The 72,089-nt window shown below is 35.3% G+C and overlaps 1 long non-coding RNA gene across 1 annotated transcript; it reads left to right on the plus strand.

Annotated features, from left to right (window-relative positions):
* The first annotated feature begins 31,391 nt into the window (after window positions 1–31,391).
* Window positions 31,392–59,111, plus strand: LOC122732944. The gene is made up of 3 exons (XR_006353660.1): window positions 31,392–31,509; window positions 36,170–36,228; window positions 59,024–59,111. It is a non-coding gene; the product is annotated as an uncharacterized LOC122732944 (long non-coding RNA).
* The last annotated feature ends 12,978 nt before the right edge of the window (window positions 59,112–72,089 follow it).

Here is a 72,089-nt window from a genome sequence, read left to right on the forward strand (position 1 = left end):
TGTTAAGCTGGACCTATGTGTATACACAAAATAGATATTATATCTGACTCTTTTCCTTTGTGCTTTTAGTGAGGAAGAAAGGAAAGAAACATTTAATAATTCTATGTTATTTGCCAGGCACTGTGCCAAGCAATTAACAAATATTATTTCATTTGATTTTCACAATAGTCCTAGAAGATAAGTACTGTTATTATTCACCTTTATCAATTGAAGAAGTTTTAGGAAGACAGAGATTAAGTGACCTATCCAGAGTCATACAGCTTGTAAATGTTTGAGGCTCAATTTAAACTCATTTCTTCCTGATTCCAGGTTCAATGCTCTATTTACTGTACCACCTAGACAGCTTCGAACTGACAGCTGAGGGAGGGGAAACTGGGAAAAATAGCACATTATTTCTTTAATCCTCTTTTTTAATCTTAAGTCAATGAGTGTTGTGAAACAGTAATTGGATTTTTCTCCCTGGTCTTGGAGATCCAGAAGTCCCAGCTTCTAGAACACTTGCAGTTGGATGGCATCTTTAATAGTGACCAATGAGTTGGCAGTGACTAGAAGAGATGGACATCAGCCTAGACCAGGGGACTCAAACCAAGTGAGCAGCAAGGGCCCCATCCATCACCAATTCCACCTCCTGATGAAACTTCTTGAGTATTCCACAAAATGAGAAAAATGACTTACAGGGCTAGGAATCAGGGGTTATCTCTTTGCCACATGTATTCTTATTATGTATCTCACTCTACATTTTTAAAGTTTGAGTTGCCACTCCTCATGGTGTTTTTGCAAGTAGAGACTGAGTCTTTGGTTTTATGGGAAAAATATATGTATATATGCATGTATGTATGCATGTATGTGTGTATATATGTATGTCTGTGTGTGTATGTATGTATATATGTTGTGTGTATTGACTCTGGAGGCAGAAGGGACTATCATTTTCTCCGAGTTTCTATATTTGTTTTAATTTTAAAAACTGACTTCTTTTAATCTCTTATCATTGAAGTTATTTTTTATTACACTTTGTAGTTCACTCGTATTTTATTGTCTTTTCATTCCTGAGTTTGAATTACAGTATCAGCCTAGGTTAGGCCTAGTCCAGAATATACTGGAAGTTATGGGTACTGAAACACATTTTTCCTCATCATACATGTCACACAATCACAATCATAGATGTAAAATTAGAAGGGACTTTGCAGATCAAGGGCCTTAGTAGGCCTCTAATTACATAAATTCAGAGAAGTCAGATGATTGTTACAAGTCATATCGTTTATAAATGCCAGAGATGAAACCCTAATTAAGGTCTTTGTATTCAAAATCAGGTGCCCTTTTTTATAATGCTTCCATTTTTGTTTTTTGTTTGTTTTTTTGTTTTGTTTTTTGTAGGGCAATGGGAGTTAAGTGACTTGCCCAGGGTCACACAGCTAGTAAGTGTTAAGTGTCTGAGGCCGGATTTGAACTTAGGTACTCCTGAATCCAGGGCTGGTGCTTTATCCACTGCCCCACCTAGCTGCCCCCCAGTTTTGATGATGCCTTTTATACTAATTCTAATCTGTATATTGCCAATGGTAACAATGCTATAGCCTTCTTATGTCCATTACTGAAGTTCCATTTTCACAGTCTCATGATATATGATTCAGAGATATTCATACTCACAAAACAATTTGTAAGAATTAAAAAGTTGAACTAGGTCTGTATCCCAAAGATATCTTAGAAAAAGGAAAAGGACCAACATATACAAAAATATTTATAGCAGCTCTTTGTGGTGGCAAAGAATTGGAAATCAAGGAAATGTCCATCAGCTGGGGAATGGCTGAACAAGTTGTAGTATATGAATGTAATGGAATACTATTGTTCTGTAAGAAATGATGAGCAAGTAGATTTCAGAAAAATCTGGAAAGATCTAAGTGGACTGATGCTGAGTAAGGTGACAGAACCAAGAGAACATTGTACACAGTAACAGCAACATTGTGTGATGATCAGTTGTGATAGACTTGGCTCTTCTCAGCAGTGCAATGACCCAAGACAAGTCCAAAGAACTCATGATGGAAAATGTTCTCCACATCCAGAAAAAAAGAACTGTGGATTCTGAATACAGCTTGAACCATACTGTTTCTACTATTGTTTTTGTTTTCTCTTTTTTGAGTTTCTTCCCTTTTGTTCTGGTTCTTCTTTCACAACATGATTAATGAAGGAATGTGTTTAATGTGATTGTACATGTATAGCCTATATCAGATTGTTTTATTTCTTGGGGAGGGGGGAGGCAAGGGAGGAAAGGAGAAAATTTTGGAACTAAAAATTTTATGAAAACAAATGTTGAAAACTATTTTTACATGTAAATGGAAAATAATGAAATGGTTTTATTATTAAAAAAAGAATTAAAGAGTTGGGATATTTTAAGAGTGAGCAGTTTAGGATCATTAAAAGTTTTCAACATGGAATCTAGCTTGATGTCTTTCTCATACTTTAAGTATGGATGACTATCACATTGCTCTGGATTTCATGTGTAAGAATGGCTATTGAAGAACACTATGAATGTTTTTTTTTCAATGTCACCTATGAGTAGAAGTATTTGTGGATACCTGTCTTGGAGAATCACTTACTTTTTTATCTTTAGACTTTCACAGAACATTTTCTATGACTATCTTAGTTAAGAATGTGTCTCAGTTTTATACCTTGATGGATAGTAATATTAATTAGAAAACTGAACTAAGTCATTTCCAAGACCACATCTGTCATAGTTTCTTGTATAATTTTAATGTCTGCTCAACAGACACTTTTCTTTAAAAAAGCCTCCAAGGCTCCATTTCATTCTCCTAAGTCAGATATTTTCTTAAAAATAATAAATCATAGACATAATATTATTTATTATTCTTTATAATTCTTAGTAATGTGTGTGACCAAAAGAATAAACTATACTACAGAAAATTGTATGCACAGGTAATTATTGTATTTTCTTCAAGGATATTCACAATGTATGCACAGATCATTCTTAAAAGAAATTTTATGAATTGAGAAAGTTGTTATATAGACTGGTAGTTACTAATGTCTTCTGAGTCTTTATTTTTTCTTTTGGGTTATAAAAGCACCTTCTGTGATTTCTTGCTCTAACTTTTAGAATCTTGTTTTTCCTTTAAGGCATCTTGAAAATTAATCCCTCAGTGCATTTAAAACTGCATTACCTCTAACATCATTCTTATTTGGTCAAGGCTACCTACATTTAAATACAACTGTATTAAATATCACTCCTATTTCCTTGCATAATAGAGCAGGTGTTGAGGTGGGAGAGTTCAAATATGACAATCCCACTATCATCATGGAAAATATATTACTATAAAAATGTCTGTAATCTGCCATCGTGCAATTAACTTTTGTCCTCCCTGTCCCATCAGTAAATATGCTCTGCATATTACCATCTGTCATGCATCCTTCTTTCAAATACAATGGTCAAATTTCCTAACCAGCACCCTTAAAGAACATTCCCTCCCCCCAACATGACCCACACAATTTTGGATTCAAATCTAGGTCTGAGCTGCTCCAATTGGTGACTGAGTAGAAATTCATCTCATCTAGTTTTCCCTAGATTAGACTTTTTGTTCTATCCAGAAATATTCTATCAGACACCAAAGCCTACCTGAGCTAATTATCATTCCATCTGCCCTCATGTTAACCGACCCTAGTGCCCTAAAGATCTTTTTACCTCTAATTCTTGCTCTAGGAACAACAATAAAATTTTACCACTGAGATTGGAATGGGCATGGTAATCTTCACGACGCTCCTGATCACAACCCCAGTTAGAGTTTAGACCAATATTCCCTTCTAGTCTATCTAGTAGATAAGGTATAACTCTAAAGAGACAATAGCATTTTTTGCCTCTTATAGAATATAAGTCCCGAATTGTTAGCTAACCTTTTGGAGATGTTAAAAATTGTTTAGCTTTTTAAAGTTTGTTGTCCTTGCCCTATTTGTATTTTCAAAGAACTGAATCAATGGTTTTGTTGTTGCTGTTGTTACATTTTTTGTGGGGCAATGAGGGTTAAGTGACTTGCCCAAGGTCACACAGCTAGTAAGTGTCAAGTTTCTGAGTCCAGAAAACTCAGGTCCTCCTGAATCCAAGGCTGGTGCTTTATCCTCTGTACCACCTAGCTGCCCCCATGTTGTTTTTACTTTTAAATCAGTTCACAGAAGTCATCAATTCAAATAAAAGCCCATTTTCTCCTTATAGGATTTTGCTAGCTTTTGATAATAATATACTCCTGGGTAAAAACCACTTTATTTCCCTTTTTGTATATAATATTATTTTTTTTCTTTTCATTTATGTTTGATGGTTAGTAGTCTTGCAAAATTTTAATTAACATGCTTTGATAAGTGATGTGCTTCTTCATAGACACTGGACAATATTTCCTCCTTGACATGGGAGATATAGAGAGTAGAAATTGTATTTCTGGGTGAGTTCCAATATGATGGTATGCACTTTAATCTCTGGTTTCATTACTTCTGGGCAATTCCCTTTTATGATTTTAAGGAATATTAAATTAAAACATGTTGTTTCATCATATATTCCTGGGAGGCTAATGTTTCTTAGATCATCTCTATGAGTTCTCATTTCCAGATCAATTGTTTATTTTTCAGTTGTAAATAACTCATGTTCTTTCAGTTTTGTTTATTAATTTCATTCTAAATTCTTCTTGAATCATGTTTTTTTACATTTTTTCTCCCTTTTCTCAAGGTGTCTAGTGGTTTATTAAGGTTTTCCATCTTACACTCGAATACACAGATTCTCTTTCAAAGATTTCTCTTTAATAAAAGCAAGAACCCTAATTTCACTTCCTTCTTTGATTAACTTGTTAGGCCTTCTGACTACTCACTGAATTCTTGTTACCATTTCATTTATTTTCTGGAGTTCTGTTTGTATTTATTGCAGGATTGTTTTCTTCTGAAATTTTCTCCTTGAATTCTATTACCCTCTCAAGCTAGCCCAGTCCTCTTTGGTATAATTCCTGTTAGTAAATAGGTAGGTGGTGGTATTTTTCCTTACAACAACTTAAAATCTGGTTCTTTGAAACTTAAGAGTCATTTTTCTTAAAGCTATCATCTAGAGTAAATTAGCCTTAGTAACCCTCACAACATCATGAAAACTCTTCAAATATTGCAACTTATCTAAAATTTCATCCCTCCTTTTCAGGCAAAACATCCCAAATTCCTTCAACTGTTCCTTATGACATGACATGAAATTCTTCCACCATCCTCACTGCCCTTTTTTAGACACTCTATCAATGATGCTTCCTAAGATGTCATCTTCGGGACTTGATATAATACCTTAGAAGTAATATGACAGTAGCAGAGTATAGTGGTAATATCACCACCCTAGTCCTAGACTTGTCTTCACCTCCATTTTCATTATTTTTTGGCTGCCTTATGACATAATTCTTCAGTCAATAGCTGACTTTCTTACTGTTAGAAGGATAGAAATTACTTGGGGAGTATGTTATAAACAACATCCTCAATAAGGAATGAATTGATATGAATAGCTTCTGATGTCTCTCAATAAAATCTTCTTATTCTATGACATACCTTGAATCTATAAAAATACCCAGTTCTTTTACACACAAATTCAGATCCAGCTAGTCCTTTTGTCTATTTCAAAAAATGATTTTTGAACCCAAATACAAGACATCCCTATTAAATTTCATCTTATAATTTATTTCCAAAGTTAAAGCCTGTGAGAATGTTTTTGAACCTGATATCCTCATCCTGTATGTTTGTTGCCACCACCATCTTATTTTTTGTACAACTAAGAAGTATGTTACCTATTCCTTTATTGAAATTACAGGAAAAAAAGAAATTACAGGGGAAAATGTTTTTTTAAAAAAGCACACGACCAGGAACCAGTTGATGTTGCACCTCACCTCTCCTGATAGCCCAGCTGTTATTGCCCAAAATACATCCCAAAATTAAATGTATTAATGATCTCAGCAATTTCAATAGTCCCTTTAATGATACACATTGTATTGTATCCATACTTGCTTGCATACTACTTTTTCAGTTCCTACCATAAATCCATCATTGGAGTCTACTCAAGGAGCTTTCCTTGCTTTCTGCTGACATAGTCCTGTATAGCTTAGGTGAGTGTCCGGAATACTAGCTGCTTAATAAATGGTTACTGACTGAGTTAGGATACCAGTGGATCATTCTAGTTATCTACTTGACATCTGTTGCTTCAAAATAAGACCAATTTATGTTCCCTTCTAATCATCCATTTTTCTCATAGGATCTTTTATTCCTATTTCTTTTGGAAAGAATATTCAATGTTCCTCATTGTTCATATGTTGAAGCCTACTTACAATTATTATTTGCTTCTCAGTTGATTTCTGTGTGATATTCATTTTCAATAAAATTTCAATTGAGGTTAGTTTAGTCATTCATACAAGAAAGACCAAATGTATAAAAATTATATTAACCATATTATGATATGCATTAGAACTGACAATCCATAGAGACAGTCTAATAGTATGTATAGCAAATACAAAATGATGATAAGTCAGGCCTGGATCTGAGAAGACAGACAAGCTGTTTTGCCTTTTGGAAGCTGCAAAACTCTTCTAAAGATCCAAAACATCTCTCATTAACAAAGAACCATTATTAAAGAATCAGCATTCTGCTCATACTGATGTATGGCACTGAGACATTAAATGAATCACCTTTCTCCAAATTATCTTTATTTATTTGAAATATACTTTGTTTATATCTTTCTATTTACATATTGTTTTCCCTGGTAGAATGTAAGTTTGTTGAGGTTAGGCACTGTCTCATTTTTATCTTACTGGCCCCCATGCAAAGCACGATACCTGGTGCATAGCAGGTACTTAATAAATGTTTGTAGAATGACTCACTCTAATGAGTCTTTAATTCACATCAGGGACCTAAGCTCATTCAACATTTTCAAATGAAAAGTCCTCTGAAAATACTATCAAAATGCCTATGTAAATATCATTAAGCTTGGCAGACAAAAAACAATATTTATGTAATAGAATTAAAGTGTAAATAAAATTAAATGATTGTTTAGGAATTTACCAATTGTACTCAAGTAATACATTAAAAATCAATCTTATATTACATATAGTCTCATCTGAAGAAAATATTCTTTATCTTTAATGTATCAGTGGGCCAGATTTCTGGATAGCCCTTTTAACTGCCAACTGTAAACTCATCTTGCCACCTGTAAAATGTCTTGTTCAACAGCCCCAGTCAAAATAGATCCTTCCATTTCATTACCAACCATGAAGCTTACTACAGTTTGTTCATCATATTAAATCATTATTAAATCTTATTGCACAGCACAGTGCCAAACAACGAGTTTCTCAACATTCCCAAAATTTAAATCACACCTTTCTAAAAAAATTCTTATCCTTCCTCTTAGCTTCTCTATTTCTGTTACAAGTACCACCATCACTGTTTGGCCCAGGCTCCCAACATGAGCATTGTTTTTGGTTCATTCCTCTTTACCACCTTTCCCATCTATTCAGCTGTCAAGCGTCATTAATGCCTCCTCAACAATCTCTTAATCTTCAGTATTACATCATCTTATTTCAGACTATTGTACTTCTCTTAAGCTATTATGATGACACATTAACTAGTTTTGTGTGTTTTAGACTCTCATCTCCATCAATGTATCATTCATGCTTCTATCAAAATAATCTTTCTAATGCTAAGACTTGACCAGATGACTTCCCTGCTCACAATCCTTCACTGATTCACTATAGTCAACATGTCAGTCAGCAAACCTATAAGATAGGGTTCTTAAGTCAGCAATCATTGCCCTCCCTAAACCACCTCTAATTTACTTTGTATTGTTTTTTGGTGAGGCATTTGGGGTTAAGTGACTTGCCCAAGGTCACGAAGCTAGTTAAGTGTCAAGTATCTGAGGCTGGATTTGAACTCAAGTCCTCTTGAATCCAGGGCCAGTGCTTTATCCACTATGCCACCTAGCTGCCCCTTACTTTGTATTCTTAATTCACATTATTCCCCTTCCTTCACTTAATCTCATGATCAAACTGGACAGTATTCTTCTGGATCTTGACTTGATGTTTCTGCTGTCTTCCAACAGGCCAGACCCTATGCCTGAAATGCACTCATGCATCATTTCTACTTACATTAATCCTGTGGATTAGGAATGCAGATTGAACTATACTGTTTTTACTTTGGGGCTTTTCCCCCCTTCTTTATTGAAGTTTTTCCCTTGTTAAGGGTTAAAATTCTAGCTAAACTGCCTAAAATATCTAATGAGTGGTCGCCAATCAATTACAAGCTTTAGCAAGAGTTAGACTTTTAAGCATTTATTAAGGAGAATAAGAATTTGGTAAAGAGAGAGAGAAAGGCCTAGATTCCTATCTATTAAAGGGAGAGCACATTTCTAGCTCCCTTCTCCGCCAGCGTCCTCAGGAAAAAGCCCCAGAGTCAGCGCCAGTCTCTTCCTTCCTCCTCCCACTAGTCAGCGTCATTTCCTCCCGCCAAAGAAAAGACTCCTGGTCTTGCCCTCAAAGACCTTCGCTTCATGGGCAGAACTCTTCTACAGTAAGTATCCAGCAGGTGGCGTTATTCCAATCGTTACACCCTTGTGCTCTGATTCTTCTTTCACAAGAAGACTAATGAAGAAATATGTTTAATGTGATTGTACATATATAACCTATATAAGATTGCTTTCTGTCTTGGGAAGGAGGGAGGGAGAGGAGGGTGGGAGAAAAATTTGGAACTCAAAATCCTATGAAAGGAAATGTTGAAAACTATCCTTATATGTAACTGGAACTAATAAAATACTTTTATTTATTTCAAAAAGAAAAAGAGAAAAGGAAAAAAGTATGCAAAAATATTTATAGCAACTCTTTGTTGTGGCTAAGAATTGGAAATCAAAGAAAACCCCATCAATTGGAGAATGACTGAACAATCTGTAGTATAGGGCTTCAATGGAAAATTATCATGCTATAAGAAATGACAAGCAGGATGATTTCAAAAATACCCAGAAAGACTCATATGAATTGATATATAGTGAAGTGAGCAGAACCAAGAGATCACTGTGCATAATAACAGCATTATTTTCCTATGAGCAATTGTGAATGACAACTACTCTCAGAAATGCAACGATCCAAGACAATCCCAAAGGACTAATGATGAAACATAATATTCACCTCCTGAGAAAGAACTGATATTGATTGAACACAGACTTACACATGCTATTTTGCACTTTTTTTTTTTTTACTTGAGTCTTTTTATATAAAATGACTGATATGGTAATGGTTTACATAATTGCACATGTATAACCTATATCTGATTACTTACCACCTCAAAGAGGTGGGAGGGTAGGGAAGGAGGTAATAAGAGATGGATAGAATCTGGAATTCAAAGCTATAAATAAATAGATTGATAGATGCATGAATAAATAAATGAATGGATAGATAAATAAATGAACAAATATTTTTAAATGTTTAAATAAATTAAATTAAAAAAATAAATAGATGTCTAACCATTTAGGAAGAAATCCAACATGCAAATTCATATAGCATCTACTAGTCATGGCAGAAGTTACAGAATAAATTTCTTGTGCTCTTTTCAATCACATCTGGCTCTTCATTACCCCATTTGAGGTTTTATTTGCAAAGTTACTGAATGGGTTTGCCATTATTTTTTTTTCTGCTCATTTTGCAGATGCAGAAACTGAGGAAAATGGGGTTAAGTGACTTGCCCAGAGTCACATGGTAGTAAAAGTCCTAAGTCAGATTGAAAATTTTCCAGCCCAGTATAACTTGGAAGTTCTTCAGGAAAGGTGTGTCTGACTTAAGTAAAAGGGGAATACAGTTCAGCACAGGCAGTGTCCAGGGCAAGCCAGCATGAGGCTTTTACCCACAGCAAAAATCAGCAACTGAATCTCCTGACTCAGCAGGCCAGTGACACAGCAGGCCAGCTGTGAGGTCTCTAGCCCAGCACAGCAGGAAATCTGCCAGCCCCGGAACCCAGGCACAACAGGCATGACTAGTTTGGGCCACCCTACTGAACTGGGCAAGCCACCAGCTCCAGAGGCCCCAGCACAGAAAGTTGGTGACTGACCACTAGGGCAAGAAGCTTGGGAGACTGCCCTCTGTACCCCAGGAATAGAGCTCAATGTTAAAAGCCATGAAATAGACTTTAAAATGAGTAAAAATTGAAGAGCCTTGACTATAGAAAGCTACTATGACAACAGGGGAGATCAAGACACAAACTTGTCAAAATGCCTACATGCAAAGCTCCAAAGGAGAATAGCAATTCACATAAAGTTCAAAAAGTACTCTTGGAAGAGCACAAAAAGAATCTTAAAAGTCAAGTAAGAGAGGTAGAAGAAAAATGGAAAAAGAAATGAGATTTATGGAAGATAATTGTGAAAAAAGAGTCAAGAACGTGGAAAAGGAAGCACAAAAATTTCCTAAAGAAAACAACTCCTTACAAAATTAAATTGGCTAAATTGGGGGTAAAATCACTGAAGAAAACAATTTCTTTAAAAGTGGAATTGGCCAAATGGAAAAGGAGGTACAAAAGCTAACTGAATAAAATAACTACTTTCAAATTAGAATTGGGTAACTGGAAGTTAATGACTCTATGAGACATCAAGAATCAATCAAACAAAATTAAAAGAGTGAAAAATAGAAGAAAATGTAGAATTAATCCTTATGACAGAAAAAAAATTGTTCTGTGACACTGATAAATATTTCATTTGTGCAGCAACATTCCAGCTTCCCCTGACCATAAAGCATTTATCCATAAATAAAGCATTCATCCACCTTCTGGCTTTTGGTTGCATTAAAATGCTCTTGGCCAACAAATAGCAACAGACAACAGAATGACCAGTGTGTCACAGCAGACACCAATTCTGTACAAGGAGAAAAGTCTTTCCTGAGAAAGCTTGGAATGTCTAACACAAAAAGAAAGTGCAAAAAGTAAGTTCTAATGCAAATCTCTTTATGGGAAGACTTCATATTGTAATGATTGGAATGATGCCACCTACTGGAGACTTGCTGTGGGAAAGCTCCACCATGAGGAAAATGCCTCAGAGGCAGTGTGGCTTTTCCTTGGCGTCAGGAAATGATGTTTGCTCATGGGTGCTGTCTATCAAGGCTACCAGCCAATCAATTTGAGGAGCCTCCTATTTTCTGGAAAGAGACAGGAAGGAGGAGAGGGAGCCTGCGCAGAGAGCTCTGGGGCTTTTTGGGTTCCTGACTGGATGGTGGTAGCGGCAGAGGACTTCACAGGAAATTTGAGGAAAGATAGGAATGCCAGGCTGTTGGAATTCTGTTCTCAATCTTTTTTTTTCTATTTTCCAATAAACCCTTAAAAACCTAAACTCCTTTTATCAGTGATTTTAGTCAGTTTCCCCCAAAACTGGGGGAACAGATTAGAATCCACATTTAGAATCTTAAATTATACAATATTCTGATACCTACATCGATAGGACCATAACTAATCAGTGTGTACATTCTCTAGCTCATGAATCATTTACTCTTTTTCATGCTGAGTAAATCTCCATTGCTTCCCATAAATACTTCATAGTGGACTCAAATATACCTTAGCTTTCTTTTGGATCTTTGACTATCATGAGTGTAGCAATATCCCATTCAGACTTTTCACAGTATAGAAAAAACTGATCAATACACACACACACACACACACACACACACACACACACACACACACACACACACCATGGAGTCAGAGTTTTGGTCTCCATTTAGGTGCTACTTCACTTCTTCATTATGGCATAGGGATGATAACTTTGGGTTCTTAAAATATATCTGAGCAGAGGAAAGGCTCTGATATGTCTTCTCACTATGTAAAGTCTTTTTTTATCCTCCCAGTGACCAAAATCATGTCTTCAGAAAATCAGAATAACTACCATCAATTCAAAAAAGCTCATCCCCAAGTTGGTCCTAAGTAGGTGAATTTTTCATCCATAGAAACTCCATCTCCTTCTCTCCTCTTCTCGCCTCTCCTTTCCTCACCTCTCCTCCCCCAACATCTTTCTCCCCTGTCTCTCTGTGTTTCTCTGTCTTTGTTTCTTTTGGTGTCTGTGTCTGTGTCTGTCTCCATCTCTCTGTCTCTTTATCTCTCTGTCTTTCTCATCCAGAGTAGAAGTGTAATGCTACTAATAAGCCAAAATCTATGGTTGATTACCATAAATGCTTTGACCTGCCCCATTTTTACATTAAGCTAGTTTGCCCTTCCTCCGGCAACCTGATGGCCCCACTCACCAAGAAGCTTACCATACTAGTGTTGGCCTTAATGAATATGGATACACAATAGGTTTTAGCTCCATGGAAGCCCAGAAAGATCAAACTCAAGTGATCTACAAACGTTTGGATCCTTAGTAGCGGTGTTATCCATGTATGTTTCACCATACTATGAATCAGCTCTCTCATGCCATCTATGCACTTTTGTCTAGGACAGATATTCTCTCTCTGTATTATTATCTGTACAACAAGCATATAATTATAGATTAATTCTTCTTCTAAATGTCAGCTAAGCCCCTCTCAGAAGCTCCTTTGCCTTCAGTATTGAACATAGAAAGTACTTGGGATTTGGTTTGGTTTGGTATTGTCTGTCCAGGCTTACTATCCTATTAGGCTAGTCACATTGAGCATTTAAGAGGAGGGTTTATAAAAATCAACTGAAAATACAAGCAAGTTTATTAAAGCTTGTGTAATGGTACATGTCTTTAGATATGCAAGGGGGAGCTGGCTGACTTTGGAATAGGTGGATCTTGATTCAGATGCCAGCTCTGCTCTTGACTACCTGGGGGATTTGGGACGAGTAATTTAATTTCTCTAGGCTTCAGATTCTTCTGTAAAAGATAGCACTGTATTAAATAGCCTTACAGGTCTCTTCCAGCCCTAAATCTGTGACCCTCTTATACTAACAGCTGTTTTATTTGCCTCACCCTAAACCTTGCCAATACAGCATCATGTGGGAGTGATGACTTCCCAAAAATGTAATTCCGGGGAACCTTTTGTTTATTTGAGAAGTTGTCTGTTTCTCCTACCTTGCTACCCAAATGGCTCTCTGTAAACATCCACTATTTGTTTAAAATATCAAAATAATCATTTAATTCCATCACTTATCTCTTATACCAAATCACCCCTTTACTGAATATTTTTTTTAAATATTGGATAACACTTACTAGCTGTGTGACTCTGGGCAAGTCACTTAACCTGCATCACCGTGCAAACACACACACACACACACACACACACATATGATGTATTTGAAAACTACTGCTTTTTCTGTTTTGGAAAACATTCTAGAAAAATTTTAAAGACATGAAGTCCAATTAAGAAAAATTATTTTCATAAAGGAGAATATACTATGTCCTTATTTTATAAATACCCTATGATTTAATGGCTTTTTTTCTTTCATTTTAAGTGAAATTTCTCAAGTAAAGCATGACTTTTGCTTTCTTAAAGAGGAAGGGATCATTTTGTATGGTGAAAATAGGACATTTTTAAAAGATAAGAATACTTTTCATTTTCAAGGATTTTTGGTATGTTAAAATCAAATAAATTAGTAGCTTATTTTTGGTTAATTTATCTCATTATTAAAACAATCTTTGGTTTCAGGTCAATCATTCAGTAAGTAGTCTTATTGGGAACCCATCCCATTTTCTCTCTATCCCCCTCCCAATTTTCTAGCGCTCCTTCTTATTACAGTTAATTTGTTTTATTTCCTGACAATAATGTTTGAAAGTTAGCAGGAAATATAAATCAGCCAATTATTCCAATTGTGGTAACAGCATGGATGTGTTGTCAAGCTCCAAATGAATTCTTGGGAAGCTTTGCAGCCCTTTGCAATTGGAGGTGCTTTGATGGCTGGATTCAAGCTTGAATTTGTTTGCTTCTCACTTTGTTCTTGAAGAGATTATTTATTCCTGGGCTCTTAGGGATGCACAGAATGATGGGTAGAAAGTACACTAGGAAAAAATGAAGATTAAATAGTGACTTGCACCCTCTGAGAAGGGCCTCTGTTGTTAAAACAGTTGAGTTCTATCAATATGGAGTAATTATCAATATATTTTAAATCAATGGTAACTGAGTGGCCCTCTGAGTCAGACCTTCCCTTAATCAGATTTATTAGAGATGTTAGACTACACACGGTAATGATCATCTCACTAATTGAAACAGCCTGAAACCCACAACCACCCTCTCCACCTTCTGACACAGACATCACGGGAAAGTGCTCATTAAAACAAGGAAAAGAAGATGGAAATTGGTATCATTCTCTGAAAGGTTAAAAACTCAATGTGGTATAAGACTTTTAATAAAGCATTGTAGCAAATGACACAGCTGTTATTTTGAAATGAAACATTATTTCCTGTGTTGTCTTAATGTTAGTCTTTGATAACGAATAAGGAAAACATCCAATTTAAAACTCAGGGATGTCCTTAGAGAACAGAGGAAGTTGAGTGGCACACTGAGAGCAAATTAAAGAAAACTAAATGTCACTGTATCACTCCAGATGGTTTAGAGAGCCAACTCAATAGGTCTATAGTTTTCCCCTGGGGATAGGGACTGTATTGGCCCAGGACTACACTCAAGAATTTGGGCACTGAGTCATTTAAATTCTTAAAATTAGACTATAATTCACAGCTTTAGTCACAACCACTGAAAACAAAGACATGCTATTCCTGCTGGCTAATTTCTGTCTTAAGGAATGAGCTACCATTTTTTCTATAGGTTTTGTTTACCTTTGGGTTATTTTGTTTGTATTTTTTTATTTGTATCTTTTGGCCATCTCAAGGTCTGATTTTTTTCAGTTAATTGATAAATCAGGCAGCCAATCTAAACAAGCATCTTCTAGTCCAAATCAAACACCTTTTCTTACTCATAATCTTCCTTGATCTCTCAACAGCATTTGACTCTGTTGACCATGACTTTTCTTTAGAGTCATTCCTAGCCTGACTCCTGTGATTCTCTTATTATGCACCCCTACCTATCTTATTCTCCTTAAGTCTCATTTATTGTTTTCTCTTTTTCCTTCTACTCCTAATCCTCATTGTCCTCCAAGGTTTAAGGTTTTGGTCCTTGCCCTCCAACTCTTCTCTCAACATACTTTTTCCTTTAAAGAAATCATCTTATTTTATGGATCCAACTTTTCCTATTTTTGCTCTTCAGATTTGTATAACAAAAAATCTACATCTCCTACCCTAACACCAACTTCATACATTCTTTTACCTTACACTGTCACTTGTACATGATGGTTGTTGTCCATTATGTTCTTGAAGAGAACCAAAATGACATCACTTTGTGGGATCAAAGTATAGTCTGTCAGACTATGGCTGATCAAGCCAATATGAGCCCAAAAGGCTCTACCACAGGTCAGGCATAAATAGTCCATATTAACCTTTGGAGTGTAGATGTCTCTAAATTTGTATATCTCATGGCTGTTTTTGAGCTACTGCAATTCGGCTTTACCGAATGTCTAGTCACATGATGCTGGTCGGTCCTTTCTCAACATCTCCCATATTTCATAATTAATTCCAAAGCTGAACTTACCATCACATAAATTTCAGCTTGTGATAAGTGAATTCATTTCCATTTTGAAAAATCCATTACCCATCTAAACTTTTCCCTTTAGAAAAAAACAAAAACAAAACTATGCTTTTCTTTATTTTGAAAACCTTGGAGCCATCTTTGACTCCTCAATTTTCTTTGTCCCTCAAATCATAGCATTTATCATTTCTTCTTGACAGATCCCTCCTGACCAGTATTAATTAAATATAACTGCTTCCCCTATTTTCCAATTTCTATTATCCTGGCCTATACCATAAAACTTTTTTCCTAGGTTATAATGCAAAATCCTTACATTTATATGTTTTATGACTAAAAAGTTATTTCACAAAGATTATCTGATTTGAACTCCATAACAAATAAGTATTAATATTTTTTTTTATATCTTAGGTAGCTTATATTTTGAGATTAAGTGACTAGCCCAAGAAAATACAACCAATACACTGATGAGCTAGGAATAGCAGCTAGTCATTTGACACTCCAAGTTTAGTCTTTCTTCCACTCTACAACAATGTTGCCTAATTATAGTTTTGTTAAGATTGTCTTACCACTCTGATTTTGATCATGAATACCCGAATACACATTTTCCTAAAATATTGTTTGTCATTTCACTTCAATGATCAACAACTCACCATGGCTAACTATTGCCTGCCACATTAAGACTAAACTCTGCTGTCTGGCTTTTAAGGTTGTTCATAAGCTGACCAACCCTATTTAAGGTCATCCCCTACTACTTTCCCATAGTTATGCCCAGGTCTCTGTCCTGATCTTTATTGTTGTTATTGCTCAGTCATTTCAGTCATGTCCAACTCTTTCTGATCCCATTTCGGGTTTTCTTGGCAAAGATACTAAAGTGCTTTGACATTTCCTTTTCCAATTCATTTTACAGATGAGGAAACCGAGTGACTTACACCTAGTAAGTGTCTGAGGCCAGATTTGAACTCATGAAAATGAGTCTTCCTGACTCCCAGCTCAGCATTCCATCTACTGTAGCATTTAGCGGCTCTCTGGTCTTACACATGTTATAATCACTCACTAAACCCTATATTTCCTCCCTATTTACTTAGGCTCCATTGATACATGCACTCATCATTTAAAGATTATATCAAGTTCTAATTTATATGGGAAAACATGAAACTACCACTCGAATTGATCTCTTCCTTAATCTCTTTCACATCCATTGAAATGTTTAGTATGTTAATATATAGCTCTGCATTTCTTAATTGTCTATTTGTATGTGGCAATTAAAGTTCTTATTCCACCATTACAAAAAGTCATTATAAAAATGTTTCTTTTTTACCTTTTGTCCAAGAGATAGTGATTGAAAATGTGTAGTCTCCCCTACTTTGTTGCAAGCTCTTGGTGAATGAGGACTATGTTATGTATATCTTCTGAACTTTCTACAATGTTTAGCAAGGCCCTGGGCCCAGATGTGTGTAAAGGAATTTTAAGGATCCCAGAAAACTGTTATGGGATACATAAAAATAACTAAAAATAAGAAGAGTCATTGGGTTTGAGATAGGTGGCACAATGGATAAATAAAATTCTGGACCTGGAGTCATGATAGGCCTGAGTTCAAATCTAGCCTCAGATACTTACTACCCGGATGACCCTTGGAAAGGCATTTAATCTCCATTTCTTCGATTGTCAAATACTTATAATAATAGCACCTACATCACAGGGTTTTTTGTGAGGATTAAAGAAGATAATATTTCTAAAATGTTTAGCACAGTGCCTGACAAAGTTTGGGAGCTATTTAAATACTCATTGTCTTCCCTCCCTCCCTTCTAGATATGTTCCAGGTTTCCTAAAAGGAAAGTAATAATCCACTGTTTTTATTCACATATTAAGTGCCTATATGCCTTTCTTGCCTATATAATACACAGGAAAATAAAAAGGCATTCAAATATGTTTTGATTGATAAAATGCACTGAATTAAGCCTTTCTTCCCAAAATTATTATTTTGAGTTATTTAGGTAAAGCCATCCAGCATGTTGATTAGAGTATGACTCTGAAATCATGGCCTAAACATGTAGATAAGGCTGATTCACATGACTTTCCTATACATATTGATAGGTTTAGATGTCTTAAAAGGCAATAGTTTGTGTGGGTTTTGTTTGTTTGTTTTGGTTTTAAGGTGGTGAGTGACAAACAGGCAAGCTCTGAGAAGCAAGGACCTTCTCAGGACTGAAAGAAAAAAAACACCCTGGCTCCACCAAAATAAATTTACTCGACATGGTTAATGTTTTTGAAGTGCCTTTTGACTCTTTTGCTTCTTATTATATAGGGGTGCAACTGTGAGAGTAAAACACTGAAAAATTAGCTTTTCTATGTGGATTTTATAGATGTAGATTACTAGGCAGCAGGGGTTTATAGGCTAAGTTATTTTGCTAATTTTAACTAAGGCATTTTTTTGTTGCCTAAGGCTGAACATTTGTAATTCTGATCAATAAACACTATGCTTTACTACTTTCTTATTCTTCATTTGAATTCATACTTTGGTCCTTCAAGGATCAATGCTTTTGTAGATATGGGTATTCCCTCCTCTGATGCTAATTGCAGTCCATCATTGCCTTAGTAGAAACATGGGGAAAAAAAAAACAAAAAACGACCTAAGACAAAATCAAAAAACACGAGTTAATTTTCTGATGATAAGCCTTTCTAGATTTACTTAATCTTGTGATTGTAATAAGAAGCATGCCAGATATATAATCCAACATGAACCAAACACTAAAGGCCATACTTGAACTCTTCTCAACTTGGTAAGCACTTAACAGGGATCTGTTGTCTTTACTTTCAAGAACTCAAGATAAAAATGTATAATGAAAATGGTAGGTTTTTAAAATAAACTATTTCTTGCTTTTTGTGTATTTGAGTGTTTAATGTTTCATAAACATTAATACTTCATTCTTAAACATTGGAGAAAAAACAGTTTGGCTAACAGAATCTAATACTAGAATAGATTAGATTAATTACATATAATTAGAATGAAAATAACTAATGCTTACCTAGCGTTTGAAGATTTGCAAAGTGCTTTATGAGGTATATAATTTGATTTAATACACTATAGTGATATAACATAGCAATACAATGGAATATAATGAAATACAACATATGTATAATGTAATGGGAAGAGAGAATAAGAATTTACATAGAGCCTACTATATGCCAGGCATAATACTAAACACTTTTTATATATATTATCTCATTTGATACTCACAATAGCCCTACAAGGTGGATACTATTATCATCCCCATTTTAAAATGAAGAAACTGAGGTAAAAAGAGATAAGTGAGTTGAGCAGGAACACATACTTAGTAAGTGTCTGAAGCCAGATCTGAACTCAAGATTTTCTGACTCCTAGGCTAGCACTCCAACCATTTCCCTACCAGCTGCTTCTAATACAATATAATATAGCATAATAAAATGTAATATGATATGCTATACTATAATAGGAAATGATAAAAATGACATAATACAATATGCACAAGAATTATACTCTTTATACAAGATTACATATTCTTAAGAGATAGGGAAAGACATTGTGGCTTTAGCTAGGGACTGCTTTACAGTTGAATAAATTAGAGTTAACTATAACAAACCTTTTATTAAGCATTTACTATGTCCCAGACACTATTATAGGTGATGAAGTTTAAACAGAAAAATTAAACAATCCTTGCCTACAAATAATGTATCCTTCAGGAGATATACTCTACACTCACAGATGACAATACAAAATATAAACAGAAGAAGGGAGGATCAGGAAAGACCTTGGGTATAAAGATGAAGTTGATCTGAGCTTTGAAGGAAGGTAGGGATTCTGAGAGGGAGAAGTGAGGAGGGAAAACATTATAGGAACGTATTGACTTAAACCACTAATTAACCAAGTAAGGATTCAAGAAACCTGAAGAAAGAGACTGAGAAATGTATTTGTAAAAATATGGATGGCAATTCCTTGACAAAAGGATGGAGATGGGGTTGGTCCTGATGTCACAAATTGCTTGAAGAAAAGATCAGAGACAGGAAACCTGTATAAATCTCTCTCTTTCTTACTTTTTTATTTTTGGTTTGTTGTTGTTGTTTTTTTATTTTTGTTGTGTTTTTTTTAACCTATGGCTTGAAACCTATTTGATTAGGTGTACAAGGAAAATCCTGTTGGAATTTGGTGTGAAAAAAAGTTTTGGAATTGTTATAAGCATTTATTTGCAACTGGAAACTTTATGAAATTGGGCAGCTAATAAGGAAAGATTATCCTTTTCTCAAGTGATGTTATATGGATGTTATATGTATTTCTGCTCGCAATTTATAAGATGTAAAACTGGAAGGGACATAAGTAAAAACTCCCCCACACTCTGCCTTAGCTTTATATTTTAAGGCAATATTATATAATAATAAAAATTCAAATTGTGACAATGGTAATAATAATCACCTATAATTATATAGTGGTGAAAAGGTGACAATGTGCTTCACAAGCATTATAATCTCATTTCAGCCTCACAACAACCCTATGAGGTAGGTATGCTAGAGTGTGCTGGCCTTGTAGTGCAGAAAACACACATTGAAAATGTTGTTTCTGATATTAACTATTTGTTTGATTGTGGGAAAATCACTTAAACTCACCCAGTCACATTTTCTACATCTGCCAAATAGGGATAATAATACCTCTTGTTCTCTGCCTGTCAGGGTTATTGTGGATATTGCATAAGATAATATAATATGTGTAACAAAGTTCTCTGAAAACCTCAAAATGTTATCATGTTAGGTTTAGCTCCATAATAATGCAATCTCATCTTCACTTCAAAGTCTGAAGGTTTACAAAGTGCTATCGAAATCTGTCATACTTGCTAGGTTCAGTTTGTAAAGTGAACTTTCCCAAAGATACCAACAGAACAGAGTAAGTAAAAATAATCAGTATTGAATCCAAAGTTTTTTCCACCAAATACAATACTCACTATCTCAAGTTACCTCAGTCTTTTTAAAGAGGAAAATGGAAGATTACTTCTTTCTGACTGAAGAAAATGTATGCCAGGTAGATTTGTAGCTTTGGTGCAGTCCCAATGTGGCTCTTCCTAGTTCTTGTTTTTGTTTTTCTGCTACTCACAAGGAAGGGAATAGGAGATGAGGGAAACTTGATGCCTGTGGGAATGGCTTCAGCTGCCTGAAAGATTCCTTAAACTGAATTTCAAATACCTGTTAGCTGAGAGAGAGAAGGTGGACCAGCTTTTTCACAAGTTGGCCTGAAGTCCTAGAGCTGTGTGCCAGCCTCAGGAGGAATCTGGGCCTAAGAGAGGACTCATGCAGAGTTAAAAAGATGAATTTTTATTTAATACAAGTCTGGGATAGAATAAAGATTAGGCAAAGACTGGTAATTGGAAGGACAAGTTCCAAAATATTTCTAGATGTTTACTTCTTTTAAAAAATCTGACTCTGTTAGACCTCATGCATCCTTTAAAGGTGTTTGATCTCTGTTATTTTTTTAATAAAGAGGTGTTTTTCAGGGGCAGCTAGGTGGTGCAGTGGATAGAGCACTGGCCCTGGATTCAGGAGGACCTGAGTTCAAATCCAGCCTCAGACACTTAACACTTACTAGCTGTGCAGCCCTGGGCAAGTCACTTAACCCCAGTAGCCTCACTTAAAAAAAAAAAAAAAAAAAGATGTGTTTTTCTATTTCTACCTGGAAAATTCAGGGTTAAAAGCTAGATTTGGGACAAAAGTGCCTTTGAATTGTTACCTGAAGTCCAAGGTAACATTGTTTATTGGTGTTTCTGTACATAAAGTATGGGATTCACTAACTGATGTTAGTTGGTGGTTGTATTCTTATCTCCATGTACAAACTCCAAGGCACTCACTTTGCCTGAGATCTAGATTTTAACCAAGGATCTTCCAGAACTTTTTTTTTTAATGACAACAGCTATTTGTTAATAATTCAGCAGAGCAGCTAGTAGGTTTTGGAAATTCAACTTGAACCAATATCTTAGTATTCTAATTCTAATGGTCTTCCTATTACATCTCATTGGCTTGTAATGTATTATCCCAAAAGTGTTCGTTTTAAATTTTAATATCATCAAACTGTATCATCGATTAAACTTTTGATCATGCTTCTCAAATCACATACATACATGACACACATATAGAGTATGTATACAGTATGTATATAGTAGGAGGAAGTAGTAAAACTTTTTATAAAGCTGTTGTTCTGATTAGTTACTATAATAGAACATTATAGAATAGCAAACAGATAATATCAAAACGATCACGGTCTTCTATTAAGAACAAGTTATCAAGATTTATTCTCACTTCATTGTTGGGAAGAGCTCTGACATAAGCCTAATTCAATTCTCTTTTTTTTCTTCTCTTCTAAACATTCATGTAGATCTGTATCATTTTATGCCGGAAAGGTTTAGTTTCTCTCATATAAGTTTTCTCCTTTATTATCTGCCCTATTTTGTAAACTCTTTCAAGGCAAAACTTTCATTGAGATCAATGGCATGAATTAAGTGTTTAGATACCATTTGAATGAGAATAAGGGTAGTTGTTGTGGAATGAACTAATCAAATAAAAATAACCCAATGAAAAGAGCAAAACCAAAATCTATAAATAATTGGGTCTATTAATGAATGAATTAATAAATCCAGTGTGTAAAATACAAATATTAAAGTAAGATATCCTAAAGATACTACACCCTCTCTTAATTACAAGCAGCCATTGGTCTTAATTTGCTGCTTCAGTTGAATATAAAGATAAAAACCTGGGAAACTGAGGAGATAACAAGAGAGAAGAAAAAGGAATTGGATACCTGATGACCATAATAATTTAAACTGAAAAATAAAAGTTAAGAAAAATGAGGATTCAAATTAAGTACAATGATTAATCTTGTCTTCGGTGTTGAAACATACTTTTCAGCAGAACTAGGTAGAATTTCGCATTTGATGTCAATGCAATTGTCTTACTTAATTGTTTCTTTGTTCATTTACTATGAGGGAGGGTTCTTTGTGTGAGAGACAGTCACAAAGAGATACAGAAAGAGTTGAAGGAAGAGAAGCTGGAAGAAAGACAGAAATAAAGACAGATACAGGAAGGTATTACAGGAAGATACCCCACTAAAATAATCATTTTTAAAGTAAATTGGGATTTAGTTTATTTCCCTACCTCTTTTTTCTAAGAAAGCACTCAAATTTATGATAAAATTTCAATATAATGCCTATACTTCAAGATAGCTCATTTTGCTTTTATTACTAAACCTTTCACATAAAGCTTATAGCCACTGTATGAACCTTAGATGGAGAGCTCATATTTTTCCCCTTAGTTAAAAAAACAAAAACAAAAATAAATGTTCTTTGGTAATTATTACTTTTTTGGCCATCTGAATCATCAAGGGTTCAACGATTAAAAAAAAACATTTGTTGGCATGGAAATATCAACTTAATTAAAAATGGATTAAACTAATTAACCTAAAACATATTGTACTACTGAATGTTTGATTTAGAGTGAACTGAAAGAAAAAGAACATTTTTCATGATCATTTTGTATCTTTCATCTAATGGAGATGTTTTCTTCAACTAATGGAGCCACAGGTATTCTAAAAACTCAAATGATTTTATCGCATTAATATGCAGAGATTTTCCATTAACCAAGATGCTACTTTCCCTGCAGATCTAATTTTTCTGTATGTTGCTTATATTTTAAAATATGTTCAAGCCCAACTATCCAGGATATACTAGATAGCCATTTTAGCAGCAAATTTCTCTAAAAAATTAGGATTGACCTAATGGTGATCCAGGCTACCTTCTTGTACTAAATGAAAACACATTGGTTCTTCCTTAGTCCAAAGTTCCTAGTTATTAATACACAGCTTTTGGGCTGTCTACAAAGATAACTGAGTCTGAATTAATTTAAACCAAAAGTAACTCAAACATCTGGCCCTTCTTTGCTCTACATAATGTCATATAGCTAAGAAATTTAAATGGCTTATATGTTTTCTTCATTCTTCTATAAGTTATTTTGGCACCATGTAGATGGAGCCAAAAATGTTACAGTTGTTTACATGCAAAGGGTCATATAATCCTTCTTCATAGTTATGCTCATACCAGAAAGAAACTAATTACAGATTAAGCTGAAGGACTCAGTTAACACTGTTTTTCAAATGCAGAGATGCAAAAGACTAGAGTGACCTTTCTTCTTTCTTTTTTCTTAATTAAAAAAAAATAAATAAAAGTATTAGAGTCCCCTCCAGGGAACTTAAAGATGTCTTTTCAGAAAAAAAAAAAAAGTTCAGCATAGCATGATGGGATAGAAAGAACTTTTATTCCACAATTCAATGTCAACCTTGACACTCAGTCCTTAATGGAGCTCCCAATAAATGCCACTGTGCCTAGCAGGTGGCCTTCGGTTTCTCTGTCAGCAATTTTGTCATGCACTGCAGGAACACTAAAACCATTCATACAATTTCTAAAACTCATAACATATCCACAGAGCTTTGTAACTTTATTTGGAATACAAATATCAATGACCTTTTTGGATGTGAGGGAAAAGGGATGATGTAAGTGTTTTTACATAATCTTCGGAATGAAAAATGAACAACATTATCTAAGAAGGCCTTGATGAATGGTTCAATATGCTTGACGTAAGCATTTTAAAAAATGCACAGAGGATTCCTTTCTCCATATGTCCAAATTACATGGGAATGGTCAGTTCTAAGATATGAGGTTACATGATGCAATAGATAAAATAACAGCCCCAGAGTTAGGAAGATTTTATTTCCAGTTATACACACTGGCTTTGTGATCCTGGGCAAATCATTTCACCTCTGAGGGTTCAATAGAACTCTCTAAGTATACAAGTTACAGAGAAATCGATAGTCCATTATTTTAGTTGAAATTCTCTCACTGGTGAGTTCTTTTACATTAAAAAAATGAAACGTCCACTCCCTATCCCTGTGCAATGATAAACAGTGAGAATCAGAACTTTGAGCTAAAAAGAATTGTGGCGATAATTGTTTTATAAAATTTTCTTTACAGCTTCCAATTTAATAAAATAAAAATAAGTGTGGAAAACACTGTAATTATCCATACATCCAGAGAAAGATGACCTCATGGTTAAGGGATTTGATATCACAACACATAAGCAACTACTAAAATCTATATAGGAGAAGAGATGATTTAGATGGAACATAATAGTTCTATTCAAGTATTTGAAGGGCTGTCATATAGAAGTGCAATTAGACTTTGTTGGTTTGGTCCCAGAGGGAAGAATTAGAGAAGTGGGTGAAAGTTCTGGGTAAGAGGCTAGACATTTAGGTTTGATAAAAGGGGGGAAAAATCCCTCCCTTATAGAGCTATTAAAAAGAGGAGTGAGGGGGGCAGAAGCAAGATGGCAGAGAGGAATCAGCAAGCTGCCTGAGCTCTCCTTCTGTTCCCTCAAAAAGAACATTAAATCAAGCCTCTGGACAGATTCTGAAACTAAAGAACCTACAAAGAGACAGAGAGACACAGTCTTCCAACCAGAGATAATTTAGAAAACTTCAGGAAAGGTCGGTCTGACTCAGGCAAAAGGGCGGCGAAGCACAGGGCAGCAGTCCAGCACCGAGGGGGTTGGGGCAAGTCAGCAGGAAGCTGCAGGCTACAGCCGAGCAACTGAGGCCCCTGGACCCTGGCTCAAAAATCTGGTGGCCCAGCAGGACAGTGGAAAAACCTACCTGCACCAGCTGAGAGGGCAAGTTGTCAGCGGGAGGGCCACAAACAGGATAGGCGCGACTAGGCCCACTGACCCCAGCGCGCTCAGGCAGGAAGTGCAGGGCAGGGGAAGTCCATACACCATAAAGGCCTCAGTATAAAAAGCTAGTGACACAGCACAAGAAGCTCAAAACAGGGACCCTGGTGCCCTCAGAGCAGACCTCAACTTAAACAATAAATAAATAAGCTGCAATAATGAGTAAGAAGCAAAAAAGAGCCCTCTCCATTTAGAGCTTCTGTATCAACAGGGAAGAGGCAAACACAAACTCAGATGAGGACAATACCCTGAAATTGCCTACATGTGAAGCCTCAAGAGGGAAGGCGAATTGATTTGAAGAACAAATAACCTTCCTGGAAGAGGTCAAAAAGGATTTTAAAAATCAATTGAGAGAGGTAGAAGAAAAAATGGGGAGAGAAATGAAAGCAAAACAAGAGAACTATGAAAAAAGAATCAGCAGCTTGGAAAAGGAAGCAGAAAGATTGACTGAAGAAAACAATTCCTTAAACAAATTCATCTGGTCAAATGGAAAAAAAGGTGCATAATCTCACTGAAGAAAACAATGCCTTAAAAATTAAAATTGGACAGTTGAAAGATAAGGAATCCATGAGACACCAGGAATCGGTCAAACAGAATCAAAAGAATGAAAAGATAGAAGAAAATGTGAAATACTTCATTGGAAAGACGACTGATCTGGAAAACAGATCCAGGAGAGACAATTTGAGAATCATTGGACTGCCTGAAAGCCATGATCAAAAAAAGAATCTAGACACCATATTCCAGGAAATTATTAAGGAGAACTGCCCTGATGTCATAGAATCAGAGGATAAAATCATCATTGAAAGAATCCATCAATCACCTCCTGAAAGAGACCCCAAAAGCAAAACTCCAAGGAATATTGTAGCCAAATTCCAGAATTATCAGGTGAAGTAGAAAATACTCCAAGCAGCCAGAAAGAAGCAATTTAAATATCATGGAGCCACAGTCAGGATTGCTCAGGACCTGGCAGATTCAACATTAAAGGACCCCAAGGCATGGAATACGATATTCCAGAAGGCAAAGGAGTTTAGACTGCAGCCAAGAATCTACTACCCAGCAAACCTGGGCATTCTCTTTCAGGGGAAAAGATGGACATTCAAGGACATTGGGGACATTCAATGTTTCCTGATGAAAAGACCTGAACGCAATAGAAAATTTGATCTTAACATACAAGACTCAAGAGAAGTTTAAAAAGGTAAACAGAGGGAAAAAAGTTACTCAATTAGGTTAAACTGTTTATATCCCTACACAGGAAGATAATACTCATAACTCTTAAGAACTATAAATGTATTTGGGCAGAGAGAAGGACTATACACAGAGGGTATAAATATAAATTTTCTTTGATGTGATGATACAAAGAAAATTAAGGGGTTAAAAAGGAAGTCTATGGGGAGGAGAGGAAAGGGGAGGTGGAATGGGATGAATTACATCATATGAAGAGGTGAAAAAAAAACCTATTACAATAGAGGGAAAGAAAGGAGGGGTGAACATTGTTTCAACCCTACCCTCATCAGATTTGATTCAAGGAGGGAATAACATATACATTTATTGGGATAAAGAAACTTAGCTCATTCTTTAGGGAAGTAAAGGGGGACGGGAAAGGGGGGGGGACTGAGAGAAGAGAGGACAAAAGCAAGGGATAAAAGGGTAAATAAAAGGGAGGGGGTGATAAAAAGGGAGGGGAGATTGGGGGAGGCAATGGTAAGAAGCAAAACATCAGTGAGGGGGAATAGGGTGAAAGAAGGGGTGAAAAGTACAAAGGGGGTAAATAGAATGGAGGGTAATAGACAGTTAATAATAATAATGTGAATGTGAATGGGATGAACTCTGCTATAAAATGGAAATGAATTGCAGAGTGGATTAAAAATCAGAATCTTACAATATTCTGTTTACAGGAAACACATTTGAAGCAGAGAGATACACAAAGAGTAAAGGTAAAAGTCTGGAGCAGAATATATTATGCTTCAGCTAAAGTAAAAAAAGCAGGGGTAGCAATCCTTATCTCAGACAAAGCACAGGCAAAAATAGAGCTCATTAAAAGAGATAAGGAAGGAAACTACATCTTGCTTAAAGGTACTATAGATAATGAAGTAATATCAATATTAAATATGTATGCACCAAGGGGTATAGCATCCAAGTTCTTAAAGGAGAAGTTAAATGAGTTACAAGAGGAATTAGACAGTAATACTATACTAGTGGGGGATCTGAATCTCCCCCTCTCAGAATTAGATAAATCTAGCCAAAAAATAAATAAGAAAGAAGTGAAAGAGGGGAATAGATTACTAGAAAAGTTAGACATGATAGATGTCTGGAGAAAATTGAATGGGGATAGAAATGAATATACCTTTTTCTCAGCAGTACATGGCACATTTTCAAAAACTGACCATGTATTAAGGCACAAAAACATCAGAGTCAAATGTAGAAAGGCACAAATAGTAAATGAATCCTTCTCAGATCATGATACAATAAAAATTACATGTAAGAAAGTGCCATGGAAAAGTAGAATGAAAATCATTTGGAAACTAAATAATTTCATTCTAAAGAATGAATGGGTCAAACAATGAATCATAGGAACAATCAATAACTATATCCAAGAGAATGACAATAATGAGACAACATACCAAAATCTATGGGATGCAGCCAAATGAGTGTTTAGGGGAAATTTTAGAGCTCTAAATGCTTACATGAATAAAAAAAAGAGAAAGAGGAGATTAATGAATTGGGCATGCAACTTAAAAAGCTAGAAATCCCCAATTAGATACTAAACTAGAGATCCTGAAAATTAAAGGAGAAATTAATAAGACTGAAAGCAAGAAAACTATAGAATTAATAAAACTAAGAGCTGGTTTTATGAAAAAGCCAATAAATTGATAAAATATTGGTTAATTTGATTAAAAAAAAGAAAGAATAAAACCAAATTACCAGTATCAAAAATGAAAAGGGTGTTGTTACCACCAATGAAGTGGAAATTAAATCAATAATTAGGAATTATTTTGCCCAACTGTATGCCAATAAATTTGACAATCTAAATGAAATGGTTGAATATTTACAAAAATACAAACTGCCCAGGTTAACTGAAGAGGAAATAAAATCCTTAAATAAGCCCATATTAGAAAAAAGAAATTGAACAAGCCATTAATGAACTCCCTAAGAAAAAATCCCCAGGGCCAGATGGGTTTAGAGGTGAATTTTACCAAACATTTAAAGAACAATTAATTCCAATATTATACAAATTAATTGGAAAAATAGGTGAAGAAGGAGTTCTACCATCAAAACTATCTGGTCCTGGCTGATAAATAGAGTGGAGGATCAATAGAATAGGCTAGGCACAGGAAACACAGTAGTAAATGACACTAGTAATGTAGTGTTTGATAAACCCAAAGACTCTAGCTTCTGGGATAGGAACTCAGCATTTGACAAAAAACTGCTAGTAAAACTGGATAATAGTATGGCAGAAAGTAGGCATAGACCAACATCTTACACCTTATACTAAAATAAGGCCAAAATGGGTACATGATTTAGGCATAAGAGGTGATACCATAGGTAAATTAAGAGAGAAAGGAATAGTCTACCTTTCAGATCTTTGAAAAGGAAAACAGTTTATGACCAAACAAGAGATAGAGAATATTATAAAATGAAAAATGGATGATTTTGATTAGATTAAATTAAAAAGGTTTTGTACAAACAGAAGCAATGCATCCAAAATTAGAAGGGAGGCAGAAAGCTGGGAAACAATTGTTATAGCCAGTACTTCTGAAAAAGGCCTTATTTCTAAAATATATAGGGAACTAAATCAAATTTATAAGAATCCAAGTCATTCCCCAATTGAGAAATGGTCAAAGAATATGAACAGGCAGTTTTCTGATGAAGAAATCAAAGCTATCTATTCCCATATGAAAAAATGCTCTAAATCACTAATAATTAGAGAGATGCAAATTAAAACAACTCTGACGTACGACCTGACACCTACCAGATTGACTAAAATGACAAAAAAGGAAAATAATAAATGTTGGAGAAGCTGTGGAAAAATTGGAACACTAATGCATTGTTGGTGGAGCTGTGAACTGAGCCAACCATTCTGGAGAGCAGTTTGGAATCATGCCCAAAGTGCTATAAAGCTATGCATACCCTTTGACCCAGCAATACCACTTTTAGGCCTTTTTCCCCAAGAGATCATAAAAACGGGAAAAGGACCCACATGTACAAAAATATTTATAGCTGCTCTTTATGTGGTGGCAAGGAATTGGAAGTTGAGGGGATGCCCATCAACTGGGGAATGGTTGGACAAGTTGTGGTATATGAATGTAATGGAATACTATTGTGCTGTAAGAAATGATGAGCAGGAGGAGTTCAGAGAAACCTGGAGGGTCTTGCGTGGGCTGATGATGAGTGAGATGAGCAGAACAGAAGAAACTTGTACATAGTATCATCAACATTCTTTGTTGATCTACTGTGATGGACTATATTCATCTCACCAATGCAATGGTACAGAAGAGTTCCAGGGAACTCATGATGGAAGGGGATCTCCAAATCCAGGGGAAAAAAAAAAAGAATTGTGGATTATAAATGCTGATTGAACCATACTATTTCTTTTAGTTTTGGTGCTGTTATTTTTCTATTTTGAAGTTTTTCCTCATTGCTCTGATTTTTCTCTTATAACATGACTAATGCAGAAATATGTTTAATGTTATTTTTATATATTTATATACTTATAAGTATATATGTATATGTATACATATATATATAACTTATATCAGATCACCCGCTCTCTAGTGCAGGGGGGAGGGAGGGGAGGGAGGGAGAAAAATCTGAAATTGGAAAGCTTGTATAAACAAAAGTTAACAACCATCTTTACATGTAACTGGAAAAAATAAAATACTCTATTAAAAATAAAAGAAAAAGAAAAAAAAGAGGAGTGAGGTACTGTAAAAATTATGTGTTCCTTCTCACTGAAGGTATTCAAGTGAGTGATAGAAGGTCAATTTGGGGAGTGTCACAAGAGAGACTTTTGCCCGAAAGGCCTAGATAATCTCTGATCCCTTTCCCAACTCTAATGTCCTAAGATTTTATGGCTCCAATTGCAGCTCTGTTACTGATTTGCCACGTGATTTTATGCTCAATAACATTTAGCAAAGTGTCATATATATATATATCAATCCCTCAATATACATTAAATTTTTCCATGTCTCCATTTGCTAATCTATAAAATTAAGGGGTTCAACTTGATGATCTCTAGCATGTTACCCTGCCCTGACATTTTATGAATATATCTATATCTATATCTATATACAGATATGTGTGTATACAAACACATATGTAAATGCACACACATATATACATATAAGTGCATATGTGTATATATGGGTGTATGTATGTGTGTGTATAAACTCAAGTTCAAAGTACAAAACCAAGACTGAGTCATAGAAGTATAGTACTTCAAAGTTCAAAAGATTCTCTGGGGTCATTTAGGACAACTGCTACTCAAACACTTCAAATTAACAAGAATTGATGGATTCCCCCTAAGCAAAAGAAAGCTACTTGTCAGGAATGCTGTAAAGGCCATTCCTATTTGGGTAAAAATGAAACTTGAGAGCCTCCAAGGTCCCTTCCCTCTCCGATGTTATATGGTTCTATAAACTCATTAGCTCACATTTCATTTTTTGGATAGCTTTAAGAGTTTGGAAGTTGTTTGCTTTTTGTTTGTAGGTAAGATCAAGTTTGTTTTTTGTTTTTTGTTTTTCATTTGAAAACTCTCCAAATTCTCTCTTTTGACAGTCTAAATCTAGTCCCTGTTCCACATGATAATGTATTGTTGCCCACCCCAATCTCCTCACAACAAAATTTCTCTATTCCTGACTGTAATAAAATAATGGAATTTGGCCAACACCCAGGTGTCCCAACTGAATGATCTATTTACTCTTTGGGAAACTGGCTAGGTACCTACTTGGAATGATTGTATATGGGCCACACTTGGCCTGCCCTGAGTGACATATGCTGCTGATGTCAGCAGGGGAACCACTCTCCGACATCCAGCTTGAAGGACCTCCCTTTTTGGGGGAGGGCAAGGAAAAGTAGAAGAGGGAATGCTTGCTGAATGGAGCTCCTCTTCTGGGAGCAGACCGATGAGAGGCTGCACAGCTGTTTCCTATTGAAACTACACACCCCCCAGGTGGTGAGTTAATAAAAACAAGTTTGACTCTTTGAATTAGCTGGGCTGGAAGCAAGTTTGGGGATTGTGTCAGTCTTTGCTAGAGCCAGGGAGCTTATACATTTTTCTCTTTCCTCATTCCCTTGTCAATGGCTTAATTAATTTCACCTTTGCTGTGTATTTTATTCCCATTAATAAAACCTGATTTGTTTGTGTAAAAGAGGCTGTTAAACTCCTTTCTTATTGACCTGGGAGAAATAACTAAAAGGGCAGTTTGGAAGGGAGGAAACTTTGGACCTAGAGGTCCCTCATTATTTTCTGAACCCCAATATTATGGCAAGCCACACAATTAACTCTCCCCATATTAAATTTGGCCCCTCCATGACAGACTATCCCTGTGTGAAAATAATTCAAGTTGCCTCGCTAACTTGCCTGTGCTCCTAAAATACATACTACCCTTTCTCAATATTTCTCCTGAAATGTAGCATTCACAAATGAATACAATATTAAAATTTTATTATGAACAGAGCAAAGTTCAGTAGGACTATTATCATTTTTAGTACTTTTTTTTTTTGAGTGGGTCAATGAGGGTTAAGTGACTTGCCCAGGGTCACACAGCTAGTAAGTGTCAAGTATCTGAGGCCAGATTTCAACTCAGGATCTCCTGAATCCCAGGCAGGTGCTTTATCCACTGCGCCATCTAGCTGCCCCCTGACCATTGTAATGATTGGAATGATGCCACCTACTGGAGACTTGCTGTGGGAAAGCTCCACCATGAGGAAAATGCCTCAGAGGCATTGTGGCTTTTCCTTGGCGTCAGGAAATGACGTTTGCTCATGGGTGCTGTCTATCAAGGCTACCAGCCAATCAACTTGAGGAGCCTCCTATTTTCTGGGAGGAGACAGGAAGGAGGAGAGAGAACCTGCTTGGAGAGCTCTTGCGCTTTTGGGGTTCCTGACTTGGTGGTGGTGGCAGCAGAGGACTTCACAGGAAATTTGAGGAGAGATAGGAATGCCAGTCTATTGGAATTCTGTTCTCAATCTTTTTCTTTCTATTTTCCAATAAACCCTTAAAAACCTAAACTCATTTTATCAGTGATTTTAGTCAGTTTCCCCCAAAACTGGGGGAACAGATTAGAATCCACATTTAGAATCTTAAATTACACACCATTATCACTTTTGTTCTTGAACTCTACTACATGTAACTGAAGAATTTTGGGAGGAAGAAGAGGAACTATATCACACCAGTGGAACACAATGAATTTATAATTAGTAAACATCTTCTAATTCTTTCCAGTACATACTGCTCACTAGGTGTCTCTTCTCAGCCTTGTGTTTATGTGATTGCTTTTCTTAATTGAGTAGGGGGATACACAACTAACACCATTAAATCTAATCTTATTCAGATTGGCCCAAGATTACAGGGTACTGAGATTTTTTTAAGATTCTCACTCAGACCTCCATGATATTAGTGATCCCACTAAGCTTCATTTCTTCTGCAAACTTAATAAGTACACTAGTTATATCTTTCTACTAATTTATTGACACAAATATCAAACCTATTACAGCTTAGCCATTGGTTCACGATGGTTTAAAAAAATTCACTGTCTATGTCTGCTTCAAGCACTAAAAATAGTTGGATCATTCTGATCCCAACCTCTCCCCCACTGCTAGAGTAACAGTAGTTTTTCATGGGGTCTCTGAGATCAAAACAATTTACAAATAATACTAAGATGATTTAATTAATAATGTGTTAAGCATCAGTAGCTAACCTCAATATAAACAAAATTATTTGGGGAAAATGAGTTATTAATAACTTTTAAGAGGACATAAGGGTCCTGAAACCAAAATCTTTGAGAATCACTGGGCTAAGTAATGTGACAATCAAGGAATATGTGATTTCATGGCAGTTAAACAGGAAGCTATATTTTAAAACTATTCCCTACAGATATATGAAACAAATGTTTGTGTTTTGTTTTAAACAAAGTTTGAACACATAGATGGGGGAGGCGGGGAGAAGGGTAGAAAGCAGCTGAGGCTAACCCACAGCCATACCTTGTCTTTCTTGCCAAAACCTTTTTCTTGGCCACTGTGCAGATTGAGAGTTGGCATAAAATGTGATGAGATGCAAGGCTGTCTTTTGACTGCAAAGGTCAGTCAGCAGCTGTCCCAGTTTTTCAGGATCCTTGCTGACAGCTTGTGTTTTCCATTCCCATTCTATAATTAATTATTTATATAATACTCATTACCCACTGCACCTAAGGGCTGTACCTACCAGCTCATTCTAATGGGAGAAAAGCAAAGCAGCAATTCATAAGCATCACTACTGAAGAAAAGAGAATAAGGATTTGAAGAGATTTTTAAAATGTGTAGCAATAAGGAAAAGAAACTAAAGGAAGAGGACACTAAGTGTGAGGGAAGAAACAAGTTGAAAATGAGGGAGAAGGTAGAACATTTTATTAGTAGATATTAGAGAGAATAAAAGTACCCAGTGGATCTGCATCAGCACTCCTAGACACACTGACCCTATAAGGTTCCTGTTACAAGAGGCCTTGTAATTTTCATAAAGTTATAAAATATGAAAGTTGTAAAGGACCTTAATGACCCCCTAATTCAACATTCTTATATGATAGATAAATGAACTTCAGCCCAAAGATGGATGTGACTTACCCAAGGTCACACAACTAGCTATTTGTCACTTCCATGACTATAAACATTTAACTTGTTTCGTAGAAAAGTGTCTAACACTGAGAAGGTCCACTATCAGCACATCCCCATGCAATCACTTCCCTGTCAGATTTATTTATTCAGCAAATATTTATTTATTTCTTACACTGTGCAAGGAACAGTAATAATCAGTACCATGACAATCTTAAGTTAGGGGACTTTTCCCAAAAAATGACTTACAATTTCATAGGGAAGAAAAGATATATACTTAATAAGCATTAAAAAAAATATAGGGGGCAGCTAGATGGCACAGTGGATAGAGCACTGGCCCTGGAGTCAGGAGTACCTGAATTTAAATCCGGGCCTCAGACACTTGCCGCTTACTAGCTGTGTTACCCTGGGCAAGTCACTTAACCCCAATTGAGAGAGAAAGAGAGAGAGAGAGAGAGAGAGAGTGTGTGTGTGTGTGTGTGTGTGTGTGTGTGTGTCAAGTGCCACGAGAACAGTGCTCTAGAAGTTTGGATGAAGAAAGATTGTTTCTTGATGAGGCCATGAAAAAGCTAAAGTAGGAATCATTTGAGCTATCTATGGAAGACTGAGTAGGAATGGAATAAGTAAATATGGAGGAATAAGATCATTCCAGGTATAGAGAATTGCATGGGGAAAGGTACAGAGAAGAGAAAGGTCAAAGTATATCCAATGAATAGTAGGCAGTCATTTTTTGTTATCATACAGGCTAGATATAGTCCCATTCTAATTGAAACATCCATGACTCCTAAAATACTTCTAAGAAGGTAGGAAAGTATCACTTTGACTCAGGGTTTGGTCTTGTATTTCTAATAATAGCTAACATGTTGGAAAGGACTTTAAGGATTTCAACACTTCACAATAACCCTATAAGACAGGTGGTGATATTATCCTCAGTTTACAGATGAGGGAATGAACTGGAAGGGTTTACATGATTTACCCAAGGTTAAATGTTTGAAGCAGGATTCAAATTCAGGTTTCTCAGCCATAAGTCTAGCTCTCTATTCACTCTGCCAATGAACTGCTTCTGTATACATTTGCATCAAAGTTTGGGTATGGATATAGGCAGCTCAAATTACATCTACCTTTTTCTTTGCTTTGGTTTCCAACTTAATTTTTAAACATTTATGTCCTTTGTTTATTCTTTAAAATAAAATTAAGTCAGTCTCAAAAAACTGAACAGAAATATGTATCTTAATAGAACTAAGGTAAATCTCAGGAAGTCAAAAGATTCTGCTCCATAGGAAACCTAAAATTTTAGATCAACTCTGAGTCAAGTCTAGAAGTCACCCATGACCTGAATACAAAAAAGTCCCTAATATTTCATTCAACTGGTTTCCCTTTGTTTTCTTCCCCTTCTCAAGCCTCACTGCAAAATAAGAACTTGACAATTTTAAAACAGTATTTTATTACACTCATCCAGAAGTGGCTTTAGATCTGACTGGGTTTCTAACTTAGTCACAAACATTCACTTCCAACTTGGACAGCTAGCCCAACAGACCTCAAGCTAATACTTACTGAAATAAGTGGTATGGATTATATGTAGATGTTGTATTGATTGAATAAATCAGATTAACTCAGAGTGATTGGTAGGTAGAGTAGCCAGCATCCTCTTCTACTATGGACAATGGAAACCTAGTGGAAAGGGGTCCTTAACCTATAGCCCATGACTAAAAATACATATAGTTTGATTGCTATTTAAACATAATTGTTTAGTATCCTTTGTAATCCTTGGTAGCGTATTTATGTATTTAACCAAAAATAAATGCTACTCTGAGAAAGGATTCACTCAGCTGCCAAAGAGTTCTATAACCTAGAAAATGTTAAGAATACTTGATGTAAATGGTGTGGTGTCAGTGGCCTTCACTCCTTTGCTATGGAAATCAAGCTATCTTCAAATACATTGCTTTATTTTTTTCAAGTAGAAGATCATAAGATGATCTGGAAGAAACTTTAGAGATCATCTCTGGACTAATACCCTCATTTTACAGGTGCGGAAATCAAGGCACAAAATGTTGAAGAGACTTGCTTAAGGTCACCCAAGTAGCAAGTAAGTCAAGTGCTAAGTGTGTTGTTTAAATAATTACTATAGACACCAGTTTGGGGGAAGCATGTTATTAATTTATCAATATTATATCAGTAAAGGATTAACCATGTATCTCCCTAATTTTTCATGGTCTCAGGCCATTTGGTAGATAAAGGAGGGAGAGATTTTAAGTACGCCAGTTAGTATAAGCAGGAAAAAAGTTCCAAAAGACTCATGAGGTCTCCCAGAATGAGACAGAGACCATGTAGTCTCTGAACCAAGAGAGACCCAGAAGAAACCCAAGAAGCCCTAGAAGACTGTGTGGCATTTTTCAAAGGTTTTCTATTCTTTTTTGATAGAGGTTGGTCATTATACATTCATCAAAGTTAATTGGATCATTATACATCAAACAAATCTAATTGGCTAGCATCATTCAACTCTATTGGTTGAAATGACCTGAAGGTGGTCTAAATTAAAATGAACTTTAGGGATGATATCAGGGAAAGGAATGTAAAACAACTCTCACTCAAATTGCTCAAGGCCAAGTCCATTACCTAGGTGTGGTTTAATCCTATCAGTCCTTCAGTCATCCAGACAAAAAGCATATATCTCCACTCCTTTTGTTCACTGGGGTTTGTACCAGATGAGATTTAATGAAGTCTCTCAAGGAGATTGAACTTTCTGGAGTCAGGGGTGGGGGTAGAAAGGACTGATCCCTAGGTCCCCCAAGAAATCAATTATCAATAATTATTTTCTCACACAAGGAAAGGTAAGATTTGACATAACATCACCCTACTCCAAGTCTAGGGACTTTTTCCATATGATCCTTTGTAGTACAGCAAACAAAAGAGCTGGGTGCTAATATGCTGGTCAATTTATATCATATTTGAAAAATGACATAAAATGTCATAGCACAACATACAGAAAATTCGCTAAAGCTTAAACTAGTAGGTAAATTGCCTCTAAAAAGCCATTTTTATAAGAAATTCAGTTAAAAGTAGGGCTTCTCAATCTTGCCTACATTATATGTTATTGTTCAATGCTGTCCAACTCGTCACAATTCCACTTGGGGTTTTCTTGGCAAAGATATTGTAGTGGTTTCCCATTTCATTCTCCAGTTCATTTTCCAGATGAGGAACTGAGGCAAACAGAGTAAAGTGACTTGCTCAGAATCAGGCAGCTAGTAAGTGTCTGAGACTGGATTTGAACATAGGAGGATGTCTTCCTTATTTCAAGCCTATGCATTCTATCCACTCTGCCATCTAGTTATCTTTTCTTTTATATACCCTCTTCCTTTCAATTCATGCTTTTTCAGATACACAAGGGGAAGAACAAAACTCTTGGTATTTCCTGCAGTTCTATGAACCCCGACTAATTAGATATTTGGCTTTTTAGTCTGTATCTACTCTTCTCTCTCCTTCCCTCCCTCCCTCTCTCTTTCTCTGTCTCTGTCTCTCTATCTCCTATCTGTTTTGTCTGTTTGTCTCTCTAACACACACACACACACACACACACACACACACACACACGAGCACACAAACACACCCCCATACCACTCAAATGAAAACACACACAAATCAAACACACACCAAACACTTGCATACACATAGACAATGAGTGTTCCCTTTAAAAGTTTCCTGCATGCTGAGATGTCATGGGAAGAGTTTATCTGGGAAAAAAAAAAACCTTCATGCTTCAGAAAAATACATTTAACAACTCTCCTTTTATGAATTAGGTCATCCTTGTCAAGTGAAACCATCATTTAAAACCTTTTCAAACTTGCTTTCACCAATTTAATTCCAAGAGTAGAATGCAAATTGTTCCCACTAAAATCAGCCTCTTTGCAGGTGAATAAACTCTCCCAATCTGTATCCTTCTCAGTGTTTGCCCTCAGTAGAAGTTCCTCAAGGTTAAGTCATTATAAAGTAGAGATAATCTGTATCTATTAGTTCTGGGGAGGGGAAGGTGGGGGTGCCATATAATCTATTGAAATTTGAAAGAGAGATTTGCATATACTAACACAAACTTTATGTGTGTGTGTGTATACACAGGTTTGTGTTAGTGTGTGTATATATATATATATATACACAAATATATATGTATATATATAAATATATATATACACAAATATATACACACATATATATACACACACACACACACACACACACACACACACACATATATATATATATAAAACCTGGAAATTAAAAAAACAATCAATATAGGGGAAATACGGTCTTTAATCAGGGCAGAAAAACTACAGCTCTTGGTTTTGCAAAGCTCGAAAGATAGGAATACCCAAAGATGGGAACTGAGGACAGTGTTTTTATGGGGTAATAGAACAAAATGGAACCAAAAGTCTGCTCCAGAGTCAGGTACTTACTTAATGTAAATGAACCTTTAACAAAAGACACTATAGTACTGCTCCTATTAAGTATAGATGTTACTTAACTCCAAATAGAAACTATTTAATGTAGATGGTCCCTTTTACATAATAACAAAGTCCAGGTGGGGAATCATTGGGATGGGATAGTTTTCTTGGGGGTGATCCACAAGTCAATCTAGAGTCTGGAACTGACAAAGATTGGTTAGCCCCAGGCAATTCATTTGCCTGGGAAGGGGGAGTGGGTGGGGAATCAGTTCTCAGTAAATTTTGTAGTTTATCTATCTATCTATTTATCTATCTATCCATCCATCCATCTATCATATATCTACACATATATGTGTGTATGTATATATATATAAGTATATGTGTGTATACACATAAATATATGTATATGCATATATGTGTGTTTTCAACCTCCAATTTGTGCATGCCTGATGATGTCCCATATATAGAGAGAGATATAGTAAATTATATATACATGTTGTGAGGGAAAAATTCATCCTCTTCTCAATAATTCTCAAGAACTCAGCAGTGAGGTGACAAAGGCTTTAGTTTCTTCTCATGAGAAGGAGGCACCCTAGTGTGCAGCTAATGGGTGCCCCGAAAGGGGGCTCAAAGGCCCTGTTTTATACCCTAGTCCCTAACGCGAATGGACCTTCCCCTTTTTCATCACTGGTCGGGGTTACAATCTAAGTGCAAAAAATAGCTAATCGGAACGCAGTATTCCCACCCCTCTTCCTTATATGGACAGAACTCTGGAGAGGACCTAATTGAGACCAGGGCTCCTTGAACCATGTGACCTTGCTAACCTGAGGGGGAGAAGGGGATCTGAGACCTTTGTCCTACAAACAGGTCAGGGAAGTATGACTGACTGTTATATCCACATTGAGAGGAGACAACTACCCATTTCTCACACATGTATATGTGTATATGCACCTGTATATACATTTATATATGTGTGTATACATATACATATATGCATATATATTTCATTTCAATTTATATATTTATATATACATATGTGTGTATGAGGCATCATCAGCACAAACTGGAGATTGAAATGTTATCTATGAATCCTGCCAACTTTTTTCATTAAATATATAAAGTAATTTAAAGTTCCAGAAATAGTTATTTGTGTGTTACCTTTATTGAGTGATGGAACTTCAGGAAACTGTGAAGTGTTTCAGAGAGTTTAGCTTTAGATTTGATTTAATAGTATTTCTCAGAATAAGGTCTCTTCAAAGCAGCAGAATACAATCTCTTCACCTTACAGCATACATGCTCCCCATTTCTCAACCTGGTCCTCCCCCAGAAGAATGCATATGTTTCAGATAAGTCTGCCAGAAGCTATAGGTATAAGTGGTCACACCCATTTTTAAAAATTCTATCTTCTTCTTTGGCAAGTAGTGTCAAAGATGCCTAGTTTAACAACAGAATTTCCTAATAAAAAACAATAAGATTATCCAGAAAACGTTACATTGAGTATGTGTATGAATGCATGTGAGGGTGCAGGATGAGTAACAACATACTTATATCACTGAAGAAGTTAAGTACTATGACCTAGACCTAATATTTTGTGAAACATGAAAAACACTGGAATTCAAGGCATGCAGAATCTTTCTGCTGCTACAATCAAACAAAGGAGTGTTTTGATCCTAAAGCACAAGGCTCTAATTAGTTTTAATGTATAAACAGGCTTGAACTCCAACTACATGTATGTTTTATTGTTTCCAGCTTTCAGCTACTTATATGAAAACTTTCTAAAAAATGTTCTTTATCTTCACAAAAATGTATTATTCTGATTGTATATTTATTTGAACAAAGGTCTGCATAATAATATAACAGGAGGAAATTGGAAATCCAATGTAGCTAGCATTATAGGCTGAAGTTTAGAAGGTGGTAGCTGGCCAGCCAGAGGGAGGAAGGTCTTTAACCCTAGGGAATGTTACCTTTTATACATTTATATAAAGTTTTTTCTCCTAAATCATGAATCAGAAAATCATACTTATTTTGAATTAAAGTGTACTAATTTTCCATAGTAGCATATAATAAAGTTATTGGGAAAGATTTTAATACTTGAATTTCTACATTAAAATATAATCATATATAACAGAGTTCAGCAAATTACAACTCTTCACAGTTTTTCATAAAGCCTGCAAGCTTAGAATGGTTTTTACAAATTTAAATAAAGTCCTATTGTAATTACACTTAAAAAAAAAAGTTTTAGCTTACAGGTATTTGTATTTTAAAATGCAAAACAAGTTCCTTGGGTCATTGTTTACAGATCCCAGCTACATATAAATACATACACATATAGGCATATATACAAATCCACACACATACATACATATGTACATAAATGTATACATATACACACAGTACTATTCTATGCCTGGGCTTTGTTTCTTTAACTTCTGTGAGAAAATAATTATTAATAATGGGTTTGGGGGGGCACCCAGGGACCCTACTTCAGAAAGCAGTTTTTTGAAACTTTAGCTAATCCCTTTTGGGACCAGCCCAGAGTCCCTGGTTGGATCAATAGAAATGGACATTAAAACCACCTATTTGAGTGCACCTTTGCCTTCAGAGGGTTTCTCCCACTAGAGCTCATTTTAATATGGACTACCTTCAGGGCATATCAACTAATGGAACTGAATGATAGTAGCCAATTAGCTTTGATCAGTGTGTGAAAGCCACCTCTATTAGAAGAGGCTGGAAGTCAATTGCCATTCTGGGTGCCATACTAGACTGGGAAGCCTGTCTCTTTGGTGAGCGTTCTCATCTTCAGGTAATGTAGGGCTTCTGAACTCTGCTTGAGGCCATATGGTGCTGGGGGTCTTGTGGCTTGTGTCAAATGTGGTCAATGCTCTCCTAGTATTTAATATACTTTAATAAATGCTTTCTACCTAAATGGGTGCAATACCCATTAATTTATAAGTAGCAATATTTTAGAAAAACCCCAGTTTAGCTCCCCAATAATTTAGCCAGAAATTATCAATCCAACAATAATTTATAAAATACACTCCCATGTAATGCCTTCTTTCTCATGGAATCAGTGCTTTGGACAGTTGCTTATGTAGTGACCGAGATGAAGTCATGGCCAAATTAATGATGATCAAAACATTTCAAAATTAACAGAACTTCTTTTATGCTGTTCCTCTTCAAACTTAGATTGTCCTTTATACTGGCTCCAGTGATAGCAAGAAAACCAACTACTGGGTCACCAAGCACATATTTCCCAGACCTGCATCATTAATGTCATGCTAGTCATTTCACAATCCACACTCTCTGATTCCTTGGCAACTTCTAGAAGAACAGTTAAGTGCCCACACTCTTTAGGACAAGACAGTTTTTTTGGTAGAGTTTGAATGCTGCTAAAAAATGTCTCAAGAAGAAACATCCAGGAAAAAAGACTATATATCTTTGAATACATAAATTATAATTAATAAATTAAAATTTTAACTTTCAATAATTAAAACTATTATTAATGCTAATGCATGATATACCATAATTTGGAAAAGAATTCAAAACATTTTGTAATTTAAGATTCTAAATGTGGGTTCTAATCTGTTCCCCCAGTTTTGGAGAAAACTGACTAAAATCACTGATAAAACAAGTTTCAGTTTTTAAGGGTTTATTGAAAGAGAGAAAGAGAAAGATTGAGAACAGAATTCCAACAGCCTGGCATTCCTATCTTTCCTCAAATCTCCTGTGAAATCCTCTGCCACCACCACCACCATCAAGTCAGGAACCAAAAAGAGACAGTCCTCTCCACACAGGCCCTCCTTCCTCCTTTCTGTCACCTCCCAGAAAATGGGAGGCTCCTCAAGTTGATTGGCTGGTAGCCTTGGTGGACAGTACCCATGCGCAAACATTACTTCCTGACGCCAAGGAAAAGCCACATGACCTTGCCCTCTGAGGCATTCTCCTCATGGTGGAGCTTTCCTATACTAAATCTCCAGTAGGTGGTGTCATTCCAATCATTACAACATGAATTACTCATAATGTGATGTTTTAGCCTGTCTCACCTATGTTTCTAGACAAATCATCAATTACCTCAGAATAATGTTTGGTTTTTAAAAAATAATTAATAAAATATTAGATGAAATCATGGCATGGAGTTGTGACCCTGTGTTCTGAAAAGCCATTGCACTAGAGAGTAAGAGCAGGTGGGTTTTTCTATTTTGGAAGGGTTTTGACTAAGAGACACAAGTAGGGCTGAATGCCTGTTGTCTAAGGGCCAGTCTACTGTGTTTGGAAAGGTCCTTCTCCAGTTAAGCAGCAGGTTGATTCATTTTTCAGTCCTTGAAACTCTGAGAGAGAGAGAACCTGGGATCTACATTAGTGGAAAGGGCACCCACTCATGAAATCACAAATATTTACATTACTGAAGTTTAGAATTTAAATGGTGGAAGCAATCACAAAGGTCATACAGACTAAACATTCATTTTACAAATAATAGAACTACTGTCTAGAGAGACAGAAATAGGTCTAAAACTACTTGGTCTAGAGGAGAAAACATTGCAATTGAATTACAAAAGGTAGTTTGAAGGTCTGACTCTGTACCATACTGACTGGATTACTGTGAGTAAACCAGTTCCTCACTCTCAGCTTCAATTTCTCCATATTTAAAGGATAAAAGTATTTGGGTTACTAGCTTCCTGTTGCTTGTCCTTTGTTTTTTTTGTTGTTTTTTTTTGTTTTTTTTTTTTGGTATTTGGGAATTTTTTTATTTTTTTTGTACACATGACAAGAATTTACACCAAATAGTTAAATAGTACAAATTTACATTCATGAGGAATGTTAAAAAAAAATTCAACTAAAAAAAAATCCCAAAAACAAAACCAAACAAAAACCTGCTTCTTCTTGTGACCCACAATCCTGACGTTTTTACACTGAAGGGGGTAAAAAACAAAAACAAAAAAAAAATATTCCAAGCCTCCCCAAACAGAACCCACTGTGTCCAGTGTAGAGAGAAAATGTGAATTAAAATTAAAATTGTCCTTTGTTTTTGAAGAGGACCAGTGAGATCATAGGATGATGTCTTGATTTAAGTATAAATTGTTTCCAAGTGAGGTAAAGTTGCACCAAGTCATCATATTCACTGTCTTTTCCACAGTCATTGAAATCCAGTGGCAAGACAAAAGTTGGGTCAACTGGCAATGTACCAGGATACAGTGCATGACCATGGCATCTTCAATGTCTGACCAAGCTATAAGTGTTTCATAACGATTACTTCAGCTGCCTTCATGCTCATTGGAAAAAAAAAAAAAAGTTGTTCTCATCTGACCATTATGCCCTGGGAAAGTTTTCACATACTTTGGGTAGACATCTCTCTAACTCTCACCTGTGGCTCCAAGAATCTATAGCATACACAGTGCACAGTGGCCATACCCAGTAAAACAATCTCAAGAGAGAGGTGAAATCTGGTTGAAGGAAAGAAACAAGTCTCAAACCTGTCAAGGAGTGAGGGTGGCCAACCTTCTAGGCATACTTTGAAGAAAATTATTTGTAAAATATTAAATAAAAATATGAGCAATTATTATTCCTAAGAAAAGAAAGAAAGCTACAGTGGAATGGAAATGACTGAATTTTTTAAAGACAATTCCAATAGGATCACCAGCTCTGTCATGTCTTATAAATTTAAAAAAGCAATACATACAGATCAGTTAAAGACTGATATATCTATCTCCTATGGACAAGTGAAGCACAGAGTCTCATCACAATAAGGTTGACTATCAGAATACTAATTGTTTGGCCACTGAAATACTTAAAGACAGACTGCTATCAAAGATGTGGAGGAATTTCAATCTGTGTCAGTGGATACAGTGTCCTCAGAAGGGTTCTGTATTAAGTGCAATGGACCAATAAGAATCTGATGGTTCATATAAGCAACAACTTGAATAAAAACAGTATCTATGACACCAAGGTCAAAAAGAGCCCTTAACGAGGTAAAGGGATCATCCTGGCTCAAAAGGAGTTGATGGAAAGGGAAATGGGTTAACTTATAGGATCATGGTGGCAAAGATCAAAATCTGGAAGAAATTTTAAAAATCATTACTTTCCAACCCTCTCCTTTTACATATGAGGAAAATGAGACAGAGAGAGGTTAAATAATTTGCCCCAAATCACAGAATTTCTGTGAGGCAGAATTTGTACTCAGGTCCATCGACTGAAGATGCTGGTGATAATGGTGATTTTGACCACACCTAGAATTGAGCAATATAGGGAGATCTCCATGAGGGACTCTTTCAAGTCTAAAGATCAGCACTCACAGTGCCACTTATAAATAGTTAGGGAATTGATGAGTAAGTTGCCCAAGGTCATACATAGAGTATAAACTAGATGTAGAACCTGGGCACACATCTTCCTGCCTCAGAGGCCAATACTCTCTCCATTGTATATTCTACCTCTCTACTACTAATAAAACTTGGGTCATGGGATTTGCCCCATTCACTGGCTCTTCTACTGGACCATGCTGAAACAGCTGTCCAACAAGTCAGACTGTAAGCAAGTTCTTCCTTATCTCAGATCTGCCTGTTTTTTGATGCAATTAAATCCTGGTTTGCTGTCTTCTTCCCTTGAAGTAGATGAAGATCAATAAACATCAAACAGGAATGTTTTAGTTATCTGTCCATAAAAATTCTGGCATAAAAAAATTCTCTAATTACAAAGAATAAAAAGAAACAAAGAATAGGAAAAGGGATTTTGATAGATTTTAAAAATAAATTAAAAAATAAATATCAGTCTGAATGCGAGTTGAAAGGAAATTAAATGGCAAAAATAGGATTAGTGTCCATAGTTGGCCTGTAGGCATATCCCTTTTAGGTTCCTCTACTCTATCTACCTTTAGATATATTGGATTTTAGTACAAGATCAGCCCCAGTGTCCAAATAATAGCAGATATCTAGTAGAGCACTTAATACTCCCCCCATCCTAACCTATGATTATAGTTATTTTGATTAAGATATGGTGGGTGGAGGGGGAGAACAAAAACATTTTTTCTCAATTCAGCCAACTAGGGGTATGTGTCTGTGTGTGTGTATATACACACACATATATATACATACATGCACATACATGTATGTATGTATGTTTAATACAGATATATGTATATAGGTGTTTATATGAATCTACATATGTGGCTATGTATGTATAGATATATAAACATTTGCATATGTGTATATATGTGTATGTGTACATATATACAGCTATATATACAAATGCATGTGTATACATATTTTTTCTTTTAAAATAATTTTTCTTTCCAAATATATCTCTCTCCCCTCACCTAATCAGCAAGTCATTATTTGAAATAAAGAGAAACAAAAAGAATAATGAGAAGAATCTGTTCAACCAAAATAACCAATATATCAAATCATCCTGACAGTAAATGCAATATTTTAAACCCATAGTCACATTCTCTACAAAAAAGGGAAGTACAATTTGTTCAACTCTTTTCCACACAAGAGCTTGGATATTTTAAATTAATACAGTTCAGTTTCTCATTTTGTCTTTTCCATTTTCATTGCCATAAGTGTGTGTGTGTGTGTGTGTGTGTGTGTGTGTGTGTGTGTCTGTTTCACCTCTAGGAAAGCCAAATTCATATCGTATGAAGAACATTGAGAACATTTGAGAACATGTTGACTGTTTCTATCGTAAGTTCTTTGAAACAGTTTTGGATCATTGCACTGGTGAGAAGAACCAAGTCTATCACCATTGTTCATCACACAATGTTGCTGTTACTGTGTACAAAGTTCTCCTGGTTCTGCTCCTCTCAGTCAGCATCAGTTCATGTAAGTCCTTCCAGATTTCTCTGAACTCCTCCTGCTCATCATTTCTTACAGCACGATAATATTCCATTACATTCATATACCACAAATTGTTTAGCTACTGATGATCGTTCCCTCAATTTCCAATTCTTTGCTACCACAAAAAGAGCAGCTAAAAATATTTTTGTATAGGTGGGTCCTTTGCCTTTTTCCATGATCTCTTTGGGATACAGACCTAGTAGTGGTATTGTTGGGTCAAAGGGTATGAACAGTTTTAAAGGCTTTTGGGCATGGTTCCAAATTGCTCTCCAGAATGATTAGATCAATTCACGGCTCCACCAACAATGCATTAGTGTTCCAAATTTTCCACAGCTTTTCCAAAATTTATTATTTTCCTTTTATGTCACATTAGCCAATCTGATAGGTGTGAAATGGTACCTCAGAGTTGTTTTAATTTTCATTTCTCTGATCAATAGTGACTTAGAGCATTTTTTCATATAACAATAGATAGCTTTGATTTCTTCATCAGAAAACTGCCTGTTCATATCCTTTGACCCATTTCTCAATTGGGGAATGACTTATATTCTTATAAGTTTTATTTTGTTCCCCATATATTTTAGAAATGAGGCCTTTATCAGAAATACTAGCTGTAAAAATTGCTTCCCCGTTTCCTGCCTCCCTTCTAATTTTGGCTGTATTGCTACTGTTTTTACAAAAACTTTTTAATTTAATGTAATCAAAGTCTTCCATCTTGTATCTCATGATATTCGCTATCTCTTGTTTGGACATAAATTGTTTTCCTCTCCATAGATCTGAGAGGTAAACTATTCCTTCCTCTCCTAATTTGTCTATGGTATAACACTTTATATCTAAATCCTGTACCAATTTTGACCATATTTTTGTATAAGGTGTAACATGTTGGTCTATGCCTAGTTTCTGAAATCCTATCTTCCAGTTTTGCCAGAAGTTTTTGTCAAATACCGAGTTCCTATCCCAGAAGCTGGAGTCTTTGGTGAAAGAGGAGTTCTACCAAATTCCTTTTATGGCACAAATATAGTATTACACCTAAACCAGGCAGAAACAAAACAGAGAAAGAAAATTACAGACCAATTTCCCTAATGAATATCAATGTCAAAAAAATAAAATATTAGCAAGGAGATTACAGCAAGTTATCACCAGGATAATACATTATAAACAGGTGGGATTTATACCAGGAACGCAAGGCTGTTTCAACATTAGTAAAACTATCAATATAATCAAACACATCAATAACAAAATTAACCAAAATCATATGATTCTCTCAATAGATGCAGAGAAAGCATTTGACAAAATACAACACTCATTCCTATTAAAAACACTAGAGAGCATAGGAATAGGTGGAACTTTCCTTAAAATAATAAGCAGTATCTACCTAAAGCCGCCAGCAAACATAATATGTAATGGGGATAAGTTAGAGGCATTCCCAATAAGATCAGCTGTGGAACAGAGATGTCCTTTATCAGCTCTATTATTTAATATTGTACTAGAAATGTTAGCTATAACAATAAGAGAAGGAAAAGGAATTAAAGGAATTAGAATAGGCAAGGAGGAAACAAAACTTTCACTCTTTGCAGATGATATGTTGGTATGCTTAGAAAATTCTAAAGAATTAAATTTTTAAAATGTTTGAAATAATTAACAACTTTAGCAAAGTTGCAGGATATAAAATAAACCCACATAAATCATCAGCATTTCTATACATGACCAACAAAGCTCAGCAGCAAGATATAGAAAGAGAAATTCCATGTCACGTAACAGTAGACAGTAGAGACTTCTGAAGTCATGGAGTTAGGTGAGATAGGGTCCTCTCTTGGTCTGAGTTGAGATTTTTTCATATTCCCAACTTAAGAGCTCTATGACATTTATTTTCTAGTATATTCTAATCTGTAGAATTTATTTTATATCTGTTTGTTCTTGGCTTGGATATACAAGTTTTTCCCTACTTGCTGTTTGTTATTATTTTTTATTTAACCAGCATGTTAGGGAAGGAGTTCAGCTAGTGAGTATAAGTGAAAAGTCTACCCTCTACCCACTTAAGAATTACTGGGAAAGTAGATATTATTTTAGTCCCTAGACTAAATATATTTGAGGAGGGATGGATAAATAGATGATACATAGATATAGATATATATGTAAAGATTATACATACACATACACATACATATACATATATCTGTCTATAAATATCCCTCTCAAATACAGGCATGAGAAAGAATAAGAATCTAACAATTACTCTTCTGCTGCACTCAAGGCAACAATCAGATTTTTCCTTGGAAAAGGGTAGACCAGATTTCAGAAATGTCTATTCATGCCACCCATAAATCTATACATTTAGACAAACTATGTGGAAATACATAGCTTAAATGGGAATATTTTGCTCAATTCCTGGGAACATTGAAAAAATGGACAATCCTCAATTATCAGTGCTAATGGTTATTCACAAATGGAAACGAATTCATATATTATTTTAATATGATAATTCTTCTATTTGCTTAAATTTTAATTAATGTATAACTGGTATTAAGAAATTCATACTTGCATTATTCAGTTGAAATATGGCTTTTATTTGCTAGAATACTATTGTAAATCTCCCCAACAAATGCTACAATAATAGTATCATGCCTTATACTGAAAAAAAAATTAAAGAAACTTTGTCTCTGCCTGTCTCTTTCTCTGTTTCTGTCTCTCTCATCCCTCCAAATGTTAGCAATAAGCAGTATTCTGCCTTATACTGAGATAAAGCACCTTCTAAAACCAAGCCATCATCTCTGTCTCTGTGCCTCTGCCTCTTAAAAAATAAATAAAAAGGTGGTATTTCTAAAATGTTTGTAACTTTTGTGTCAGAGATATCAAAGACAATAAGAAAAATGCAACATGATGATGGTGGGGTAGAGGCAGCAACCAAGCTGAACTCTCCAACATTCCCCTCTGAACAATTCAAAGTAACAAATTAGAAGAATCAACAAATGAGACATTTTTTCCAACCCAAGACAACTTAGATCAACAGGAAAGGCCTGGGACATTGGGTTGGGTGCTGATCCAGAGCACAAACAGTAGCAATAAATAGTAGCAACATTCCATGGAGATGGCAAAAGCATCAACAGTTGCTTCTGGAGCTCTCAGCAGAGAGAGAGCAAGGGGATTGGACAATTGGTCAGAAAGAGTGTAGGGGGGACCCTGAACTACCACTAGACATAGGACTGGGCATTGTTTAGCAAATCTATTACCCACATGCAGTTCTGGGTCATAGTTTCAGGGTTGATAGAAGTGTTTATAGTTGGTCACAAGGGTGCAGGGGTCCTGGTTTCAGTTTAAGGACAGAGATAAGCACAGAATTTTTGGCTATTGGGGCACAGGAGTTCTTTTTAGGTAAAGAGCAGAGCATGGACCAAGAAAGCAGTAATCATACCTTTGCCATAATATTGGAAGCACTGGAAACTTGCATTCCCCCAAAACTAGCTCTGAAAACAGCAGTATAAAAAGGCCTAAAGTTTGGGATAGTGACTCTCCAATTTCAGGTGATCAATGCTCAACTTTAACATAAAATTCAAAATCAAGAAATAGACTAGAAAAATGAGCAAACAACAACAATAAAAAGAACTTGACCAGAAAAATCTACTATGGTAGCAGAAAAGATTAAGACACAAATTCAGGAAGAAACATCAACATTGTGAGAAAATAATGGGATTTTGCAGATACCCAAAGGCCCCACCTAAAGATTAATCTAAACTGATTGGATTAAATGAAACTGATTGACTTTGCTGATTAAGCTACTTAAAGTTAATTAGATTGTAACCTCACCTGGCTAGCCCTTAAATCGGTATTATTCTCAGAAGCTAAGGACTTTAACTCAATTTGAGACCACCTTCAAGTCCAGTTGAATCAATGGCTTTGGATGACACTTACCAATCAGCTAGAAGCAGTGTGTAAGGACTGCCTTTTCTTAACTTTTTTCTTAACTTTTTTCTTAACTTTCTGAACTCCATGTCTTTTCCTTTAAACTAATATCTAGTATGCTTTAATAAATACTTAATGCCCAAAGACTGATGTTAAAGCTTCTAATTATGGTGACCACACATTAGATTATAAACATCACAACATGGGGAAAAAAAACCTATAAACAAAGCCTCAATGACAAATGCAAATTTGACACAAGTCTAACAAGAATCCCTGGAAGCCTTAAAGAGAGAGATGAGTAATAGAGGAATCAATCAATCTTATTCAAAAGGGATGTAGGAGTAGAAGAGGATAACAAAAAAGGGGGTGGGGAGGAAGGTTAACTTAGGTGAGGAAATACAAGCAAAATAAGCCTTTGGGGATGGACAAGATAAAAAGAAAGAGAGAAAGGTAAACATATAAAAATAAAATGGATAGAAATATTTTTTAAATTATAGAGTTTCCATGATAATTTTTTTCATTTTTAAATATATATGCAACTCAGTCAAATTTATAAAAAGTAATAATAAAAACCATTCACCAATTTACATATGGTCAAATTTTATGAATAGCCAGTTATCAGAAGAAAAAAAAAGCTATCAATAGTCACATAAAATGTTTTAAATCACTACTGATTAGAGAAATGCAAATTAAAACAATTATAAAATAGTAGCTCATACCAATCAGGCTGGGTAAAATGACAGAAAAGGGAAATGACAAATGCTGCAGGGGATGTGGAAAAATAGAGACTTTAAAGCATTGTTGAAGTAGTAAAATGGGCCAACCATTCTAGAGAATAATTTAAAACATGCCGAAAGAGCTGTGAAGCTGCATATTCTTTGACCCAGTAATACTATTACTAGGTCTGTATGCCAAAGAGATCAATGAAAAGAAAAAAGGATCTACTCGAACAAAAATATTTCATCATTCAGTTGTTTACAGTCATGTTCAATTCTTCATGATAACATTTGGAGTTTTCTTGACAAAAATACTGGAATTGGTTTCCCAATTCCTGCTCCACCTCATTTTGCAGATGAGGAATTGAGGCAAACAGGGTTAAGTGATTTACCCAGGGTCATACAGCTAGTAAATAACTGAGGCCAGATTTTAACGCAGGAAGAGAAATCTTCCTGATTCTAGACCCAGAACTCTATCCATTATAGCCCCCCAGTTGCCTTCAGGGAGTTGTGAAAGTGTATACTATGCAGAACTATGAAAACTTTATTACAGGTATAATAATATACTCTTTTTGGATACTAAAAGGACAGTAATTTCTGATTAAGATTTGTTACTTCATATTTATAGTAGTTCTTGTTGTAGTGGCAAAGAATTGGAAATTGAGAGGATGCCTTCAATTGGGTAATAGCTGAAAAAATTGTGGTATATGAATTAAATGGAATAGTATTGTTCTACAAAAAATGATAAGAAGACAGATTTCAGAAAAACCTGGAAAGACTTAAGTGGACTGATGCTGAGTGAAGTGAGCAGAACCAGAAGAACATTGTACACATTAACAACAACATTGTGTGATGATCAGCTGTGATACCCTAGGCTCTTCTCAGCAATTCAATGATCCTAGGCAATTCCAAAGGATTCATGACAGAAATTACTCTCCATATCCAGAAAAAGAACTATGAAATCTGAATGTAGATTGAATCACACTATTTTCACTTTTTTTTCTTTTTTGAGGTTTTCCCCTTATTTTCTGATTCTTATTTCACAAGCATAACCAATTTGGAAATATATTAAACATAATAGTACATATATAACCTAGATCAGATTTGTTGCTGACTTCAGAAGGGGGGAGGCAAGGGAGGAAGAAAAATTGGAACTCAAAATCTTATAAAAATAAATGTTGAAAACTTATCTTTACTTGTAACTAGAAAAATAAAGTACAGTTAAGATTAAAACATTTTTTAAGTAGATGTATCATTTTGTGGGGCAGCTAGGTAGTGCAGTAGATAAAGCACTGGCCTTGGATTCAGGAGAATCTGAGTACAAATCTGGCCTCGGACACTTGACACTTACTAGCTGTGTGACCCTGGGCAAGTCACTTAACCTCCATTGCCCCACCAAAAAAAAAATAGATGTATCATTTCAAAGGTCCATAGAACTTATAAAAATGAAAATTAACTCCCCACATACAAACACAATGATTATAAAAAATACAGAAAATAAAAATTAAATACTATCACTGTATAATTAAATTCTCAATAGATAGCCAATTCTGAAAGGTAGCAGTGACCTGTAGATTTTTCAGTATTCTTCACAATCTTTCCCTAAATGAATAGATATACCCTAGTGTAAGAACCAATGAATAGCTTTATTTATGAAATAAAAACTTCTTTCCAGTTAGCATTTGTTGACAGCCTTAGCAAATGCTTCAGCCATATCAGGCAATAAGAGGTAGGAAAGTAGGGGAAATAAGATAAATAATATGATAAAAATATCTTTACTTCCACCTACATATAATAAAAATCAATCTGAATCCAGCGATGTGAGCTCATCATTTCAGTTCACCCAAATCAGATCATCACAAGGTTGATCCACTCAACTTCAGCATAACTGATTTTTGAAGATATTAGAAAATAAAAGATAAGACCTAGACCAGTGCCCACTAAATCTCATTTCTGGGGATGTGGTTGAATAGTTGCATTTTTAACCTTGAAAGTGCAGTGTCCATAGCAACTACATTTGCAACTCTAAAAACGATTGGGCTATCAGCTCCCCTGGTTTAAGATCTCAACTACCCTATACAAACTAGGATAAACTTTTGATTTGCATCCCTCAGGCCTATTTGGATAAATAAGGTCACTGGCTTCTTTAAATAAGACCAAAAATAGTTTCCTCTTTCCTCAAATCCTCATAATCAAAGCATACTTGAATTTTAAGATTTGAGGGTTTTATTAATTATAGCTGTTTTGCTTACATCTCTATTAATAAGCTTATTCTTGGGATAAAATGAATAGAAGCATGGGATATTAGGTAGAAGGGGAATTGGGGAAGGTCTATTCAAATCCTGTGCTTTGAACAAAAAAAGATCTGAGTCCGAGGGATGCTAAGTAAGCTTCCCCATTTCACACATCATAGAGAGGCAAAGATCATACCCTAACATAGATGTCCTTGCTACTAATTCACTGTTGATTTTTACCACACAATCTATTTTTATATATAAGGGATAATACTCATGTTAGCTAGAAATTATTATAGATAACTCATTCAAAATGTGAGAATCAGAGCTCTGCCCTGAAGAGAAAGTATGTGACTTGGCATCCTCATGTGAATTGGTGTCCTCATGTGTCTTGGCATCAGAAAGTCATGTCTATAGAATCATCTGTAATCATATCAATCAAAGCCACCAGCCAATTAGCTTGGAGCTGTGTGTGTGGACAGCCCTGCTTCCTGTTTCACAGAGGGCTTCTGGGAGAAGCTACTGAGGATCTCTTTTTTGTTCGGACATCAGCTTGGCAGCAGAACTTCATGTGGGCTGCTAGGAAAGGAGGGTCTCTCTTTCATTTGGGACTTTAGCTTGGTGGGAGAAAGAGAAAAGGTGGACAGAGAAAAAGAGAGGAAAGTAGATAGACTTTTCTGGTGTTATGGGTATCCCAAGTGTTGTTTTTACTCTTTAATAAATCCTTAAAAGCCTAAACTCTTACTGAATTTATCAGTAAAGCTTAGCCAGTTCCCCACAAAAAACCTGGGGGGGGTGCAGGTTAAAACCCACATTAGATTTTAAACATCACAAACAATATAATCAATATATGAATTATTAATTGTATACATACAGAATACATTTGAGAAAGTTATAGATATTTATTCTAATCACAGGTTATTAGAGTTGGAAAGGACCTTAGACATTAATACATGGTGCTGAAGGTGTGGCAAACAGGGATGGGGTAGGAGGGAGGATAACCCACTTTCTATCTCTTACTCTTAATAAATTCAATACTACCACTGCTTCTAGAAATGATGTCAATAGACTGCCCTATTGATTCATTCCAGATCTTTATGACTCTCCAGATTAAAACTGCTTTTACTGACCATCAATCCCCTATATGTTGTTTATTTTATTAAGTTCCTTAATAAGTTTCTTGAGGGCAGAGACTCTCTCACTTGAGTATTTGAATCCCAAGTGCTTAGAACAGTGATTGGCACAGGGTAGGCATTTAAATTATTTTTGTTCATTCATTGCCTAATTCATCAAGAAATCAACAAGTATCAAGTCATCAAGCATTTATTAAGTCTTACTATGAGTGAGATACTCTGCTAAGTTATGGAAGTACAAATAAAACCAGAAGGAAACATAATCTCTTTCCTCAAAAACTTACATTTTAAAAGGAGAAGACAACACATAAAATGAAGGTTAAAAGGAGGGGGCATGAGGAGGAGGAGGAGAGGACTGGGGAAAGGGCAGCAGGGGTGATAGTCAGCAGGAGCATGAAAGAGAAAACTGGAAATCAAGAGTGCAATCTGTAGAAGAATGAAGACATGCCTTACCTGGGCTCTCCACCTTAAAATGGAGGTTCTGGGAGGAAGTAGTCAATATGAGGAAGAGAGTGAAGGGGTGGAAGGTACTTGCAGGGTGAGAAGTATAGGTACTGAGTAAATCTCTTGAAAAGGTGAATCAAGACATGCAAGAGAAATATCTAATACTGGATATTTTGGGAGGGTTTAATAGTTTACTAAAAGAATCCTTCTCAGTATACAAAAAGAGCTTACCCACTTACTGCTGGACTAGTACTTGTGGAAGTTTACCATCAATAACCTCCTTCTGTCCTCCTAGTCATTCAGGCAGTCAACCAGCATTTATTAAGTGCTTATTAGGTCAAGGCACTGAAGGTTACAATGTGAGCCAAACAGACTATCAAGTAGCTCATAAGTTCCTTGGGAAGTCATTTTAGATATAGGAAACAACCAGTTCAAATGCACAGAGACAAAAGATGAAGTGTCATGGGTGAGGAACAACACATAGGTCATTGTGGCTGGATTTTAGAGTGTGTGGATGGAAGTCAAGTAAAAGAGGCCTTGAAATGTAGGAAGAGGTCAAGTTGGCTAGAGCTAAGAATACCAAAGATAAGATTTTCTATTTGATCCTGGAGGGACTAGGGAGTCACTGGAAGACTGGCATTTATTGAGGGCACAAGGGAAATTGGTGGAACCTGACCAGACCTGTCCTTTATGAAAACCACTTTGGTTGCTAAATGGAGCAGGATTGGAGTGGAGAGACTTGAGGCAGGGAGAAGAATAAAAAAGTTATGCCAATAGAGCTGGTAAGAGGTGATGAGGGTCTGAAGGTTCCAAGTTTTGACATCCTGAATAAAATGATCTTATTTTAATCAAAAGAGCACAAGCTACTGTGCTACACTAAGCAGAATGATAAATAGATCATAATGTTCTACAAAAAAAGGTGGTCCCATGTACAAGATAATGAGTAACTCACATTTTCTCCTCTGCATCATACTGTACCTTGCTATTTTATTGGGCTGATGAGCCTGTGCCAATATTCCTGCTGCTGAACCCAAGACTAAGAAGCACACCGTATTGTTTATATACTTTGTTTTTGTCTTAGCCTCCTAGCTCAGACCCTAGGTGTTCATGGAATAACATAGATAGATATGAGACAGAGAGAGAGAGAGAGAGAGAGAGAGAGCCAGAGAGCCAGAGAGAGAGAGAGAGAGAGAGAGAGAGAGAGAGAGAGAGAGAGAGAGAATAATATCCAATCTTTTAAGGTTTGTTGTAAGAAAAATGTATGTGATTAAAATTATCACTTTTTAAGAAAAATTCTTAAAATTATTTTACAAATTAGATACTTGAAAAGTATGTTTCTGTGATTCTAATTCAAAGTCAGGTTCCATATGAGATTTCCGCATTGGTCTCTGAGTGTTTCAGACAAGCAACTCCAATATTTAATATCTCCATATACCAATGTTTGCATATGGGCTAAAATCCAAAACAAGCATCCCCTCATTGCATTGCATTTAGTCAGGTGAAAATTCTACCTATTCTGTCTGGGAAAAGTAAACTATGTAAAAGGCAGCAGAAATCTGAATGAAATCAATGACATGTCTTAAAAGGACTCTGCCTTATCAAGGAACTTGACAATAACACTTCATATTCTCAGGACATGATATACAAAGCCATTGTAAGAAATATGAGAATGATGGCAATTCATACTGACTATAATATCATTCCAAAGTGACTCAGGTTGGAGGAATTTAACTCAGCTTTAGGTACTCAACACCTTTACAACTCCCTCAGTCTTTTCTCTCCTCTGATTGGAGTGCTGCAGAATAGAGTACTAAACTCTCCCAAATATTTCCTTCATATAGGGTTGAACCTGAACTTCCAGCTAACAATTCACTTTTCATCTGCAAATCTGCTTCGTTTTAGCTCCAAGGAACCTGAGAGCCTGGTGGCATGACCCTACTTTTGATTTTAAGAATCTCAATGAAAGAGAATTCCTTCTTTCTTGTTTGTATCCCCAGGGCTTAGCATAGTTTCTGGCATATAGTAGGTGATTAATAAATGTTTAATGAATTGAAATATTGAATGAAAAATATTTATATGGTTACCTTAGATCAACTCAGGAAGAAAAAAGTTTACCCAAGTAACCACTAATTTGCATAGACAACTTAAAAAGTGAAATTGGTTTTTCCCTCAGAAGACTAGGACTCAAAACCTACCTGTAACACTAGTATATATGTAATCTTGAGCAAGTCACAAACTCTGAAGGTATCAGTTTCCTCATATTTAAAATGAAACAACTGAATTGGGGTGGGGTTTCAAATGACCTTTCCTGTTCTAAATATGATACAAAACATAGTACCTAGACTCAACATTCCCTCTCTGGTTTGAAAGGTATGCCTACTGATAAGTGTTGAAACAGGACAAAATAGATGTACAGGAGCTCTGAGTCATTTGAGATGCCAACCAGAGTTAGCCAGCATGGTGTAAGATTTGGAAATAGACCTGGGTTCAAATCTTAACTCTATTTCTTTTTTTAACCTTGTGACCTTGAGACAACTTAATTCCCTTTTCTATGTGTCAGGTTTTTTTACCTGAAGGTGAGTTTAGATTTTTCTTCTAAGGTCCCCTCTGGCTTTAAATCTCAAATTCCTCTGAATACTACCCACTCTAAGAAAACAAATATTTTAACAGAGTTTGGAGAGGAGGAAGAATCAGAATTTTGCTACATTGTGGAAATCAATGAGACTAGACATTATTAGTATTGGGGTAGGGAGACTTTATATATATATATATATATTACTGATGAGAAATACTCAGGGGAATATTGAAGATAATTCCAGATGACCAATTTTTGTAATTCACCCTTTATAATTTTGGTTCTACCATCATTCAATTATAACCCATGGTACCTCCTCATTATTACTATCCCTGGTATTCAAGTATAGAAATGAAAGGGGATTCATTTTCTGATAATACATCAATCACAAGCGATCTGAGTCACTTTGGAATGATATTGTAGTCGGTATGAATTGCCATCATTCTGTTATTTCCTACAATGACTTTGTGCTATCATATCTTAAGAATATGAAGAGTTATTGTCAAGTTCATTATCTCAGCAGGGAATGTTTGTGATGATAAAACTGCCAAGTTTCATCAGGTTGCTCACGCTTTTCCCATTTTATTAACATGACACAATTTGGACTCACACTGATGGTAAGTCATTTTGATTTTAATTCACTTTGAGGACAAGTCAATTTGATTTTAAAATCTTGTTGATTTAAAGTCATTTCAACATTTCCTCATATGTCTTGTGTTTTACCCAAAAGTAAAAAGGATCATTTTAAACTGTATTGTTATATGGGAACATATTAAACCTAGAAAACTGACAAATGTCACCCAAGGTAACTGAATCTTTTACTCTTTAAAATTTGCTCATATCTCTTAATTCTCTTCTGGAACCTGCAACAATCAAAAGTCATGTCAGTGTTAACTCACAAAATCACAGCTACTCCAAACTGCTTTTAACCTTTCCTCCTCCATTCTATCTTCAGTCAAGTCCCCCAGTCTTTCTTTCTCATGGCATAGAGACAATACTGGATTCAGGTAATGATTTTGTGTGTGTGTGGAATAGAAATGACCCTGTGTTTTTTGACATAGGTTCTGGAAGATTCTACCATGCTGAAAAGCCTTCAAATGGTATTCAGGAAGGAGACTAAATCTGATTTCTGAGGTCCTGCCTAGATAATTGTATGGTTTGGGGATCATGACTAAATCACTGATATAGTAAACATTTAGTTAATTTTTTGGCTAACAGAATGGGTAGGGCATGATCTGCATTATTAGTGGGAATATCAACAATGATGAAATCAGAGTCCTCTTACTGTATTAGAAAGAGTATTTGCTATAGAAACTCAGAAAACCATCTACTGAAGTGCAGAGGAACTATGACTGCAGCAGTAAATAGTACCCACACTGATCAGAGATCTTTTGATATTGTGAGACTCGATACTGAGAGCACATGCCACAGAATTTAAAATCTAAACTCTCAGCAATCACACATCAGTGAATCAAATACAGTGTGCCAGATGATGGACAATGCCCTCCAAATGGCTAGCTTTCATTGAATGGGAATAGACTAACTTAACTTTTCTGACATTGCTTTCTTTTGATGAATGCAGTTGTTAACTCACTTTCTTCTTGTCTTGCTTTCTCCAAGATTTACCCTGACACATGGAATGCTGTCTTAATAGCTCAACAACTGTTAGAAGTATATTTCTTAAGAGAACCCATTACTTATATGAATGACACATGCTCAAAAGGTAAGCAATAAGTTAATAATTTGGAGCTTTGAACACGTTTTCCATTAATTATCCATTAAACAAACTTACTAAAGACTTACAATGTACAAAATATGTTTAGGCACTTAGGAGGATACAGAGAAGAAAAACCTCTTCCCTCAAGCAAGCTAGAGTAATAGAACCAATTATTCAAATGGTAGGTAATATTCAAGGTAGTGGAATAAATTTCATTAAATTCAATTAGCATCTATTAAATGCCTAGAATATACAACGCAATGCTTAGGAAATGTGCATGTGGAACAATGGTCTCTACTCTTCCAGGTACTTACACTCTACTGAGATGTCATATCACATATTCAGATAAATACAAATTACGTATAATTTCAAGAAAGGGAGAGCACTAAAAATTGTGAGGGATCAGGGAAGGTATCTACATAAAAGATAAAATAATCCACTATCCATCTAAATATTACATATTTTCTTTGAAAATATAAAAATTATACTGTTGTAATAATGATTATTAAAATTATATATACATAATTTTTACTTCACATTTTCCTTATTTGTAATTATATGTTACAAGTTCCCTAACTATATCCCTACAAATATCTCTATAGGACACAGAGAGTTATACAGTTAATTTGGTTTTAGCTTATAAATGAAGAGAGAGAGAAAAAAAAAAAGTAGTGTATATGGGGTGAGGGAAGAATGAGGAAATGAGGAAATGATGAAGCTATTCCTTAGGTAACAAAGCCAAAGTTAGAAGACAAAGAAGAGAACTAAAAGAATATGCATATACTTGTGGGAAAGATCCTACCTGAGGTACATGGAGATGTAGTTTATATAAACTCAATGAAAATAACATATTAAAGGCAGCTAGTTGCTTCTTTTCTACCATATAATTTTGGCAGAAAGTCAATGCCAACAATTCTCCAGATTATTAATGTATTCCATCATTGTCTCATTGTCAGGTTTGGGACCTGCTTCCCACTTTCATCATCTATTTCCTCGCTCTGGTCAGGTGGTCTGTAGAATAGTATATTTCAAACACAATGCCATTTCTTCTCATTGATTTACATTCAAGTTCTCTTGACCATGTATTCTTTAACTTGTAGATTTCTTTACATGAATGTATTCTTTGCAGCAATAATACTTCATTGTCCCTTTAAATTGTTGTTGTTTTTAAATAAGTTCCCTGCCATTTGATCTGCAAGCCATACAAGTTAGCAGTTATTGATAAAATCAAATTTAGCTTCATCTGCATGTAGCTGTTTTTAAAACTGTCTATTTGCCGTATCCTTCATATCTACACTATGTAGATATTTTTTTATATATATGCAGTGATAATTGTTACTGCCCTCCTCATTGGATTCTGCCTACTGGGAACTTCTATCCCTCTTCACCAATATTCTTCTTTGAATTTTATGCCAGCTACTCTCTTTACTATATGGTTTAGTGTATGTGAATAATTGTCTCTCTTCATCATATTCAAGTCAAAAACTCATTAATCAGATTATTAAGTGCTGAGGAAAATAAAGTCTAAGATCTTATTACATAGATTCTATCTCTGGATAAGAGCTATTATCCAAGTGATAGCAGCCAGGGGGTACAGTGGCTTAAGCACTGGCTCTGAAGTAGGCAGGACCTGAGTTCAAATCTCACTTCAGACACTTATTAGCTGTGTGACCCCGAGCAAGTCATTTAACCCCAAATGCCTTAAACATCCTTGGCCATTGTAATGATTGGAATGACTCCACCTGCTGGAGACTTACTGTAGGAAAGCTCCAACATGAGGAGAGAGAGGGCCTCTCAGGGCCAGACCATGCAGCTTTTCTCTGGGGTCAGGAAGTGACTTTGGTTTGTGGGAAGAAGAAGGGGGAGGTTGGCGTTCTGACTCGTGCTCTTTTCCTGAGGACTCTGGTGGAGAAGGGAGCTAGAAATGCGCTCTCTCTTTAATAGATAGATGAATCTAGGCCTTTCTCTCTGTCTTTACCAAATTCTTATTCTCCTTAATAAATGTGTAAAAGTCGAACTCTTGCTAAAGCTTATAATTTATTGACAACCACTCATTAGATTTTAGATAGTTTAGCTAAAATTTTAGCCCCTTAAACCATCTTCAGGCATCCTGATGTATATCTTTCTACTGGACCCAGATGACTTGGGAGGACAGAATAATGTTGCTGACCTTGCACAGCCCTCCCTCACTTAAATCCAATTCACTGCAAATCATGACAACCCTTAGATGTCATGGTCCTCATTGAGAACAAGGACAAACAACAACAATAATCCAAGAATTTAAAACACCAATTAAAAGCTTATTCTTTAATATCATCTTCTTAACCACCAGTTGCTTTTCCTTAATTATCTTTATTAACTAAAGCTCCATACCTGAATCATAAAAACTGAATTAAGAATTGATTTCAAACTAGAAAGAAACTTAGAGCACATCTAGTATCTGATCACTTCTTACTCAGATAAGGAAATTGGAGGTACAAATTTAAGGACTGAGAATACAAACTTTAAAATAGAGAAAGAACTTTCCTTTTAATAGGTGAAGACAGCATGGGAATGGTACACAGGGAAAGGAGTTAGAATCTGGGAAGTCTTAGGGATAATGAATTGATACATAGAGTAGTCAATTAAGACAATCCATACATAAGTAGTCATAGTATTGACTTATTATGTCCAAAAAGTAGAAAGTGGAAGCAAAGGAGCTTAAGACCAAAAGGACAGGTTCATGCCAAGATATTTGAGTTGAATATGAAGATGAGGCATGTCTCATCTGGTACTGGTATCTGAAGTCTGCTAGTAATTACAGTGGACTCCTTTGAGCTCATTTAAACTTCATCCATGATGGACCATAATACAAAAGCTCTAGAGATGAATACACTTGCCCAAAGCCACACAGATAGGAAATAATTAATGCAGGATAAAAATTCAAATGCTGTGATTCCAATCCCATTGCTATAATATTACACATTTTAATAATTAGAGATTTTTTCATTTTCTCCTATTGATATTGTTTCTCCCAACATGAATCATTAAGAAGTGTGAAATGATTTCAAGTTTTGACAAGTCTTGAATAGCACTGTCAAAACCTCTCCAAATCCTCTAGGAAGTAGTAGTATTACAAATCATGCCTCCTTCACATGTAGACAACTCACGTTCATAATAGGAACTCATCAACTACCAATTTTACTTTTATTCTAATGTCAAATACTCATTGATCTCTCTTACACTGGTTCCATTAATTTCATCAATGGATCATAATTCTGTAGATCATGGGAAGTTGCTTTCTCATCAAAGATTTAAATATGTCCTTCTATGATAGATGCCAGAACTTTCACAAAGCCCTAAAGCTTAAAAAAATTCTTTCTTTTCTCTTTTCTTCTTGTAATTATCCAGCATTCAACCATATACTTGAAGAGTAGGTGATGCAAGTCATTAGTGGATTCATGTCATCTCAAAAGGAGATCTACATTGGAGTTTTCCAAAGATCTGCCTGTGGCCCTATGTTCAGCATTTTTCAGCAACTTGAGTAAATGGAATGATCATCAAACTGATAGATGACAAAAAGCCACAAGGAATAGTTAAAACACACACATACACACACACACACACACGTATATATATATAAAATAGTTAACATTTCCATTATAGACATTAAATGAATAGATGATTAATCTATATTATATATTATAATAATAAATTATATATAAAAATTATATATGTGGTTGTATATATACGTGTATATATATGTGTGTGTGTACGTATATGGAGAGGGGGTGGGATGAGAAGCTGTGTGTTCAATGGATACAGAGCTAGTATTGATGAAAGATCTATGTTCAAGTCCCACCATTGACACATAGTGGCTATTTAGAACCTGAGCAAGGCACTTAATGCATAATTCATTCATTTAAATTTAAATTCTTGGTATGCTAGGTAATTCTATAAAACTCTAAGTAATAGAAAAGGTATGGATGTGGATTGGTAAAGAAAATTTTCTCATCTAGGAGTTCCCTAAAACTTCCTAATATCTTAGGATTCATTCCTATGATACGTACACACAAAAATACATGTTCACACAAACTCTCTAAAGATAATATACATCAGAGGGGAGCCAAGATGGAAGAAACGATTGAGCATTATAACCAAACTCTCTCAATACTTTCCTCCAAGAATATTTAAATTATATAAAATTGAATTCTAGAGCAGAATAGCAAAAAAAAAAAAGTAGGTGAGAGATATTCCCATTCTAAGACAACTTAGAAAGTCAGAAAAGGTTATTTGAAATATGGGGGTGGGGTGGGGGGTGGTTCAGAGCACTTGTGCCAACAACACCAGCTATAGGCTTTGGAAGGAGATATGATACCAAAGCAGCTTCAGGAGGTCTCAGCCCAAAGACAATAAAAGAATTGGACAGCTGGTCAAAAAGTGATTAAAAAGGGCTCCTGCACTGTCACTGAGCATGGAAACAAGCATTGTTTGGAAACTTCATTGCCCACCACCAGTTCCAGACTGCATAAAGGAGCATTTGTAGTCACAAGGGAACAGGGACACTAATTGCAAGATTTAGGGTAAAAAGGAACACAAGGTCTTGCACCTGTAAAGGAGCAAGGGCCCTTTCTAGGTAAGGAGCAGAGCACAGACTAAGAGAACAACAACCATACCTCTTTTCAAATCACAAAAGCTTGGGAAAGACTAAAAATATACAAACTTCCAAAACTGTGAAAATAGCAACATAAAAAGCCTGAGGCTTGTGACAGTGACTCTCCCCAACCTCCATATGAACAGAGGCCAAGTTTAAAATAAATTTCCAAATTATGAAATAGGCTAGAAAAATAAGTAAACAAGATAAAACTTAAAACACACCATTAGAAGCTATTCTGATCCCAGGGAAGCTCAATATTCAAACTCAGAAGATAACAACATGAAAATAGCTAGAAACAAAGCATCCAAAAATGCAGATTAGACACAAGTTCAACAAGAATTGCTTGGAAGAGCAAGAAAAAGAGAAAAAAATAAATAAGACAGATAGAAGAAAGATTGGAAAAAGAAATGAGAGCAATGCAAGAAAATTATAAAAAATTGATTAATAGCAGTAAAAAGGATCAAAGAAAATAACATCTTAAAAATATAATTTGTCAAATGATAAAATAGGGAAAAAAACTTCACTGAAGAAAAACCTCTTTAAAAACAGAATCGGTCAAGTGGGGGGGGAGATTAAAAAGGTAACTAAAGAAAATAATTCATTAACAATTAGAATTAGGCAAGAGGGAGAAACTACCTTCAAAAGATATCAAGAAAAAAATGACAAAAAAGAAAAATGGAGGGGAAATATTAAATATATAATTAAAAGAATTATGGATCTGAAAAATAGGTTGAGGAAAGATAAGTTAAGAATTTTTCGTCAACCTGTAAACCATGATTAAGGAAAAAAAAACATAGACATAATATTTTAAGAAATTATAATATCTTAGAACAAAAGGGTTAAATAGAAATTGAAAAAATTTTACCTAGTGAATGCCTCAAAGTGAACTCTGGAGGAATATGAGAAGAAGTGGACAAGAAAAAAGGGAGGATTATAAAAGAAAAGGAAGGGGGCAGGTAGGTGGCACAGTGGATAGAGCACCAGTCCTGGAGAGAGCACCAGCCTTGGAGTCAGGAAGACCTGACTTCCAATCCGGGCCTCAGATACTTAACACTTACTAGCTGTGTGACAGTGGACAAGTCACTTAACCCCAATTGCCTCACCAAAAAAAATAATAATAATAAAAATAAAAAGAAATTTAAAAAAAAAAGAAAAGAAAGGGAAGACAAATGAAGGAAGAGATCAAAAGCTCAACAGCCTTTAAACAGAGAAAGACAGACAGACAGAGATAGAGAAAGAAAGACAGATAGAGAGGACAAACTGAAGAAAATAGAAAGCAGGGAAATTTACAGGCAGTAATCATAACTGTTATAAATGGGATGAACTCTCCCATCAAATGGAAGCACATGGCAAGAAACATTAGAAACCAGAATCCATCAGTGTTGTTTATAAAAACACACTTGAAACAGAGACACACACAGAGTTAAAATAAGGGGTGGAACAGAATCTATTATTCTTCAACAAAAGTAAAAAAGGCAAGGATAGCAAACACGATCTCAGACAAAAGCAAAAATAAATGTAATTAAAAGGAGTAAGGAGGGAAACTACATCTTGCTGAAAGGAACCACAATGAAGTAATTTCAGTACTAAACAAATATGGACCAAATGGCATAATGTAAATTCTTAAGGGAAAAGTTAAATGAATTACAGGAGGAAAGAGAAAATAAAAAGCATACAAATAGAGGACCTCAACTTTTCTTTCTCAGAACTAGATAGATATAAGTATAAATAAGAGAAATCAAGCAGAATCTTGAAAAAGTCAGATGTGATAGACCTCTGGAGAAAATTGAATAAGAATATAAAGTTGTATGCATTCCCCTCAATTTTACATGACATCTTCACAAAAATGGATCCTTAGGCATAAAAACCTCACAGACAAATGCAGAAAAGCAAATGTACCTTTTTCTTATCATAATAAAAAAACAATCAATAAAGAGCCATTTAAACATAGATTAAAAGTAATTGGAAACTAAATAATATAATCCTAAAAAATGAGTAATTCACATGTATAATCTATGTCTATCATAGGTCTGAAAGTTATTTTTTTCCATGCTCCCTTATTTATATTATAATATTGTCTTTTATATATGAATCATGTACTCATTTTTGCTTTATCTTGGTATATAGTGTGAGATGATAGTTTATACTGTGTATCTGACATATTGTTTTCCAGGATTCCCAGCAATTTTTATTAAATAGTGAGTTCTTGCCCCCAAAGTTTTGAAACCCTAGCTTACTATAGTCATTTACTAGTATATAGTGTGTTCCTAATCTATTTTGCTGATTAACCACCCTATTTTTTTTTATCTAGTACAAGATTGTTTTGATGGTTATCCCTTTGTATTAGAATTTCACATTTGTTTCTGCTTGGCTGCCTTCCTTTTTTCCCCTCATTCATTCCATTGATATACTTTGTTTTTTGTTCTTCCATTATTTTTTCTAGCTCTATACATTTCTTGCTTTATAATTCTTTGGTAACTGTATTGGTATAGCACTGGGTAGATAAATTAATTTATGTATAATTTTTATTATATTATTGGCTCAATCTACACATGAGCATTTAGTATTTCTCTATTTATATCTGTATTTGCATAAAAAATGTGTTGCATTGTGTTCTTATAGTCCCTTGTGTTTGTCTTGGCAGGTAGAGTGCCAAGTGCTTTATATTGGCTGCAATTGTTTAAAATAGCATTTCTCTTTCTATGTCTTCCTAGTGTGTTTTATTGTGAATATATAGAAATGATGTAGATTTATTTTGTAACTTGCATCTTTGCTAAAGCTACATAATGTTTCAACTACTGTTTTAGTTGATTCTCTAGGATTCCCTAAGTATACAATCATGTCACCTGTAGAGTGTTGGTTTTATTTCCACGTTGCCTATTCTTATTCCTTCAATTTCTTTCATATTGCTATAGCTAGCATTTCTAGTACAATATTGAATATTGGTGATAATGATGGGCAACACTGCTTCATCCTTGATCTTATTGGGAAGACTTTGAGTTTATCCCCATTACAGATAATGTTTGCATTTGTTTTGAGATAGATACTACTTACAATCTTAAGAAAGGCTACCTTTATTCCTATGCTTTCTAGTGTTGTTATTTTTTTAATGAATGGATGCTATATTTTTTCAGAAGCCTTTTCTGCATTGATGTAGTCCTCTGATTTCTCTTGTTTTTATTGTTGATATGGTCAATTATACTTATAGTTTTCTTAATATTGAAACAGTCCTGCATTCCTGGTGGAAATTCCACTTGATGATAGTGCATGAATTTTGTGATATGTTACTGTAATATCCTTGCTAGCATTTTATTTTATTGCATAATTAATCCTTGTGGAAATCGACCAATGGTTTTCTCTCTCTGTTTTAGTTCTCCCTAGTTTCAGTATCAAAATAATTAATGTGCCACAGAATGAATCAGGTAGCACTCATAAATGATTATTTTCAAATAGTTTATATTGAATTAGGATTAATCATTCTTTAAATATTTGGTGGAACTCACTTGTAAATCCATCTGGCGCTGGTGTTTTGTTTTGTTTTGTTTTGTTTTGCTTTGGGAGCCCACTTACTGCTTGTTCAATTTATTTTTCTAAGAAAGATTTATTTGACTATTCTGTTTCCCATTCTGTTAATCTGGGCAATTAAATTTTTTGTAAAGATTCATCCATTGCACTAGATTGTAAGATGTATTGGTTTATAATTGTGCAAACTTCCTCCTAAGAATTGCTTTGATTTCAACTTCCTTTCTCATGCATTCACCTATTTCATTTTTGATACTGATAATTTGGTTTTCTTCTTTCTTTTTTAAAATCAAATTAATCTAAGGTTAATCTACTTTATTTTTTTCCATAAAAGTATCCTATAGATTTTTATTAGTTTATTTTTTTCTTAACTTTCAATTATATTAAGCTTTCCTTTAATTTCCAATTTGGTAGATTTTTAATTTGTTCTTTTTCTAGTTTTTTTTTAGTTGCATGCCCAATTAATTGAGCTGCTCTTTCACTCTTTTATGAATATACACATTAAAAAATATAAAATTTCTCCTAAGTACTGCTTTGGTTGTATCTCACAAATTCTGAAATGTTGTCTCATAGTTCTTTTCTTTAAGGAAATTATTGATTGCTTCTATGATTTGTTCTTTGACCTACTCATTTAAAAATATTTAGTATTTTATTTTCCTCCAATTACATGAAAAAACAATTTTTAATATTCATTTTAAAAACACTGAGTTCCATATTCTCTCCCTTATCTCCCCCTCCATCATTGAGAAGAGATAGATAAGAAATGATAGATAAGAAATAGAATTATGGAAAATAAAATAGATAATTATAATTACGTGAGATTTAAAACTATTTAAATTTAAATTTTAAACTATTTAAAACCATCAAAACTAAAGGAGCCAAAATTAGGATGAGAGTAGGAAACTAGGGAAAATGTTTTGTAGCAAGTTTCTCTGATAAAGGCCTCATTTCTCAAATATATCAGGAACTGTAGCATATTTATAAAAATGTTTCATTCCCCACTTGGTAAATGATCAAATGATATGAATAGGCAGTTTTCAGAAAAAAAAATTCAGATCTATCAAATTCCATATGAAAAATACTCTAAATAATTAATGATTATAGAAATGCAAATTAAACCAAATCTAAGATGGCACATGCTGAGCTCCGCTGGGCTCCTGGAAGCTTCTTCTCTCAGAACTCTTCCCTGCCTCCTCTATCTCCTCCCGTGTGCTTCGTGGCACCAAAGAACCGAAAAGCAGCCCAGCCCCGCGTGAAGCTTACTCGGGAAGCGCCCCCCGCCCCTTCCCCAGTACTGCCACTGCAGCAGCAGCAGCTCCCATCAGGGTGAACGTGCCCAAGAACCGGCCCGCCTACTGCAAGATGTGCGGCAAGCACCAGCTGCAAAAGGTGACGCAGTACAAGAAGGGCAAGGACTTTTTGTACCCGCAGGGCAAGCGGCGCTACGACTGAAGGCAGAGCAGTTAAGGTGGCCAGACCAAACCCATCTTCCGCAAGAAGGCCAAGACCACAAAGAAGATTGTGCTGAGGTTCGAGTAAATCGGGCCCAACTGCAGGTCCAAGTTAGAGGAAGGTGCAAGTAATCCAGTTCCGAGCTGCCTCGGGCTAGAACCCTGAGGGCTCCCGGGAGAGAAACAATTACAATATTGAAGCTCAAAAAAAAAAAAAAAAAGTAACATCAGTATTGTCAGATGATCAGCTGTGAATGGTTTGACTATTCTCAGCGATGCAATAATCCAAGACATCTCTGAAGGACATAAAACAAATGTGACCCATCTCCAGAGAAAGAACTGATGGTGTCTGAATACAGATTGAAGCATATTTTTTAAGTTTCTTTTTCTTAAGGTTTATTTTTGTGTTTTCTTTCACAACTTGATTAATGTGAAATGTTTTGCATGACTACACATACATAACTTTTAATAACTGCATGCATTCTTTTTTTTCTTTTTTTTTCTTTTTTTTTAGTGAGGCAATTGGGGTTAAGTGACTTGCCCAGGTCACAAAACCAGTAAGTGTTAAGTGTCTGAGGCCTGATTTGAACCCAGGTACTCCTGACTCCAGTCCCAGTGCTCTATCGCACTGCGCCACCTAGCTGCCCCCAACTGCATGCATTCTTAAGGGAAGGGCAGGAGGGATGAAGAGAATTTGGAACACAAAGTTTTAAAAACTGACATTAAAATATTTTACATGTAATTGGGGCAAAAATAGAATTCTTTAAAAACATTTAAACAAATCGGTGGCAAACCTTACACCTATTACTTGGCTAACATGACAGAAAATGAAAAATGATGGAGAGGATGTATAAAAATAGGTACACTGATGCCCTGTTAGTGGAGTTGTGAACCAGTCCAACCATTTTGGAGGACAATTTGAACACTATGCCATAAGTTCCAAAAAACTTTGCATAGCCTTTGATCCAACTATACCAAGACTGGATCTGTATGCCAAAGAGATCAATGAAAAAATAAAAGCACCCATATGTAAAAAATATTTATGAAAGCTCTCTTTTTCGGTGGCAAATAACTGGAAATTGAGGTGATGACCATCAATTGAAGAATGACTGAGCAAGTTGTATTATATGACTATGATGAAATACTATTATATTTTATAATAAATCATGGGCAGGATGGTTTCAGAAAAACCTAGGAAGACTTTTATGTGAACTGTTGCAAAATAAAGTGAGGACAACCAAGAGAATATTATATATAGTAATAGCAATATTGTAATGATGATTGTCTTTAAAGACAGCTATTCGGATCAAGACAATGATCTAAGACAATTACAAAGGACTTATATTGAAAATGTTATCTACCTTCAGAGAATAAAAACTGATTAAATCTGATTGCAAATTGAAGCAATTTTGCTTTTACTTTTTCTCTTTTTTCCCCCAACATATCTATTATGAAAATATGTTTTGCCTGATTTCACATGTACAATGAGCATCATATTGCTTTCCTTCTCAATGTGTGGCAGAAAGAATTTAGAACTCATTTTTTAAAAATGTTAAAATCAATAAATTTCTAAAATTATATATGTATTACTTTCAATCTTTTTTTTTCTTTTCTTTTTTTTTTTGGTGGGGCAATGAGGGTTAAGTGACTTGCCCAGCTAGTAAGTGTCAAGTGTCTGAGGCCGGATTTGAACTAGGGTACTCCTGAATCCAGGGCCGGTGCTTTAGCCACTGCACCACCTAGCTGCCCCCACTTTCAATCTAATGATAATATATAATACTTTTGTTAAGCTCAATCCTCCATTATTTACCTTTAAAAAAATTAATGGAGTCTAGCCATATACCTTAGCTTTCACTAACCTCTCAGACATTATAATGTTATGAATATATTCTTGTTTTGGAGAATTGTTACTGAAGTCATGTCTTCCAATCATGCAACATGTATCCTGAATTATAAACTAAGATTTTTTTTTTAAGAAAAAAATTTAATTCCCCTACTTTACATAGGAACTTCTCAGCTGTTACCCCTCTCCACCTCATCTACCTCATAGATTTTGATGACCACTGGATAATATATATATATATAATATTATTATATATCGTGATAATATATATATATATATATTGTGTTCAGAAAGCTATTTGACAAAGTCTATCACATTATCCTTATGAACAAGAAAGATAATTGTAGATTATGTGATACTACATTCATTTTTGAAATTCTATTTCCTAGAAATGGCATTGGACTGTATGTAATTCATTTGTATAAAATTAATACTAATTAGTACTAATGGGTAGAAGTTACAAGATGATTAAAATCAATTTATTTGAAGAAAGTATTTTGAAGAAGTTTATTAAAATGAAATAGGCTGCCTTTTGAAATAGTGAACTTTCTATCCTTGAAAATTCTCAATAATCACTTTTCAAGCATATTATAGAGGGAATTGATACATGGGACTACAGCTTGGAATGAGTAATTTATAAGGCCCCTTCCAATTCTTAAGATTACAGCATTCTTTTAAAAATTGGCACTTAGGGGCAGCTAGGTGGCACAGTGGATAGAGCACCGGCCCTGGAGTCAGGAGTACCTGAGTTCAAATCCAGCTTCAGACACTTAATACTTACTAGCTGTGTTACCCTGGGCAAGTCACTTAACCCCAATTGCCTCACTAAAAAAACACAAAACAAAACAAAACAAAATTGGCAGTTAGCTGGCACAATGGATAAAGAATGCTAGACTTAGGGTCAATAAAAACTGAATCTGAATCCTGCTCAAGATCCTTACTAGCTGAGCGAATCTGTACAAGTCTGTTAACCCTTTTCAACCTCAGCTCCTCATCTGTAGCAGGAGCATGACAATAGCACCTACAACACAGTATTGTTGTGAGGATCAAATGATATAACAAATGTAAAATTCTTTATAAACCTTAAAATTCTGTATCGATGCTGGTTATTCTATTTACGGCTCTCAAGGATGAATTATAAGGTTCAATATAACTGAAAAACTGGGACTCAGAAAGGGCCAAGGCTACACAATAAAAGACAAAAATAACACAAGGACTCCTGTATCTGGAATCGTCTTCTAAGAAGTAGGCCATATCCTATCCCATCAATCCCACAGCAGGTATCACTTTAAAAAAAAATGAAAGATGCTTACTATTCTAATTGGATCTTTTCCCTTAAAGCTTATCTACCACATGCACTCAAATATTTATCAATCTCACATATTCCCTACTATTCCCACCCTTTGAAGTCTTAAGAAGTAAATACAAGATCACTATCTCTTTCTAGTTAGACCCTTCACCTCAAACTCCAAGTACAGACTTCTCTAGTTAACAGAAACAGCTGCAATGAGGAACAG

The sequence above is a fragment of the Dromiciops gliroides genome, chromosome 6 (assembly GCF_019393635.1).
Source record: "Dromiciops gliroides isolate mDroGli1 chromosome 6, mDroGli1.pri, whole genome shotgun sequence".
NCBI classification, from domain to species: Eukaryota; Metazoa; Chordata; class Mammalia; order Microbiotheria; family Microbiotheriidae; genus Dromiciops; species Dromiciops gliroides.